The sequence below is a fragment of the Paroedura picta genome, chromosome 6, assembly GCF_049243985.1.
Source record: "Paroedura picta isolate Pp20150507F chromosome 6, Ppicta_v3.0, whole genome shotgun sequence".
NCBI classification, from domain to species: domain Eukaryota; kingdom Metazoa; phylum Chordata; class Lepidosauria; order Squamata; family Gekkonidae; genus Paroedura; species Paroedura picta.
In genome coordinates, this window is record NC_135374.1 from 78110250 (window position 1) to 78181815 (window position 71566).

The following is a 71566-nucleotide window of genomic DNA, read 5'->3' on the forward strand; positions in this document are numbered from 1 at the left end:
GATAGATAGATAGATAGATAGATAGATAGATTGAAATGAATTGAAATGAAATGAAATGAAATGAAATGAAATGAAATGAAATGAAATGAAATGGTTTTTTCACTTTCTGATACATTTCTAAATAAATAGAATATACTTTTTAAAAAGCAATCCTTGCTTCTCAGAAGTCTGTTGAAGCCAATGAAACCTCCAATAGAACATGTTGATGAATAAAAGTGATTTGAATTTCAGTCATCATGATGACCTTCACCATTGTATTTGCATTCAAGCACATAAATTGCAGGCTTTTCTATGGAATATATGTTCATGGTGCTTATTGTTACCTTAAAAACATATTCAAGACTGAGAAGTATATACCCATATACCTGTGTGGAGTTCTTGGGATGTTGAGGAAGAGCTGAACAGCCTACTTCAAATATAAGGCAAGTCAGTATTATTATTATTCCTATGCTGAAGGGGAGTGCTGAGGTTCAAAGGCAGTGACTTGGCTAAGGCCACCTAATGGGTTAACAAATGATGTGAATATTGTACCAGGGACTTCCTGGAGATTAGAACTCACATTCTTAGGACATTTACTATACCAGCTCTTCTCTTAGTGCAAATGAAGTGTATCCTTCAGCCTGTTTCTTTTCCTGGATGCCATTAGAACCATAAATGTCCAGAAACTTCTGTGCTTAAACTGCTGAGTGCAGCCAATTTCATTAGGCTGAGTCCCAGGATGTGGTCTGAAATAGCATTGCAGCACAAAATTTTCGTCATCTGATACAGTTGCTGATAATTCATAAAGACACTGAATGAAAGAAGAAAGAGAACTTCAAGAGTTTCGAAAGATGTATGACAGATTTTGAAAATGCTATTGGTGGAATCTCAAGGCCTTGTGGGGCAGACATTGCCTACCTTCATCTGTTCTCCAGCTTTCTTTCCCCTGGAAGCATCTTTCTGGAAAAACTTGGCCAAGTTTTATAGCGGTAGCTGAGTTTGTCCCAGTTACATGGTGGGGATATACAAGTACTTGCAGGGGAGGGGAGTACCTCACTTTCTCCTGTGTAGTCATCCCACACTACTACTTCTGGTAGCCTCCAGATCTTTGTCTTTCCCTGCTTCATTCTCTCTTTCCCACACATCAACCAATCTGCCTTTTATCCACCTTCCATGTTCAACTATGACTAGAAGCAAAGCCTGTTGTACCCAGGAATACAATGGGCACTAGCACATGCACCTGCACTGTGACCTTCTTGTGTTCTGGCCCTCCCCCCCATCTGCTCGATCTTGAGATCCAGTGTGGTGAAGTGGTTAAAGATTAGAAGATTCTAATCTCAAGAGCTGTGTTTGATTCCTGACTCCTGGTGGGTTGCCAGCTTCCAGGTGGGGGCCTGGACACATTCAGGAAGATGAAAGAGAGACAGAGAAAGAAAGATGGGGGAAGGAATCAGTTCTCCTGGAGAAAATTGCTGCTTTGTAGGGACACTGGCCCTCTTACCCCCATACCCATACAACAGTATCTACACAGGTTACCACTGTCCCCACCTTCCCATCCAACCCCACATCTTCCAAAGGTGAGACTAGGCAGACTATGGAGGAGTAGGCTGCCACATTCAGGCCCCACACATCGCCCAAAGGCTGGGGCAGGAAAGCTGCGGGGAAGGGGGTTGGACACCACCTTCCTGGCCCCCATTTCCCAAAGTCTGGGCCAGTTAGGGATGGTTGCAGGGGGGCTGTCTCCTTCCCGCCCCTTCCTCCACATCTCCCAAAGGCCAGGCTGGGTGTGGAAGACCATGGGGAAGGGGGAGTCTGCCTCTTTCCCACCCACTTTCATCTCCCAAAGGCCAGGCTGCTCAGGGAAGACCATAGGGGAGAGGCTGCTAGATCCTCCCCAGCCCCTCTGAGGAAAGCAAGCATGGGGGAAAGCAACGAGTGCTCTGATAACCAGCTGTAGGACCATGGGGAGGTGTTGTGAGCCCAGGTGCTGTTAGAGAGGACTCCTTGGAGGTAAAGCCTTGCCAGAAGCTCCCAGCTTTATTATTATTGGATTTATTATCTGTCACTCCCAGCAAGATGGCTCAAATCAGGGATTAGTTGTTTCAGGAGCTCCTCATTCTTCTGCCCAGCCCACAGCTGCCACTCCCTGCCTTGTCAGCCCACCTGGCTCACCTGAGCCAATTAAGCATTGTGCTGGAAGACAGATCCAGTCTAAAAGGCACCACACCATGTTAGCAAGACAGTTGCTGACTGCAGAAGATTGTGAGTCATCAGAGTAATGAAGCTGAGACTGAGAAGCTGCAGACAACTTATATTAACTTGAGGCTGGGAGGCCTGGGTTGAGAAATTGCTACTTCTGCTGATTCCCTTGGACTATCTGAACAAATCCTTGATTCACTGGACTGAGATAAGACATTCATTACATTCTGTCTGTACCTTGACATTCTGTTTTTGAAATACTGATTATCTCTGCCTTCCTGGCAGTTCATCTGTGTTTCCTTCGATCAGAGAGCTGAGACCAGCACAGGAGGCAAAGGAAGCAGCTAGTTTTTCTCACTTGCCTGGGGGAGATGGAGGGTGGGAAGAGGCCGAGGATGGGCAATTTACCAGCAGCAGGGCCTAAGAGGCCAGCACCTCTTCCACTGGCAAGCATAAGGAAGAGGAAGAAGAGGACATATAAGCCTCATGTTTGGTCCTCATTGGCAGAGTGTAATTTGAATTGATTGTCCTTCATTGGAAGAGTGCTACCTCCCTATTGGTGGCACACAATCAGGGAGGGCCAATCAGTTAGGGAGTGGGTTGTCCACACACAATTTGTACTGATTGGCCCTCATGGGCAGAGTGCTCTCTCCCTATTGATGGCACTTTCCCAGGGAGGGCTAATCAGGTAGGTAGGCAGTGGTCTCCATGCAATTTGAACTGATTGGCCCTCATTGGCAGAATCCTCTCCCCCTATTGGTGGCCCACCCCCAGGGAGGGCCAATAAGGTAGGGAGTGAGTTGTCTGCACACAACTTCAATTTTATAATGTTTAGTGATGGTTTATATCCCACCGTTCACTTCAGTGGGTACCCAAAACACCTTATATCATTCTCCTGAGTTTTATTTCTTCTATGACCTCATGGGGTAGATTTTGGTGAGAGAGTTTGAATGACCCAAGGTTACCCAGTAACCCAGTCATGACAGAGTGTGGATTCAGATCCTTTTACTGACAGAAACCAAGACTTGAAAGCTAGCAAAATGGCAATGGTTGCGTAACAACAGCCTTTATGTTAATTTTTTTTAAGATACAGGTGCTATCCCTATAATTAACACTCGTTTTTCAAATTCCATACTTTTTGCAAACCTGGGACTTTTCTCAGGTTTGTGTAAGATCTGTTCTGTCTGACCTTAGCTTGAAGCTCAGAATTTAGGTATTCATGGATGGGGCTACATAGACAGATGCATTGAGATACATGTGCTTTAACAAAATAAATATCACATCTGGCTAAATGGGTCCAGATGTTAAAGAAAGCACCCTTCCCAATGTAACTTGGATTCTTTTTATATGACTTCCTCTTCTTCTTAGTAAATATAAGCCTTATTCTAGAATGGCTTGACAAATGTGGAGCCTGGATTCTGAGTTTTCATAACCAGTTGCTCCTCATTATTCTGCTTTCCATAGATAAATCTAATCTTTTCTGAATACCACATTCTAAAGCAATAGAATCCATAGGCTGATTTATGTATTTGGGAAAGTCATAATTTTGTGGCTGTTTATTGTCTACTGATGCCTTGAAATGACCACTACTTTTGTATTTTCAAGGAATATTTTCCCTGTTATTGTCTTGTCCTAGATAACACTATAAATGTATCCCACGGTGCTCTTTAGTTGTCCAGACAAGCCAACCACAGCTGGTCTGCAGACAAGCCCAGTCAAGCTGGAGCAATGATCAGCATGACTCGTGATGCAGCCATCAGATATGAGAAGTTTCCTTCACTCACCTTCACGTCTTATAACATCTCAAGTCATCATAATTAAATCCCACTGTAACCAATGGAAATGGAATTTCATTGCAAGTAACTGAAACCCTGACTGACTCCAAAAGGATTTTCCATTAACTATTACTGAGAAGCATCCAATGTATTTTCTGAAGATGTGTAAAGAAGTTTTGACTCATCCTGTGCAAAAGGAATGTATGCAAAAAACTGGCTACAAACAGGGAGCCAATGGGCATTGGGCATGGCAGTTTCAAGATTTCCACCCAGCTATAGTCTACCAAGAGGCATACCTAGCCTATTTGGCACCTAGGGCAGGTAATTTTTAATACCTCTTCCTCTGTTTTTTGTTGTTGTCAAGTCATAAGCTGACTTATGGCAACTCTCTAGGGTTAGGTGACCGGATTGTCCCACTTTTGGAGGGATATCTGGGGGTACCTGGCAAATTATACTTATGTTGCAAATTGTACTTATGTTAAAAAATATATACTACAATACTATTTTTGCATTCTATGCATTCTATGAAACGTTTTGTTGCTCCATATAGACCAAATTTTTAATCAAGATACCCCCCCCCCTTCCCGGTCAATGGTGTCCCGCTTTACCAATGTTAAAATCTGGTCACCTTACTCTAGAGTTATCCAGGCAAGAGTCATTCAAAGGTGGTTTTGCCATTGCCTGTCCCTATGTTGGCCCTACTTAGCTTCTGAGATCTGGTGAGATCAAGCTAGGTCAGGGCCCCTCCTCTATACAACAAAATTATTTCCAGGAATAATCATGAAATAAAATGAAGAAGAATAATGGCCAGAAATTGGGTGGATAGCTGTACTGGTCAGAAGCAGCAGAACAAAGCTTGTTCTTAGAGGTGCCACAAGATGAAAACTTTGTTTCAATGGGCAAAAAATAAACGTAGACAGTGAAAAACTTACTTTAGTTAACTTCAGATATATATAATCATGCCAGTAAAAAAAAATCAAATTCCAATACATTATTTCATCATGAGAGCCAGTGTGGTGTAGCAGTTAAAGCATTAGACTAAGATTTGGGAAATATGTATTTGAATCCTCACTTGTGCCATGGAAGCATGCGGGATGATCTTGAGCCAGTCACATGACTCTCAGTCTAGCCCTGACCTGGAGCTTATCTGCACTGGACTTTTAAAGCTGGTTGGGTTCAGATAAACAAAAGCCTTCTACACTTGATACTGATTTCCAGTCGGGCTTTTTCCCCTCATCTGTACGGGTGAGCATTGACTCTGGAGTCAAACTACTTATTCCCCGGCATATCCAATAGTGGATTTTCCCCACTTCATCAGATAAATGCGAACCCAGGGCACTCCATTATGGGTACAGATTCATTTGGCTTTTCCCCTCCCCACCCACCGCAGCCACGCCTCCAGCGCTGACATTGATTGGTTGGTATGCAGCAGGAGCAGCCCCTTTGTTCTGTTCCTCCATTTCAGCTTTGGCTGGATTGTGGCTAAACCTACTGTGCTGTAGAAACGTTTTTCCAGGGAGAAGAGTCTATTTGGGTGCAGATTACAGCAGGTGGTTTAATGGTCTTTCCAGTCAGAGGGGAAATGATTGTTGTAGATCTCTGGCAAGATCCGAGTCTGATTCGAAATGAAATGAGCAGGACCAAGCCCAGAAAAAATATGTGAGTGCAGACTCAGCCCTGGATAGCCCCAGGGGAGCCTGATCTTATCATGTCTCAGAAGCTAAGTAGTGCCAACATGGAGGCAGGCAATAGCAAATGTCTCCAAACAACACTTGCCTTGAACACCCTATAGGGTCACCATCAGGCAGCTGTGACTTGACAGCAAAAAAGTGCTTACATTTCATCACACGACTCATGTTCTGAGCAGGCACTTGGGAAGGCCCCCGTTCTCCATTTTGAAGACAACAAGCTGTCCATCCCAAACATCTACAAGACATTTTTGATAGCTAGGAGTTTGCCCTTGTACTATTACTAATTACTAGCCAAAACATCACAAAATAGTGATTGAAAACTTAAGAAGACTGAAGGTTAAGCAACATACCACCCCCCAAAAGGAGCTGCCCCCATTCTCCACTGTTTCCAAAGGAATAAAGTCAAACCAGAGAATCTCTGCAGTATATACTGAAGGGGGGAGGGCATTTTTGCATGCCCAGCAAACCCAGTGCCTTCTGCTCATAATATTAACAAAAGTGTGCTACTATGTTACTCTTAAATACACTCCCTCAGCAAGCAGGATAGGGATAAGAAGGTCTTGAGATCAAGAAGTGAAACAAAGGAGGGAGGGAACATGAAAAAAAAATAAGTGAAGGGAGACAGAAGTTAATGAGAAATGTGTAGAAAAGAGGGAGAGAAATTAAAAGAGGGAAAGGTGGTTTTATTTCACTGCAATGCCTTAACTACTACTTTGCAAGTTCTGGCTGAGCCGAATGCAAGGAACAGAAGAGGCTAACTAGAGAAAATGACTTGCCAGTTGGCAATTACTGTAGCAGATATCAGCATGCTGGCTTGGTTGTATGTTCTGTTATGCAAGTTTATTTCAGTCTTAGAGAAAGGGAAATCAAGTCAATCCGAGATAGCTTTTGCTATGTTCAAACTTCCCTTCTCCCCTAGTTGCTGCAGTCAGAACTGCAGGAAGCATGTTTGCCCAGCCTGGAATGCAACTGAAAATCTCTGCACTCAGCCAGGGATCTGGGCGTGATTCTTGATGCCTACCTTACAACAGAGGCTCAGATCACCAGAGTAGCCCAAGTGGTGTTTTTCCACCTGTGCCAAGCAAGGCTACTAGTGCCACATCTGTCCCCAGAACACCTGGCCACAGTGATGCCCATGATGGTTATCTCCAGATTGGGTTTCTGTAACTTGCTCTACACGGATCTTCCCTTTGGCTTTGACCTGGAAGCTCCAGCTGGTGCAAAATACAGCTGCTAGGGTCCTCACAAGGACACTTTGGAGGGCCCACATGCAGCCAGTGCTGAGGCAGCTGCATTGGTTACTAGTTGCAGCCCAGATCCAGTTCAAGGTGGTGGTATTAACCTTTAAGGCTATACGTGGTCTGGGACCAGTGTACTTGAGGGGCTGTCTCTCTCTCCTTGCAGGGTTCTCCACTCTGCAGGTGCAAATAGTTTGATGATCCCTGGTCCACAAGAGGTTTGCCTGGCCTTGACCGGGGCCGGGGCCTTTTCGTCCCTGGCCCCTGCCTGGTGGAAAGAGCTCCTGGAAGTGCTGGGAGTCCTGCTGGAAGTAACTCAGCTCCACAGGGCCTGTAAGACAGAGCTCTTCTACCAGTTCTGTGGTTGAGGTCAGGTTTGCTCCTCCTCTGAGGCTACTCACTTGTAACATCATCCCTGGGGACTCAGGATCTCATTTGGGATTTGATTGATGGGCTGGCAGACTGGAGGGGTGAGGGTGGGCTCTGGGGGAGGTTGCAGAGTGCAATTTTTTTGTTAGCCGCCATAAGACAGTAGGACGGGAGTGTCAGCTTATAAATATAATTAATTAAAATAAATAAACAAGCAAAGAAAATAAATAATCCGTGGCCCCAGGTATAAACTACACTATCCTAATTTGGTTCCAAGTTTGCATTATTGATTGTTGCTACAAAAACAAAAGGTTTCAAAGGTTATAAAAGGCTCCAAATATAAAAGGTTTCTCCTGCCAGCCATAGGCCCACATTCATTTAAATTTACAGAGACCACCCAAACACAGTAACACTGTTGTGGGTAATGTCTGAGTTGGGGCTGGTGGATAACATGACCCTGCAATGGCAGTGCAGATATCCCTGCATGGCCAGTTATGAGTAAGGACCCGATACATTATGCAGGCAGAAATGATTTATTTAAAATATATTTCTATGCTGCCTTTCCATCCAAACAGGATCTCCAAGGCAGTGCAGATCAAACACTAAAACATAAAAACCTTTAAAATAAAGTATTTATACAATAATTGAAAAACAATATAATCCAGTAAGCCATAATTCAATAAGAACAGTTCAATAAAAACATATGAACACACATTGCCCGTGGATTTTCAGTGACTATCACATTCCAGTGGGCTATGTGAATAATTCCCAACATGGGCATGTGAATGGACTGTAAGAATCAACTCACAAAAATACATATGCATTGCTAGATTAGGAGAACTTCACCATTGTACAAGTCTTTAACCACTATTGCTGCATGACGTAAGAGTGGTTTGGAATCACAAAACTGCTTTCCATGTCCTAGGGCCCATTCACTAGTTCAGGGGTGGCCAAAGTGTGGCTCTCCAGATGTCCATGGACTACAGTCACCATGAGCTCCTAGCAATTGTAGTCCATGGACAACTGAAGAGCCACCATTTGGCCACCCCTGTCCTAGAGTGTATAAATGTTCCATTTTCATGGGAAGAACAGAGCCTCATTCACTTTCGGTATATTTTATCAACGCTTATGCTTCGGCAACTGTGGCTGCTTCCTCAAGAACCATTTATAACCTGACCTGTTCCCACGCAGAGCACCAATACCATGCTGCTTTTAGCAAGAGAAATGTTTACAATTCATTTTGGTGTTATTTAGCCAACTCCATGAGTATCTGATTTGGGACGGAAACAAAAGTAAACCTTTTTCCAAAGTCAACACAGATCCCATATGTTCAAGGATATTTGCATGCCAAACAAGAACCGGCCTTGCGAATGTGGAAGAGTGGAGAGTCATTTATTTGGGTTTAGTAGTGGACAAGATTTTATTTATAGTTGATCTTTAGACAGAGCATGACTCCATCCTGTGCACAAGGCACATTTTAAAAAATGTGTCCAATTATAAAGGTTAACAAAGGTTAGCAATATGTGACATCTCACAAGCAGTAAACTACAGTGCCAGATTAGGATGAGTTCATCCTAAACCCACTGAAATCAGTGGTTTTACAGTAACTATATAGGATTGCCTTATTGACCTGGAAGTCTATAAGATGATCTCTAGTCAGTCTTTTATGCACCAAAGGGACACGGATCACATGGAAGAGGAGTAATGTGCATACAGACCCCGGTGCTGTAAGAAAAGACATATGCTGTCCTTTGTTCTTCTGTCTTCATGCAGGATCTACACAGTCAGCAAGAATAATGGCTGGTAGCTATCTGCTTGCAGCCTTACGATAAATATGCTCAGAACACTTCCTATCTGGGGACATGTTTGTCTGCACGCATACAACGAAAGCTTGACAGTGGCCACCTAAGTCACTCTTAATAACTTAAAAACAGGATATGGAACGAAGTCAAGAGAAAAGAGGGTTACAACCATCCTTGCAATTGTTTTGTGCATCAAGTAAGACTCTTGCTCATAGCTGCAGTTGTTCAGGCCTGGAGGCCACAGGTTTCTGTGCAATGACACACCGCTGCAGTCCCAGACACTCCTCTTGGCCTTAGCTCATGCATAGCCAGTATCGGTTACCAGACTTTGGATTTTAGTCATCAAGCCCTACATCCTGTGCTCTGATTAAGATCACTAGCAGGGAGGAGTTTTGCTTTTTCAGTGTTTCAGCGCAATGATTTCCTGTGCTATTTCCACCACACGTAAGGATGCAAACCATTTTCTCATAGTACATTTTTTAAAGTGTTAATCTACTGCATTATAAATAAGTATATATTGTTACCAGATTCTTTTCAATGAATTTAAAAGTTGAATTCTGTATTGAGTGGCCTGGATCTTGGAACTCAAAAATATGAATATTTTGACCTCATCTCTTCCCATTCTATCACTACACTGCATTTCATGCTAATATCATTGTTGGTTTGGCATGCAGCAGAGGGACCAGTTTTTCAGAAAAAACACACTTAAAGACAGCCCCCCCCCCATTCAGAGCATTAGCTTCATGGCTCTTTGAAATATGGTTGGCAGGTTTAATCTCGTCTGTCTTCATAGATTTCCAAGAGAATTAGTCCTGAGATGCTGCCACACCAATCTAATGCAGTCAGATAATCAATGGCAATGGGATTAGATGCACCTAATTCTACATGACTTTGGGCAGGAAATAGCCTACCGGTTTAGGAATTCAGAATATTTACAAGCAGCCATGAACGACTCATAACTCACTTCCACCTTTCATCCCTTGGAAGATGGAGTGAAGCTTTATTCCTTGACTGTCCTTAACTGACTTAATCTTCTGTATTTCCTCAAACTCCAACACCTCTGAAGAGGAAAATGGAACATTCAGGAGGAATAACCAAAGTAAACCACAAGAATCAGCCAAAATTAAAGTGGTTCTAATATTAAAACTTTTAGATAATACAATGAGACCATTACTATCAGTTTCTGATTTAGCTAAATCCTATACATACATACTATTACACACACATCCCTCTTGAATTGCAAATAAGGAAAATCTTTGTTGTTGAGGAGTATATTGTTTCCAGGTAAACCCACTGTAGCAAGTAACCTGGAAACACTTTAAATTAGAAATCCTAAAGATACAAACTGCAGTCACAACTAATTTTATTTGCATACAATCTCCATTGTTAAAGCTTTAATATATTTTAGTTATGAAACAAAGGGTGTATATTAGGAAACAGGCAAAAGAATCTGCTCAGTCCCAAATAGCTAACAGGTCCTTATATATGGGGCTGATAGCCCCCCTCATACAGAACACCTCAGAAAAATCAGCAAATGCCAATCTGATCAATCAGTGTTAACCAATCACTTTTAAAAAGAGTTGGTTCTTATATGCCGCTTTTCCCTACCCGAAGGAGGCTCAAAGCGGCTTACAGTCGCCTTCCCATTCCTCTCCCCACAACAGACACCCTGTGGGGTGGGTGAGGCTGAGAGAGCCCTGATATCACTGCTCGGTCAGAACAATTTTATCAGTGCCGTGGCGAGCCCAAGGTCACCCAGCTGGATGCATGTGGGGGAGCGCAGAATCGAACCCGGCTCGCCAGATTAGAAGTCCGCACTCCTAACCACTACACCAAACTGGAGCCCCAAACCAGATGAAATAAGCTGGATCAATGGAGGATTTAAAAACCAAAACCTTAGCTCCAAGAAGCTCTCAAATGGTTTACCAGAGAACTGGGGTGGGGGAGGGGACCAGTTTCTGCCTGTGATACTTCATCAGTAAGTGGATGTGGTATCCTAAGAGTTTGTGTATCAATCAGTCTTCTCTACAATGCAGTCAGGGCTGCCTTCTACAGATGACAGTAAGACCCAATCCATGTGTGAAATCTTTCGTGCCTCAGAACTTGCCCAGAATCCACCTAAAATTTCAGAGGCTCCCCAGAAGTTGGGAAGGGTTTCCTGTGTATTGTAAATTTGGAAGCCACTGTCCCAAAGGATTACCAAAATGCTACATTTCATAGTAACAACTTGTCATTTAGAGAAGCAGGCAGGGCAAGGTGACCAGTCTTCTTGAGAACAATTCCAGACAAATAGTTTTTGAGATGAAAGCAGCTGCCATGCACTACCATGGTGAGCAGCCTCTCTATCCACGTAGTTATCAAGAGTTAAAAACTATACTCTGTCTTATGTAGAAAAAAATTAAATTATATATTAAAGGGGGTATACTCCTATGGAGAAATATACTTCCTTTCCATAAAATTACAGTGGATAGTCCAGTTGCTTACAAGGATCCAAAAAACAAGCAAAAAGAAAAAGCTGTTAAGTACACAATGTACTGGGAGTAATTTCCTGAACAGACCTCTTAGAATTAATACGGTCTTCCATTTCAAAGCCCAAATATGGCAAACATAGGCAGAGAAAAATGTTTGCTTTGCGCTAGCTTCTATTGATTCCTACAGTTCCATGTTTTGGATAGGCACTTACGCTCCTTCTTCCAAAATATTCTTCCAAAAAAAATACCATAGCAATATAATATCCAGGTTTTAAAACATTTTATTTGCATATTAAAAAAATTGTGCATTCCAATAATTAAAATCATTTGAACAAAAAAAAAATGGCACTCGGTTAACTGCATTTTACAGCTCGCAGGACCATGGTACAGCTTTGCGTGTATTCGTGTGTGTTACTAGATTACTGTAGTCCCACCCAGGATCTTCTTTCAGGAAACATGCAAGCTCTTTCGTGCCACCAGGACCAAAGCTGGACAGGCAGATGGAAAGGGCAGCGCCTTCGTGCAGCATCAGTAGTTCTCTCTCTATTCTTTTTGTTTTTGGATGTGAAAGGGGCAGTACAGTCATTTAAACTTTATCCAACCTCTTTGCATCTTAACAAGTTAAAACAGCTAAAAGAAGTAAAATAAGAAGGCAATGCTTGTGGAATGTACAGTGCATAATTTGGAAGGGTTGGTTTCATTACGATTCACCCGCTTGCTTCTCCTGTTCAATTGCTACAAAAATACATAAATAAAAAAAAAGGGGGAGAGGGAAAGACAGGGAAAAAAAACAAATATTAAGCATTTGAAAGAAGAGTTTTAGGATATCTATATCTATTTTAAATAAAACTGGGTCTTTTTAAAAAAGGTGCCAACTCTTTATATTAATAGTAATATATTGCACATTCATAGAGAAATACATGCATTACACTGTACTGGAAGACATATATATACATTCTTTAACTCCAGCTGAGAAGGATGAGATCTCAAGGCATATGGCCATCAGATTTGCCTTCTCTTTGTCTCCTGTGGCCCACGCCCTCTTTTCCTTTTCTCAAACAGGCTTACTTTCTTTTGAAGGCAGTGGGTTCTTCTCTTGCGTTTCTGTCTTCTTCAACTTAGACTTATCAAATTTCTCGATTTCAGCCATATCTGGTTTGTCAGACATATTTGCTGATTAATCTGCACAGAAAAAGGGAGGGGTGGGGGGAGAATGTAGCTCATCAGACAAGCCAGGCTCATTGGAATTCATTCCAGCTTCCCCAGGCAGCTACTTCTGGCAGTCAAACTGCAACCCAATAGTTTCCCCCCCTCCCCTAATATATATTTATACATATTGGAATGTGCACATTCAAAATTATATTATATATATATATATATATATTATATTATATATAAGCAAAAGGTGTTGCTGCACAACCATGTTTCTGAACGTAGAAACGGGGAGGGGGGATTAAATAATCTAGTCCTTTGGGGAAGAAAATAAAACAAAAATGGGAGGGGAGGTTGTGTGCAAAATCCGAACACTTGAAAGTGGAGGCATTTTTCCGATTAGGGTCAGTGTCCCCATGTGAGGACCAATACAAAAAAGAAAGTTGTCCTCGGGATGAATCACGATTTTAAAAATTAAGAAAATAGGAAAAAAAAGGGGGGGGTGTTATGTGATAGGAATGGTGCCAAGGCGGCTATGCTGATCCCATTCTCCATTGCAGCGTCGCACATTGGGAAGGAGTCCGGAATTCTCCCCTCCTCACAAAGAGCTGCAACCACCGCCCTTCCTCCTCCTCCTCCCTCCTTGGCTGCCTCACTTTCGCCTCCGCGAAGCCCCCAGATCCACCGCGGCCGCTGGAAACAAAGGGCTCTTCTTTTGTTGCGGCAGAACACGCAGGGCGGGCGATTTTACCATGACCCCCCCCCCCGGCACATCTCCCGAGTCGGCTTCCCGGCACACGCCTGAGATTTCCAGCCTACAAATATTAGGGGGCAGGGGCAGGGGGGGTTATCTAGATTCCAAGCGGAAGACCAAGTCCCTTACAGACATTTGGGCTGGAGGGGTGGTATTCGCCTCCCCCCCGGAAGGCAGCAAGGCAGGCTGCTCCTTCGGCGAGAAATCCGCTGCACTTTAATTGCAGCCACGTTGCATCCACGTCCTAAGGGATGCACGGCGCCACAAAACCTGAAGCTGCTCGAGGCAATTAAACTGCCCTTGGGAAACCCCCGGGAAGCTCTAGCAAGAGACCCTTCATACAAATTGGGGGAGCGGGACACACGCGCGCACACACACACACGAGTTCAATCGCCCAGTCCCCTGAAATCCAAATACATGGGGCGGGGGGGGGGGAACAACCATCCTAACAACAAGGAAATGTATCTTTCTTCTTTCAAAAAAATCCCACATCCCACAGAGGTATAGAAATTGTCTCCTCACCAGTGACGCTTTGCACGCACAGACACAAGCCCGATCTTCACAGCAGCTGCTCCGGACGGGAGTATAAAAGGACTCTCTCCCTGCATGACCAGTTATAGCCCCGCTCTTATGCAAATCGCAGTGATGTCATCCCGAATCGGCTTAACTGTTTCGCCGCCCTTCGAGTTCTCGGCTTCCTCTTTTTACCGTGGGGGTGGGAGCAAAAGCCTGCAATAAAAATTCGGATCTAATGACTTTCCTCCTCACCCCCACCCCCGGGCTCGAAATGCCTTGACTAAAAAGGCCGATTCCAGTGAGCCCAGTTTTCAACCAGCATCTCTTTCTTGCCAGGCTGGGGAAAGCTCACACTTGTGGCCCTCAAGGGCGCGGGAAGCCAGCGGGCAGGCGCCAAGCGGCGGCTGGGGTCTACACCCTGGGGTCTGGGGGCAAAAGCTTCGCGCCGATAGGCCCCCAGTTGGACTGCCTGCCTTCCACTGGCTTGGGAGCCACGTTGGCTGTGGAAACCTCTCGGGCCCCTGATGAAGAAGGACCTAGTGGACTCCCGAGCTGTTTATTTCTAAGGGCCCATATTTCTCCCACACACACACAGACACCCCGCGCGGGTTTGCAATTCGCGAACATCACTGAGCAATGCGAGGCGGCCTGAATGGAAGCCGCTACCCTGCAAAACGAGAAGTGGGGCTGGGGGCGGCGACCCACGCGGGGGGAATCAGAGTCCAACGGAGAGGAGGAGCGTGATTCCCTCACCGAGTGGGTAGGGGCGGGGAGATGGGCTGTGTTCCTAGTCTGGGTTTTCCGTGAAATGAGGGCCCGTCTGCAGGGCGATCGTTTGGCTCGGGAGCGAGCCCCGCTGGACAGACCTTTTGAGCAGCTCTGCCCAGGCTCGCTCTCTGGGAAGTCTTGGCTGCGGGCAAACCAGGGCAGGCTTGGGAAACGGCGTCCCCCGCCACGGGCAGGAAGGGCGCTGAGGGGTTGCAGGCGCAACAGGTTTCGGGGCCGCCTCGGTAGGCTGCTGCGCTGCGCTACGGGATGGCTGCGCCTCGTCCCAGGCGCGACGGTGCTGCTGTTTGCTGGCGGCAGGGCGGGGCCCATGGGCTCCTTTCCAGCCGCGCCCTCCCTCGCGCGTCCTGGCCGCTCGCGCTCTCCCCCGCCATGCTTCCTCCGAGGGCCGGCAGACAATAGGTCTAGTGGAAGGAGGCCGGGCCTTGGCCCGCCCTCCCCCGGGCGACTCCCTCCTGGCGTGGCTGCGCCCGGTGGCCGGGCCCCGGGAGAGGGGCGCGCGTCACAGGGGGCAGCTGAGCACGGCCAGGGTCTCGCTTCTGGCCCCGGAATTCAAGTAGCCCATCCCAGGCGGGTGGCGGGGGATCAGGACAGCCCGAGCGGAAGGCCGGGGGTGGGGGCGGTTTGGCAAGCAGGCAGGCAGGCTTTTTCTGAGAGAAGACTTGGAAAGGGGACTAGAATCTCTTGTTATATTTTTACAGGGTCTGGGCAAACAGGCTAACCAAAGTTAAGGAGGAAGAATAAGGAACATTGTAAAAAACCATCATGATCTTTCTTCCAGCCACACTGCTGCTTTCCCAACTATCTGTAAATCATTGACATTTGCAAACCTGTGCATACCTATAGAAATGCCCCTTGGTTTATTCATTGGAATGGAGACAGGGATTCCCTTTAAATTGTTGGCTGCTTTGGCCCAGCTTTGTGATGACTTTAAGTGGCCAGAACGAAAGACCGTGTTGTGCACAGTGTATTTAGCTGGAAAATAATGTAGGCCCACAAATTTAATCTTGCGCTTATGAAAAAAGATACATGTTTGTATTACATCTTGCGTGCACATAATGGGGACTCGGGCTGCTCATGGCCATCTACCCACGTGAATATAAATTTGGCTTGACATTTTGCCATGATGTGAGGTTGCCAACTCTGGGATGGGAAATTCCTGGAGATTGGAGGATGGAGCCTGGGCCAAATATAGTTTGGGGAAGGGACAGACTTCATTGGGATATAAAACCATGGAGTGCACCCTGTAAATCAGCCATTTTCTTCAGAGCAACTGATCTGTCTAGTCTGCAAATGACTCTTAATGCAGATAAATCTCCAGACCTGCAACCCCAAGTTCTAGGTATATCCTAGCAAATTGGCAACACTAACTTCAGCAACAACATTATTCTACTCTCTAATGTTTGTATTTTTAGTTTGTGGAAGAATTAAAGCAATGAGTTAGAGCCACCATTCCCCACAGCAGCTGGCCGTGAACTCCCAAAAATGAAGCGGAATGTTGGCTAAATCACGTGGGCTGAACGCATCAGAAAATGGAGGGCTGCAGTGAGGAGGAGGGAGTGGTCAGAACTGCTTTTCCTTCCTCTTGTGTTAGTGGAGCCTTTGTCACCAGCAGTCCAGTACTAATTCCCATTTCTGGGGCATAAAACAATAGTAATTATGCATTGTCTTGTACTGGGCCAAGGGTATATGGAGGAAGCCACCTTACAAATGGAAGTTTCTGACTTGGCTTAGAAAAAGTGAAGTAGAAGCATTCTAACCATCTTTTAGCCAAAATGATTCCATTTCCAGCCTTAAATAAACTCACAACTGCTGCTAGTGAAGTATGCAGCCCTGCTGTGGTAAACAAATAGCCAGGATTAAACCAGTGGAAGGGGCCATGACCAGTTGTTTGAGCAGTGTGACTTCAAACAGCATGTGAGAAAAGTGCCCCCCAAAAAGAGAGGAAAGAAATAATGGAGCAAGCAAGTCTAAAACTTTTATCCTTGATATCCAATTTTCTGTGTACAGGAGTGGAGGGGTAATTTAAGGAAGGTTTAATCATACGATTTTTCCATTTGCAACTTTATGCATTCCAGTAATAGTTTTAGTATGGGGTCTTTGTTTTTGTAGACTATCTGTACCAGTGAAAATGTCCCCAGAAAGATTTCTGTGGCAGGGGTGGTCTGGGCTTTGCACTTAAATCACAGTTCGGCGCAGGTTCATGCAGGACTTTTTCTTCCACGTATGAGCAGCCTCCGTCATCCTATGGACAATGAGATGGGAAAATGTCAGTGAAATAACATTTATTTACTAGGCTAGATATAAAGCCCGTTGCATCTGTAACTATAACTGGCGCTGGCTTACCCTTTCCTCCCTCCCACCAGCACTTCCCCACCCCCAAAAAGGTCTGCTGTGGCCTCTCTAAGGCCTGTGGACTGGAAACAGAGGCCGACTGGCTCTGCCCAGGAGACCTCTGGTCAAATATTAAGAGCAGCTAAGTGTTAAAGATTTTATTTATTACATTATATACCATCCTTGTGTTTGCAGTGAATGAAAAAGGTGCTGCCATAATCACACATCATTCTTGGCCATTACAATTCTATACAACCTAAATTGCACATATCTTTCTGCAAAAAAATGGTGCACAGCACAAGCCACCAGGTCTGGGTGCTTGAATGGCCCATAGAAAGCATTCTTCTTCATTCAAAAGGGAATAGGGACCCTGTGGCCCCTTAAAGTAGTGGCTTAAACCTGTGGCTTGAGACACAAAAGTGAGTTGCAAAGTCTTGGAAAGTGGCTTGCCTGCCTTTTCCATTGCTGTCTCTCATATTTTGGAAACCAAGATCTCACTGTAAAAAGAGTACCTTCCATATATTTTTTTCTTCAAGGCATGTACATGTTGATCAAGTAAAACAGACTTTCTCAACAGAGATTTCATGAGCCCATGGGTGTCTTGACAGTCCTGAGAGGGTTTTGCTGATTGGGTGGGAGTTAATTAATTTTAAATTTAAAAAAAATCAGGTGATATGGTTATGTTGACCCCCCCTCCCAAAAGGACCAATGATGGTCCTGGAGGGGGGTGGAAAAGGGAGGGGCCTCAGTCATAAAAATCCTTGCTGGCCAAGGCTTGTCGCACGTGGTAGCAACTGGAGTCCAGAAAGGAAGTACTCTCATTTTAACTTACTCTCATTTTAACTCTGGGTGGGGGTGGCGGGAGTGATGGATTGGCGGGTGCTTGCTCCAGCCCTCTTCCTGGTCCAGTGGAGTAGGCTTCTGGGCTGTTTCTGGTGTTGGGGGCAATGGAGCATGATATCTCATCTGGTGGGAGTGTCTGGTTGATGTCACTTCTGGTGATATGGCTTCTAGGACATGGCAGGGAGGTGTGTCCTGATGACATCACTTCCTGGGTTTCTTGAAGCCTGAAGAATGTTTCAGAGGTTTCTCAATGGTAAAAAGGTTGAGAAAGGTTGAAGTAAAGTGTTTTCTGATGGATACGAGAATGAAATCCTTAGAATGTTAGTGGGGATTTGGGGGAGTGATGGAGAAGAAACGGAGGGTGTCAAAGACTGGAATGTAACCTCCATATGCAAAAGCTGCTCGGTTTATGTCAGAACTAGTATCAAAGCCCATTTTTAAAATGGGCTGCGAAAGAGGTGGCAGGCAGGAAGGGGTGAAAGGGTGGCTGCGGCTCCCTTTGGCCCACAAAGCGGGCTAAAGGGAGTGGAAAGCCCCCCATGCCGGTGGCAACAGGGCTTTGCGGCCTGCAGGGAGGCTCCAAACTCCCCCCTGGCAGGAGCGTACCTGTGGGCCGCAAAGCCCTGTCGCTGCCTGGGAGGGAGGGTGGGAGCTGGAGAGGGAGGGCCAATCAGGGTGGACCTGGACAGACAGGGCCTTGGACAGTCTCCTCCCAGGAGGCTGTTTCCCAAATATATAAGAGAGTGAAATAGTGTTAAGGATGCCACTGGCTTGGTTGGGCAGCTGCACTTTTGTGTAACCTTTGTTGGTTTCTCAAAACCATCTGGCTAGCTACTGTAGAAAATGGAATGCTGAACTGGGTGAGTGCCAAAGTCATAGTTTGCTCCCCCTCAACTTCAAAAAGTCACCAAACCAAGTAAATTTGGACTTGTTGGTCACCATAATGAAAAGGTTGGGAACTGTTTAAGGCAGTGGTCCCCAATCTTTTTATCACCGGGGACCACTCAACACTTGACAATTTTACTGAGGCCTGGGGGGGGGGGTAGTTTACTCCTCTCAACCACTGCCCTAACGCTCTCTGATCGCTATGGTAATGTTTAAACATCCCTTCAAAATAAGATAGACACGCCACAACATGGAAATTTTAACTCATGACAATGACAAATCAATGGGAACCTTGAGCTTGTTTCTCTGCAACGAGATAGTCCCATCTGGGAGTGATGGGAGACAATGACACCCGAAGTGTGTTGTAAAGGGGGATGAAGTAAAGGGCCGGGGGGGGGGGAGGCGTCCTTCACGGCCCACCTCCAATTAGTTGACGGACCACATGTGATCCACGGCCCACAGGTTGGGGATCGCTAGTTTAAGGATTGTATTGTTTAAGATGGCATTAGAGTCTCACATCTTTACTGAAACTAAGTAATTGATCTATCCCTCTGAAATTTTTGCTTTTTCACTAATCTATACATGGTATTGCAATTTAAAGCAAGATAAGTTTATACAGCACAGAGCTTGACAACAATCTAATATACCATTATTATAAAGTGAACATCATGTTTCGCATCTTCATAAAAATATGCTTGTGTGTCTTTCATGTGCTCCCCCAACTCTTGATTATAAAGCAGTTCTATCAATTTTGGTTGCTTATAATACATGTTAAAAAAATTATGACATTAATTACTCAGAAATCATGAATCTTGTTTTAAACTTCATAATATTTTTAGAATAACCACCATTGAGAAGCTATAGAACAAAGTTTGAGTCCAGTGGCACCTTTAAGACCGACAAATTTTAATTCTGGGTATAAGCTTTGTGCATATGTATGAAACCTTATACCCAGAATTAAATTTTGTTGGTCATAATAGTGCCACTGAACTCAAATTTTGCACCATTGAAGGATTGTTTGCTTATTCAGTTTGAAACTGTGCAACAGTTGTTCTGAAATGTTTGCACATTCTCAAGTACTACGGTATGTAACTGTTGGAAAGATGACAGTTCTCTTGTTTTGGTTAGTGAGACTTGCAGCTTTTACAGAAACCCCTAAAACCACAAGACTGACACTTATCAGAAGAGAGGGTAGAGCTGCTGGAAAACAAATGCCTCTCTGTATTCTCTCCTGGTTTTGTGTTTATTGAATTAAAAAATATGAAATAATAGTTATTATTCTTTTTAATATACTGCTCCTCCCTGTACACCGGCTCGAGGTGGTTTATAATATGTATTACACATACATCATCTATAAAACCACAGTTTTAATAAAAAACATTAAAACTTATGAAGCTCCATTTCATCAGCTCAATTTTGTCGATCCACCTCCTTGTCTGACCCACAGGCAGCATGTTCTTCAAATCAGGTTCCTGCTTGGTGGAAAGAGGAGATGTACGGAGATTTCATTTGGTGTGAGCTTGTTCTGCGTTGAGCAGGGGGTTGGACTAGATGGCCTGTTTGGCCCCTTCCAACTCTATGATTCTGGCCTCAACTGAAGGCCTGGTGGAAGAGTGCCATTTTACAGGCCTGTGGAACTTAGGTAGTTCTGTCAGGACTCAGGTCTCAACTGGCAGCTCATTCCACCAGGCTGGTTCCATGTCCAAAAACCCTGGCCCTGATTGAGACCAGGAACATCTCCTTTGGTCTGGGGACCACCAACGTGTTGGTGTTAAAAGATCTTAAAGTTCTTCTGGGAGCATACTGGGAGAGGCAGTCACTTAGATACACAAGGCCCAGATGGTTTATGGCCTTGAAGTTTAAAACCATCACCTTAAATTTTATCAGAATTCAGCCGGGAACCAATGCAGCTCTTGGAGGGTAGGTTGCATATGAGCCCTTCATGGTGTCTTGGTAAGGACCTGCACAACTTGTACCAGCTGCAATTTCCAGGTCAATGTTGAGGGTAGACTGATGTAGAGCAAGTTACAGTAATGTAACCTGGAAGTGACCGTCATCTCATGGATGACCGTGGCTAGGTTTTCTGGGATCAGGTAGAGTGCTAGTCGCTTTTCCTTGCAAAGCCTTAGCATGCTACCTGGGAGTTTGGCGTTTGGAACACAGGAGAATGAGCCTATTGGGGGAGCCGGTATGCGATCGGACTCCCCTCAGGGGTTGGGACCTCCTTAACGAGGTGGTTCTAATGAGTGACCAGCTGACCCGGCGGGGCGGCGAGAGTGGCTCATTAATTGACCAGATGACTCTGGAGGTAGTCAAGGAGGTTTGCGCCCTTTGGCCCTCCATATGAGTTATCTCCCATGATTAGAAACCTGATTGGAAGTCCGTATTCCCGGCGGGGAACATTGATGGACTTCTTATCGGGTTGTGTGGGTGGGGCAGTCAGCGGACTGCCTAGGTAAGGCTCATTCACCTGGTGTAGCGCCAACCCTCCGTGGGAGGTTGTTTGATTAAAAGCTGTGGCCATTTTTAAGCCAATGCTGAGTCGCGTCTTCCTTCCACCAAATCTGGCCTCGTACCAGCCAATGTAACCTGGAAGTGACCGTCATCTCATGGATGACCGTGGCTAGGTTTTCTGTGATCAGGTAGAGTGCTAGTCGCTTTTCCTTGCAAAGCCTTAGCATGCTACCTTTGTGATCTGAGCCCCCATTGTAAGGGCAGCGTCAAAGATTACTCCCAAATTCTTGATAGTGCGTGAGGTATTGGCTGCACTCTGTCAAGGCAAGGAAGGTGTGCTTCCTCGTTGGACCTTTCTTCTCCAGCCACAGGACCTCCAGTTTCTTGTGGTTGAACTTCAGATGGCTCTGCTGTAGCCATTGTGTCTCAACCTTCATGCACCTGGCTGGCGAATTCAGGGGTGTATTTGGCCAATTGCTCATTAGGAGATAGAGCTACATTAGGAGTTTCCGAGAGACTTAGAGACGGTAGAGCTTGGGGAGATGAGGGGGTGTTGGCAGAGAGTTTAAACATGTAAAGAGAGCAGAGCACCAAGATGCTTAAAACAATAAAATGGTTTTATTATGAAGAGAAACAAACTTGGTATAGAAAGAGGGGAGAGAGACTTATCTAACTCTTCCGTGGTCTTCATTCATTATGTTTGTTCTGTTGGTAGGCTTGCTTGTTCCAACAAGGCACTCGGGTGAGAAGTGATGCCAGAGCTGAGGAACTGATCCTGTTGTTTGAAGATCAGCTGTAACTTGGGGAGAACCCCAGGCCCCACCTTGAGGTTGAAAACACTACAGGGGTGTGACCAGACAAGATGAGTCAAAGAAAGCAGACAGCAGCTTACCTCAACTCATCTTTGCCCCACCAGCCTCAAGGGACTTGGCTGCCAGGGATCCTGCGGAAGTGCTTCCAGGGGAACAACATATGAGGTGTGGAAACAGGCATATTGCAGAGTGACTAGTGTGGGCCTCCTGTCTCCAACCAGCTCTGCAACCTTCCATCAGTTGAGCAGATAAGGGTGTTTTCAAGGGCCCTTTTTGCTTCCCTAGTCTTCCCTTTTGTGCATTGTTGTCATATAGCAGTTTCAATAGAATTGCTCTGCACTACATAATGCAGTTTCTTGGACAGATTGTTATGGACTGTTTGATGAAACTAGGACCCTGCTATATCATGTAATGTGTCATATTAATATTTATGCTTAGATTCAGTTCTGTTTTTAGACTTCTGGTTGGTTCTACAGCCCTAACTCTATATTGAATGTTTACTGAATGTCTCATCCTGTCAATTGTATTGACTCACTCTGTGTAATATGCCTTGAATGCAAGTGAGAAAGGAGGACTATAAATAACAGAACTAAAGTAAAATAAGTCCCCACTGGACACAAGGAAATGGTGTGCCTAGGACTACAACCTAGGAATTCTGACAGATGTTGGGAGACTATTATCAGAGCCATCATTAATAAGGTTGATTGTGAAGATGGTACCTTATAGCAGTGGTCCCCAACCTTTTTATCACCGGTGACAATTTTACTGAGGCCCGGGGGGGGGGGTAGTCTTTTGCTGAGGGATGTTGCTGCCGTCGCCTGAGCCCCTGCTCCACTTGCTTTCCCGCCAGTGCCCCTGACTTCCCGCCGCCTGCTGGGGGGCGGCAGCAGCTGCGCAGTGCCATGCCAAGGGGGAGCCCCAGCCATGGCGGCTGCTGGAGAGCACCAAAGGTGAGCTGGTGGCAGAGTAGCAGGGCAGGCCCCGAGGCAGCAGCCAGGAAGGAGGACAAGGAGGAGCCACGGCCTGGTACCGACTGATTTACGGACTGGTACCGGTCGCCTGACCAGGGGTTGGGGACCGCTGCCTTATAGGACAAAATTGGGCAGATAGCTGTGTTTCAATCCCATTCGATCCCTTCCCCCCCCCAAAAAAAAGGCCCCAACTGCAATCTGATAGGAGATAACATATCATCACTTTATGTTTTCCAGTCCACCCTGCCGGGCATTTTACGCAGGATGTTTACAAATAGTTACCAGTCTCCAGACTGCAGAGATAGGTTCCCCTAGAGCAAATGGTACCTTTAGAAGATAGACTCCCTGGAATCACATATCTGCTACGGTGCCTCCCCTCTCCAACCTCCACAGCCACACAAATACACATGCACCCATCTCCAGAAATTTTCACAAGCCTATTAGCAACCCTATTTACAAGAAGATCCGTGACTGAGGCATATCCCTCCTCTCAGGATTATTTTTGGAGATTTCTAAAACTTTCATACCACTTTGTATTATTCTGTTTGTCCTAAAAAAATGTTTTAAAGGCTTTTATTTTAGAAATTTCCATACAGAAGTTACATAGTTGTACATCTTCATTATGTTAACCTATAGGCACCAGAGCCAAACCCTTATATAGATGATACCATGCTTTCATCTGCTGCTGTTTAATTTTCTAATCTACTTTACACAGATCCCTTTTTTCTTATTAGCATGTTTTATTTCAAATAGAGAATTCCCTGCTTCTACTATTAGCAATTTAACATGCCTCCAAATACTAACAGAGCATCCAATACTCCTTTCATTCTTGTGGTCTGCACAGTGTGAAGGCCCCCTTACTGTACAGCACCATGGGGAGCTTGGAGCTATGGGGCCCGTAGCACATGCTACATGTTCTACTAGGATAAACCACTTCTGCTGAACTGGGCTGAATATGCCATTAGTTGGCCTTCCCACACCACTTCCTTCGGAGGCTCGTAAAACATTCAGCTCTTTATTCTTTCAAAAGGATCATTTAACATCAGGCTCATTATATTTTGAATGGGAACATCATATTCCTAAATGAGAGCTCTTTGGCCTGAAATCCTCAAATAATTATGCATATAACCTAAGTGATTGATGTGCTTCATCAAATATCTATGAATCTGTGACTTTTGCTAAATTGCAATCCTATGTGTGCTTGCTGGAAAAGAAACCCATTGAATGCAGTGGAATTTACTTTCAAGTAAACATTAATAGAACTGGGCTGTAAAATGCCTTGGTCTATTATTGCTGTGGCAGTTCTTAGTTTAGTGCCAATTCAAGCTATGTTTTTGATCCCACAAGTTAGCCATACCTAGATTCCTGTAAAACGTTCATTTATTATGTACTTGAATGGCTGACTGAGGTGGAAGGAATATGGAGGGTTCAGCCTCTCCCTGTCACTGTGCCTCCCACTGAAGGTCTGCCCCTTGTGCAGCTATTGGAGATGCAGCAGACCTATAGTCAGAAGAAAGGCTGACCAGCCCACTCTTCTCTAGACTCCAAATCTGACTCCAGTCATCTCAGATCGATTACAAAGGCTCTTATGAAAAAATGCTCCAGTATTCTGTCTGAATGCACTTGTAGGGGAATGGCCATGCCTGGGAAAAGTTGGCCCAGTATCTTCTCTGTCATGTGAAATGAGTGAGTCAATAAACAAACAGCAAAAATAGATTGCAGAAAGGTAACTCTGTAATGCAGCGGTCCAGTAGTCAAGTAAATGATTAACGTACTCCAAATGTCAGGTTTCCAACTATCAAACTGCTTTATCGCATGTTGTCTCTTATCAAAAATCCAAACAATAGCCTAATACGTTTGTGAGGATTTTACTAGAACTGGCCAGATAGGAAGGCTACTTTTTATCTTTTCAGAGAGAGAGAGCAGCCATTGCTTCTTCTTCCCAGAATGCCCTGCTGCTACCTGAGATCCTTTGCATGGAGCACAATCTGACCAGCATGCCATATCAGTAATTATACCTCAGGGCTGCTATGAACTACAGGCTGGCTTTCACTAGAGGCACTACACTTCCTCCTTCCATCACCTCCCCCTTTTTCACAACAGTCATTTTGAAGAGCTGTTTCTGTTCATTCAAGTTCTTACTCATAACATAGTGGTTTTTGCATCCACCTGATTAAGGCATTTTGGGAGGGGCGGGGAGCTCCTGTTTCCTCTGCATGCCATGTGGTTTCCTGATTTTTCTGCTCTCTAAGTAGACTGTAAGCAGACTGCCATATCTTACTGCATTTTTCATCAATATGTCTTAGGGCAGATTTACAGCAGTCTTACAGGACTGTGATTCTGTAAGAAATGTCCCAGTTAGAAACCCATTGTTTCACTCCAAGGATACAGGATGAGACAGGACTTGAAGGACATGCTAGACCCAGAGAAGTATTTTGAAATGCATTTGAGCAGCCTAAATTTCCCTTCAAACTGCTCACAGTTAAACAACTTTGGCCAGAGACTTGAAGCAGTTCTACACTGGGGTCATTCTCCATGGAAAACGTTGTCAGTGTTCTGGATCATCTGCATGCAGCATTGCAATCCATGGAGGATATTTGTCATAAGACAGTTTCCCTTTTCATACCCCTCCAGGGAGGTTTATACGAATATATGTTTGTCATTGTTGGAATTCCTGACTCGGCACTTAGGCCTTGATGTGAAAGACTTTATTAATCTAGGAGACTAGAATACCTCACAGGACTGTTGTGAGGATAAAATGGATGAAAGAAGATAGGGGATAAGTAGAACTTTCCGGAGTAGAGAAGTCTCCTTCAAGTCAGCATGTCCATTAAGTACTTTCTCACTACAAGAAAATGTGAAATAGTCACTCTTTCTCAGCATGAAAACAGACTTGAGAAATTTCACTGGAACAGCCTGAAAATAATGTTTACTATACTTCCCATTTGATCTGAAGGCAATAGAGGGGGGGGGGGGGAATGTAACCACTAGTGGCAGGTACTTCATCAGAAAAAATACCTCTGCAAATTCCTACTTTGGTAGTTCATTAGTGATGCAGTCAGAGACGTTACATACTTTGATGGCAGTTAGGAAGTTGGCTATTGTGCAATCCTCTAACTCATTGCAAAATAGGCCCAAAGATTAAGAAGTGCATTCCAAGGCCAGACTTCACTGATTATTGCATTTACCAGACTGCTTTGTAACGTGAATTTTTCCTTCAATCCTGGCTACCGATGAACTGTTAAATCTTGCATTGCTTGGGTCAGCACAGTCTTATTTCATTTTTAAGTTAATTTGAATGTAAGCACTTTAAATCAATAATGTTCTGCAGTAATGTAATGGCTTTACCCATTTTTTTAAAAGTGTCCTACTAGGATAAATCTCGAGGAACAGATGTTTTTCAGCGTACAAGAAAGTTTTGTTTCTATTAAAGGAAAATTGAGATAGAAGAGCCTTTTATTTATTGTTGAGCCATGAGAACACCCAACAGAGCAGCAGTTTTCAGAATGTGTTCCAGGAAATTCTGGAGTTCTGAACATTAAAAAGAAAAAAAAGTGCAGTCTACTACCCCCAATATATTTAAGCAATCTGAGGAGCCTTCGGGGTTCACATAATTTTCAGGCTAGGGTTAGGGTTAGCTTATGTATGGGTCCGGATGGGGAGTTTCTAAGTTTAGTGGGAGCTTTAGGGTTGGGAAAGGTGTTGTGGCATGGTTAGGAAAGCCTATGGAATGTATACGTATTTATTGGCAGTATTGTACATGGAAACATATAGAGATTTATATTAGCATTAATTCTCAGGCTAGGGGGAGGGCTAACTGAGATATGGGTCTGGTTGAGGAGCTTGCAGGTTTAGTGGGCGAGTTAGGGGCAGGGAAGCTGTTGTGACATGGTTAGAAATCTCTGTGGAATGTATAAGGTTTTTTTTTTTTTACATTATTCTATATGGTCAATTCTCGGTCAATTTTATTACGGTCAATTCTCAGGCAAGTAGCACTTTCCAGAGTAGAGAAGTCTCCTTCAAGTCGGGTTAGCATAGATATTGGTCAGGATGGGGAGTTTTTAGGTTTAGTGGGAGCAACAGGGTTGGGAAAACATGTTCTGACAGGATTCGGAATGGCTACTGCATGAATAAGTATTTTTTGACATTATTGTACGTGTAAAAATATAAGGATTTTTATTAGCGATAATTCTCCGGCTAGAGTTATGGTTAGGTTATGTATTGGTCTAGATGGGGAGGTTGTAGGTTTAGTGGAAGCGTTATTGTTGGGAAAGATGTTGTGGTATGGATTTTTTGACATTGTATTACATCAAGAATATAGGGGGATTAATACTGGTCTAAATCAGGGGTCCTCAAAACAGGGCTAGTTCACTGTCCCTCAGACCGTTGGAGGGCCGGACTATATTTAAAAAAAAAACTATGAATAAATTCCAACTCTATGCTCCAGAGGGGCTATGTGTCTACTATCCCAGTGCTAGCTAGTGACAAGACCTGCTCAACTTGCCCTGTCTGACTAAATGTGAGGTCTTCCACCACCCAATGCACTGGCTACTACACTGTCAGGCAGTGAGCTAAATTGGGGAGATCTGCCTGCAATGATTAGTCCTGTCATGGACTTGCCGACTGCTCTGAATGCTAAAAGCTGTTGCAGAGGAGTTGGTTCTTATCTACTGCTTTTCTCTACCAAAAGGGGTCTCAAAGCAGCTTCCAATTGCCTTCCCTTTCCTCTCCCCACAACAGCCACCCTGAGAGGTAGGTGAGGCTGAAAGAACCTCGATGATTCTGCAGAGGAACAGTTTGCAGGGCTATGGAAAGCAAAGGTGATCCAGCCGGCTGCATGTGTAGAAGAGCAGGGAGGGACCCCCAGCTCACCATGTAGCTGTCAGGCCACTTGATCACCCCAAAATTCTGGCTCAAGAGAAGCCCTTGGAAAGCATGACTGCAAGAGCTCATGCAGCTGCCCTCCCAAAATGTTTATTCCTGCTCCCCATATTGAATGCCCTGGCTCTTGAGAACCTGGGGGGTGGGGGAGTCCAGCTCCCCTGCATCCAACATTTGCCCAAAAGGATTCAGCAAAAAAAAAAAAAGATAGGGTGTGCCCAGTGGCTGCTGGATCCCGCTCTTAGCAGCTGTGCCAAACTTCCAATGGCCCTTCCCTTGCAGCTACAAAGTGTGTGTGTGGGGGGGGGAATCAAGCCCACCCCCACAGTCACCCCTATGGAGCAGCCCATCAATGTCCCCAGAAGCAGGGGGGGGGGGAGATATCCATGGGCCTAATTTTCATGGATCCAAGCCAGCTGCCCTCCCAGCTCCTGCCAGTCCTGAGGTGTTCCGCGCTCCTGAGCCAGCACACATTGAGCTTGAAAGCCTGTTGTATGAATGGGGGGTGGGGGGGGTGGCAAAAACCCCATAAGCTGACTGGCTCACAAGGCAATGCTCTGCTCTTCCCCCGAGAGGACCATCTCAGCCTCAAATCCCTTCCCCCGGCTCTGCGCAGCTGAAAGAAAAGGGGAGGGCAGCAGGCCTGCTTCTGCACTTACCCCTTTATGTCAATTGAGCCTGTCAGGTGACATGGGGGGAGAAACCGCGAGTCTCAGCTCTGCAGAGCCAAGCCAGCTGCTCTCCTGGCAGCTGGCCCTGGCTGGGCTGCACCAACATTCACCTGCTACCCGCTGCCATGAGCCCACCACTCTGAAAGAGCTCTGCACTGTGGGCTAGCAACCCCGTCACACTCGCATTCTGCCGGTGCTGACATGGCTGGACGCAACGCACGGGCGCTGCCTGAAAGAGGGAAGAGTTGAGCATAAGCCTTGTGAGCACCACCATCTCCGAGGCCGTTGCTCTGAAGGAGCCTCCGGCTCCAGCTCCCCCTCCGTGGACCATCAATCCCCACCCGCAGCCAAGCCCAGGTGGTGGGTGGGGGAAATGGCCTCCTACCTGACCTCCGCCGCCACAGAGGGCAAGCTGCTCTCCATGGCGTCCTGGGCAAGGGATCTGGGATCCACACACGTGGTGCCTTATATAGGCTCCATGGGTCCTGGCTCACCCTGATGCTGTGCTTGCTGCAAAAGTCATCCGCTGCTAAGCAGGACAAGCAGCAGCAGCAAAAACACCCGGCGCGCTGAATAAATGTTCTCAGCGGGTCACATGTGGCCCCCGGGCCGTAGTTTGAGGACCCCTGGTCTAAATACTAAGTATTCTTTGACAGTATAGTACATGTATAGGTATAGGGATTTATATTAGCAATTATTCTCAGGCTAGGGTTAGGGTTAGCTTATGTATTGATCCAGATGGGGAGTTTGTAGGTTTAGTGGGGGTCTTATGGTTGGGAAAGATGTTGTGACATGGTTAGGAATCTCTGTGGAATGTATAAATATTTTTTGGCATTATTGTACATGCAAAATGTGTATGTGTATGTGTATATATATGTATATATATGTATATATATGTATATATATGTATATATATATATATATATATATATATATATATATATACACACACACACATACACACACACATACACACATACACACATACATACACACATACACACACACACACATACATACATACATACATACATACATACATACATACGCATAAATTCTCAGGCTAGGTTTAGGGTTACCTTAGGTATTGTTTGTATTTGGGAGTTTGTAGGTTTAGTGGGAGAGTTAGGGGTGGGGAAGATGTTGTGACATGGTTAGGAAAGGCTATGGAATGTATAAGTATTTTTTGACATTATTGTTTATGTAAAAAAAGTTGCATTTATATTAGGTTCAATTCTCAGGCTAGGGTTAGGGTTAGCATAGATATCGGTATGGATTGAGTGTTTTTAGTTTTAGTGGAATGACAGGGTTGGGAAAGATGTTGTGACATGTTTTGGAATGTCTATAGAATGTAGAAGTATTTTTTGACATTATTCTACATGAGAAATTTATATTAGCGGTAATTCTCAGAGAAGGGTTAGTGTTAGCTTAGATATGGTTCTGGATGGGTTTTAAAAATTTTTTAAAAATTTTAGTGGGAGCTTTAGGATTGGGAAATATGTTGTGACATGGTTAGGAAAGGCTATGGAATGTATACGTTTTCTTTGACATTGTATTAAATCAAAATATAGCGAGATTTATATTAGTTTAAATCAGCGGTTCTCAATTTAGCGCGAGCAGCTTGCGGGGCACCGTTACTGTTTCTGCAGGCACCCGTGCTGTTTCGCCATCCACTACAGCAGCGTCCAGACAACTGGTGTGCCTGTTCCTTTCGCTGTTTTGGGTCTGGCCCTGGTTGGGTGGGAAGGAGATAGCTGCTGGAGAGCAGTCCGAGGAAGCTGCTGGAGAGCGGCCCCTGCTGGACAAATGCCCCATCCCGCCCCAAAAGCAATGAGAAGGTCTGCTCTCAGGCCCCCCTCTGTTGCTTTCCCGAGATCATGGGTTTTCTTTGCTTGTTCAAGCAATCCCTTTCTTGATGTCCCTTTCACATCCCTTTCTTGATGTCCACCAATCAATTTTGTCCGAGGGAGGGAGCCTACACATGAAAGCTCACGCCTTGGATAAATCTTTGTTCATCTTAAAGGTGCCCCTGCACTCAATTTTTTTTCTTCCAGATCTGCTCTTTTTTTCATTAGTTTCACTAGTTTTCATTACTCGGTTCGTACCCTGTCCTTCTCTCCAAGGGCGTCCCTTTTCTCCACTTCCATTTCATCCACACAACAGCCTTCCGGGTTAGGGTTAGAGTGTGGGATAGAATGTGGGATAGACAATGGGTTCTTAGACTATTGCAGTAAGGCAGACATAATCAAGATTAGTCTGCCTACTAACATAGCACCCTAGGGTTGGAAGGGGCCATACAGTCCATCTAGTCCAGCTCCCTGCTCAATGCCTAAAGCACCCATGATAATTATCTGTCTAGCTGCTGCTTAAAGATCACCAGTGAGGGGGAGATCACCACCTCCTTAGGCAGCCTATTATGTGTTATGCCTAGCAGATACTTTCATCCTTCACATTTTTGCATGGTTATGTGGACTCACCTCTGACCTGGATGACCCGGGCTAGCTTGATTCATCAGATTTTGAAAGCCAAGCAGAGCTGGCTCTGATTAGTATTTGGATGGGACACTGCCCAGGAAGTCCAGGGTCGCAGGGCAGAGACAGGCAATGTCATATTATGTTAGTCTCTTGCCTTGAAAACCCTTTGCTGGGGTTGCCATAAGTTAGCTACAACTTGATGGCACTTTAAGCACACACATAGAGCAGACACACAGACTCTCAAAAGCTATTTTATCAAGGCCATCTTGGAATGCTCTATTCAGTGGTCCCCAACCTTTTTATCACCAGGGACCACTCAACGCTTGACAATTTTACTGAGGCCTGGTGGGGGGGGTAGTTTACTCCTCTACTCTCAACCACTGCCCTAACGCTCTCTGACTCTGGTCGCTATGGTAATGTTTAAACATCCCTTCAAAATAAGATACAGACACGCCACAACAATGAACATAAGGAACATTTTATTTTCATGGAAATTTTAACTCATGACAATGACAAATCAATGGGAACCCTGAGCTTGTTTCTCTGCAACGAGATAGTCCCATCTGGGAGTGATGGGAGACAATGACACCCGAAGTGTAAAGGGCCGGGAGGGATGAAGTAAAGGGCCGGGGGGGTGGGGAGAAGGCGTCCTTCGCGACCCACCTCCAATTAGTCAACGAACCACATGTGGTCCGCGGCCCACAGGTTGGGGATCGCTACTCTCCATTGCTGGTAGACTAGGGCTTATTCTGCACATATTGGATAATCGATTTTCAAAATGCATTTGCAGCTGGATTTTCTTATGCAGAATTGGAAAATCTACTTCTAAAGTATATCAAAAGTGCATTATCTAATGTGTGTGGAATCGGCCTAGGTTTACTTTGGGCCATCACATTGTTTAAAGCTGGTGTATGATGAGCAAAAGTCTGATAATGTTTGGTTATTGCACAAAAAGCATTGGACTCAGACTTTTCCATACATTATGGAACAATTGGCCTTTCCCCATAATCTTCATGACCAGATTGGGATTGCTGTATTTTTAATTACAGGGTTCCTGTGTTTTAGCAATAGGTCACTTGTGGCCTATTGCACAACTGTGGCTCAGTTATAGTGGAGTGTTTGTTTGGCATGAAAGATCCTATGTTCATTCCGTGGCATCTCTGGATAAGAACATCAGGTAGAAAGTGACTTTGGAGAACCACTTCCAGTCAGAAGAGAATACTGAACTTGACAGGACAATGCACTGACTTGGTTTAAGGCAGAGTTACTTGTTCCATTTCAAAAAAAGGCAGAAATTCTAGCACAAAGAGGAAGGATACTAGTTACTGAACTTTCGATAGTCTCCTGATCCATTGCAGTTAGCCATAGGAAGAACTGTCATCACCGGATCTGTAGCAGCAACTTGACTTTCAGAAAAGATACAGAAGCTTGTTCAAAAGTTGGCAAGTCTAGCACAGAGAGGGACTAAGCCCTCCCCACTCCCAGGTCACAATGGAAATGCCATGTTGATGAAAAGTTATACCTGTTGGGTCACTTTAGTTCATGCTGCTGTTACAAGTGCAGGCACTCTGCCAAAGAACAGTGGTCACTAAAACAGAGTGTGGGATTAATAAAGTTTAGCAGCTCTAACTTATGATCAGCCCTTTGTAAAAGCAGTAGTGGGAAGGGAACTAGTGCAAGGAAAGGAGAAGTGAAGCTCAGATAGGCCGTTTATGCTCCCCAGCCCATCTCATTTGTGTCTGGTCCAGTTTCAAATTTTGGCCAGAGCAGGAAGAGGAACAACAAAGAGTTCTTTTTTTCTAAGTGCCAGCTAATAAGGAATTCTGATATGTCAGATGTTTACTGTTTAAAGCAAAGGGTGGAAGAAGCTTAACCATAGTTTTCTGTTTGGGGGACAAACCCGGACGCAAGTTAAGAGCTTCACTGATTTTAATAGGATTATTCTAGAGTAAATAAATGGTTGATTGCAGCTGAATGCTCTCTGCTTTCATTGCCTTCAGTATGTACCAGAATGGGATCTCTTTATTTTAAAGGTAGGATTGTAGTGACGAAACTCCTGAATGACTTCATTATTATGACATTTTCCTGCTTCTTTCACAGCAGCCCAACAGCTGTCAGCCCTCCTTTTCCTTATAAACACTGCAGAAAATCAAAGAGACCAAGCACAGCTTCCCCCCTTTTCCCCCTATGTAGCTATTTAACCCTAAATTATCAGCTGCCAGGGTGACCAAAAGGCTAGGATAAAAATCTCCTGTCTCTTTAATACTTCTAAAAAGCTTTCCCTCATCAGGAATTAGACAAAAGAAAGTCTACCATCAATGGACCAGTCAATATCCTCCAAGAAGCAAAACTTGTGAAAAGCCAGTCAAAGAGAGCCATCTTGGTGTAGTGGTTAAAAGTGCGGATTTATAATCTGGCGAGCCGGGTTTGATTCCCTACTCCTCCCCCACATGCAACCGGCTGGGTGACCTTGGGCTTGCCACAGCACTGATAAAGTTGTTCTGACCGAGCAGTGACATCAGGGCTCTCTCAGCCTCACTCAGGGTGTCTGTTGTGGGGAGAGGAAAGGGAAGTTGATTGTAAGCCATTTTGAGACTCCTTCGAGTAGAGAAAAGTGGCATAAAAGAACCAACTCTTCTTCTTCTACCATGTGGGCACCATTCTCTGTGGTAACAGGGTAATTTGAATCCACATCTTTAATTATGCAATTGAAACTGGGAAATACTTGAAAGAACTCAGGACAGTTAATAGGTGTTAGACAGTGTATTAAGGAGAAAGAGAGATCCGCTTTATGAAAACAAATTCAACACAGGCAAGTCCTTACTGTTGCTGCACTTTGTTTGGTCAAAATTCTGCAGAGAATGATCCTAGATGCAGTATGGCTCACTACCCATTTCACTAGTACTACTTGCCCCCATGTTAAAAAGCACTGGAGTAGGCTTAACCATATGTCCCTAGCTAGTTGCCAGCACAGAGCCTCTTGTGGCGCAGAAATGCTGTTTGGAGCTGTCTGCCCATGAGGCTGGGAGTTCGATCCCAGCAGCCGGCTCAAGGTTGACTCAGCCTTCCATCCTTCCGAGGTCGGTAAAATGAGTACCCAGCTTGCTGGGAGGTAAACGGTAATGACTGGGGAAGGCACTGGCAAACCACCCCGTATTGAGTCTGCCATGAAAACGCTAGAGGGCGTCACCCCAAGGGTCAGACATGACTCGGTGCTTGCACAGGGGATACCTTTACCTTTACCTTAGTTGCCAGCACTCCTTGTAATAAACTTACTTACAAAGGCGTCTGATGGTAGACGTTTACATATACCCCTCCACCAAGCAAGTTCCCATTAAACTTCTCACCAGTTTTTAAAGGACTGAAGTAAAGGAAGTCTATGTTTGAGGTAAGGTAGACATAGACTTGCTGAGAAGTCTATGTCTACCTTACATCATTTACCATACACTGAATTCAGAACCAACTAAACAGGGTTGCCTTAAGTATTGCTGAGATAATATTTGGGGAGTATTTTGCAAAGTTTGAAAAGCACGGCGGAGTGTGAAGTCTTTGTCTGCAAAATGGCTTGCAAATGCCTCACAGCTGATGTCTGATTGACTATTATTTTGGTGTCCTCCTTCCATAGCATTGAGAGACCAGATTCTCCTAAACAATTGTGCTGGGCATCAAACTATGTTAGATTCAGATGCAGAGTTCTGTTTGAACTGGCTCAAATAGCTGTTATATACAGAATCACCCGTGTTGGATGGTAGAAAACAAAGGGTTTTCTAGTTCACTCCTGAGAAATACCAGTTGAGCTGGTAGATTGCAACCAAAGGTTATAGCAAGCTATAATGTGATGAGACGACCCTAGACTTGTCTTCATTTATGGCACTGGTCTTTGAACAATGCTAGTAACGCAACAATGGTTTGCAGTTAATCAGGTGACTAGCAGAAGCACATTGCAGTGAAGTAGTAGGCTACCAGGGCTAGAAAAGGTTGGGAGGCCTATGAGAGAGGAATTGTGCATGGGGGTAGGCTAGGGAAACTTGGCAGGCTACATAAGGCCCAGAAGCCTCTGGCCAAGGAAGAATAGGTTGGGACTGCTTCTCTGTCTGCCAGAACAACTCAAGGGAGGGAGCAGCTCATAGAGGAAGTGGAGTATCTGGACATTTCTCAACCATTTTTCTTGTCTATATTTATAGAAGAATATTTCCCAACTGTTTCCTCCGCATGTCCCAATATAGGCATTCAAACAGACCACATAGCTATATTACATTATGTAGTCCTTTGGCTTTGGTCTCCACTAATGCTTAGAAAACCGGGCTGGAGGGAGACAACATGGAAACTGCTTCTGATTGTCCTTCCTTCAGTGGGGCGATATTCTTTTTCTTGAGCATTCTTGTTACTAAAAAGGCCCCCTGAGAAGCGGAACTCACAAAACCCACTTCCTGTTGATGCTGCAGATAAAGATACTGCAGATTTCTTGGGAAGATGTTTTACCAGATTCTGAATTGCCACATGAGAAATGAATACAGATCTCTTCTGCACCTTTGTCTGTAAACTAAACAAATTAGCCTCTAAAGGCAAATCCAGTATAAATAGTCACAGTTTACTGAGCAAAGACAATGGAGAAGAATGGACCATTGTATTTATCTGCGTATCTTTGTGAGGATAAGGCCCTGGTTTCAGTATACAATGGGCATGCAAGACATTCTCCAAAAGGCATAGGGAAAATGCCCACTGGAAACAGAAAGCGATCAACAGAACATTTAGTGAATGAGGAACTTCACTGTGTTTCTGAGATGCAGTTTCATAGGCTTTCAACACAACAGTGCTGTGGACTCCAGGAAGTGAAGCAGCCAGAGATCTCACTTCTGTCCCCCTGCGATTAAATGCCAAATTTTGCAGGAACAACTTTGCCGTTATTGGAGGAGCTCTCATTCTGGAGTGCTGACCAAAGCCACACATTTTTGACAAATGTAGAGGCATCCCACACATTCCATTCTTTCCCACAGAATGGCTCCAGAAATAGATGACGTGTGTTTGCTTTCAGTACGCCCCTGCTGTGAGTTGTTCAAAGTAGAATGAAAAGGCCCGGAGCAAGACATGTCACTAGATATCTGAAAGTTTATGCTTACAAAGCTGAGAGTTGGTATTTCAGTCACGCCTTTGAGCTAGGAAACCAAGACAGATACAGATCTGGTGGCCCCAGAGAAGTAACTCATGATGTGCTTCATCCCCCACACATTAAATGGGGATAGAAATAATAATGACCTACCTTATAGGGTTGTAGTAAGAATTGATGGTAAGTGTTGGGAAGACTCTAAAGCACTGAATAAATGATGAGTAGTGGAAATGGATACAGTGTAAAAAGAAGGCATCCTACACCCTCTGCACAAAGTGGGGCTTCTTTTGCCTCTGCTCTTGCTAGTCCTTGCTTGTAGTAGTATTTCCTGCTACTATTTGTCATTATGGAGCACTTCTGTCATATAACATGGATGCAAGTTGTGCAAGCCTTTGCCTTGAAGGCAAACTACAGTCGATTGTACAGATGCTCCCCCTTCCTGGGCTTGTTATTTGAAAAAGAACAGAAGGTCCCTGTGGTTCTGCTTTTATCTATGGGGAACTGAGCTGAGTCACTTGGCAACTTACAAGGTCACACAATAAGAGCAACTCTGAATGTTCAAAGGAAACTCAAATATATAACTCTTCCTGTCTTGATGCAGGTCATTAATCTGTGGTTGAGAAAACCAGTGTGCTCATGAATGTTACACTGGTAGCACATGTAGTTTCCCCAGTGGAAGAGAAGCCTGAGTCTGTGTTTTTGAATGTTAATAATACCCCTGAATACAGGAAGCTCATCTGTGTATCCTACTTTTGGACACATTAATAATATACAAAGCAGCTCTGAGTCCATGGCAGATGTGTCCTGAAGTCACCTCCCAAACGGCATCTTAGGCCCCTAGCCCATGGAGACTGAGAACCCGCATGGAATCATGGACTAGCACCAAAACAGTCTGGCCTCCAGCTGCTTCCGCCCATGCCAAACTTGTAATTCTGCATGCACTGCTCTCTATAGGCTGGGTTTTGGAATTGCCATCCCTGCTAACCCATATCAAGGGCAATTTGTAACCAAATTTGCATATGCAAGGAACTCCTCAAGGGTTAAATAGCTAAAAGGCAAGATGGGTGTTTTTCTTAAAGCTGCCTTGCATGGGTGTCTTAATAGGATTTGCCTCCTGATTTATACTCCTGGTAGAAAGGAAATATTTCAAGTGGCATGGGTAACAGTTCAGGCTGCTCTGCTTCTTTCAAGTGCCAGCAGGCAGATAAGAATCTGGCTGACTTGTGCAGAGTGCCAAGGTTCGTCTTACTTCTTAGCCACAATAGGGCTTCAGGCGGGTGAAAACGCCAATGCCCCCAGAGGTCTTAGAAATGCTTCCAAGGTGCATTTCCTACAGTGTCCATGCATTGTCCCTCCGGATGTGAATAACAGCTGGCTTCTCAGTCCTTTTGTGTTCCTTCATACAACCAGGGATCTTTTGCACTGGGTGCAAACTAGCGTTAAGCGAAAAAAACTTCTTTGTTTCCTTCTTCTTTGTTATGTTACAACATTTTTAGTTCAACATTTCTTGAAAAATCTCGTGTCTGTAACCTTTTGCAGACTGTGATTCCAGCCATATCCTCTGCCAGAAACATCTCCTTTTGGGGGATTTAACGCTGCGCCTGAGAATAAGCTGGTTCACCACTTTACAAATGTGATTGTCATCCTAATTACAGCATTGCTTTTACCTTTTTCGAATGCACCAAAGGAACTGCTTGTTTTCATTCCGGTGAAATGCTTTCAGCATTTGAGTACATTTTTGTCCTGCTCCTCCTCAAGATCTCATATTTATTTTAAAGAAAATATTAGGATGAATTTTCCTAAGTTTTGTTCATGGGTCCTGTAAGTGTGTCATGCATTATAAATACTTTTCACTTTAGATTTCAGACAGGTGAGTTTCCTTCAGTTCCCATTTTTCAACATCTTTTAATATTATAGTCTGCCAGGGTTTAAAAAAATAGCCCAAACCCATATATTTATTGGATGTCATAATCAACTTTTTTAAAAGCAGATTTAAGGGCAATGAACTGCTGCCACCTACAGGGGGAGAAAAGAATTGATACACATTTTAGCTATTAAATATATGTGTGTGTGTGTGTATGTGTGTATGTATATATATATATATATATATGGTAAAGGTAAAGGTATCCGCTTGCAAGCACTGAGTCATGTCTGACCCTTGGGGTGACGCCCTCTAGCGTTTTCATGGCAGACTCAATACGGGGTATTGCCAGTGCCTTCCCCAGTCTCCTGATTTGCTCATCCGAGTGGCACTCCAGGGCCAAGTTGCCAATTGGGAGGCGCGCAAAGCGCGCCTCCCTATTGGCCACTTGGCCCGTCTCCTGAACGCCGCACCAAGAACTCTCCAGTCCTCCTGAGCCACCATCCTAGCCGGATGGCTGCCAGGGGGGAGCCTTGCCCCACGCTGCTGGGCTCGGGGAAAATTTCTTCCCCTCCGCCCAGCGACTGCCCTTCCCCAACGGCCCACTTCCCCCCTTACCGGCCTCTCACTGACCTTTGCTGCCACCGCGGAGACCAGCCACCACACTCGCTGGCCTCCGAACTTCGCCACCACTGCCGCACCCAGCCAGCAACCTGGAAGATGGCCACCTCGAGACATCGCTGCCCGGCCTCTACATCGCGGCGTGCCAAAGGAGTCTCCACGCCACCGCTCCGCCACCAGCACTGCACATAGCCCTCGCCGCCCGCGCAGCACAGCATGGCTGCCCGATCCCCTCCTCGCCTCCTTCATGCCGCCGCTGCCCTGGCCCAAGTAAGTTCCACCCCACTAGACTGCCCAAGGCCCGCTGCACCACCAGCATGGCCCATGCCCGTCTTCCACCTGCGTCCCCGCCCACACAGGACCCTTTCGGAGTCGGGGGGGGAGGTCGAGCCCTTCTAGCGCCCATTTTATTGCAATATAAAATGGGTTTTGAATCTAGTATGTAAATAAAATCCTTAATGCACATTTTAATCTCCGACACCAAAGGAAATAACCCTAGAAATGTGGTATGAGACAGTTTGTATACGAAAAGGGCCTTTTCAGCAATTCATCTGTAGAGAAAAAAATAACTAGATGAGCTACATTGTAGCCCTCTGTTTTTGTTTGTAAAAATAGAAGGAATAATTATTCAGAACACAAAGAAACATGCTGAAAAAAAGACCTTTCACTTTTTTACTATTTGTTTGTGGAGGACTCTATAAGGATATGCATCTTTATCATAAATTGTATGTTCATCTTTAGGTTTATTTTTTAAATTTTTTACAGGCCACACTTTTCACAAAAAAGTGCTTTAGGTAGCTAATGAAATAATTGCAATGAGAAAAATGGCCAAATAGGCTGGAAAAGAACTTGACAGATGCCAAGCAAAGCATAATCATCAAGATGAATTGGGTTCATCAAGAAGACAGGGTTGTCAACCTCTAGCTAGGGCCTGGAATTCTCCCTGTTTTTCAAGTGATCACCAGACAACAGGAATTAGTTCCCCTGGAGGAAATGGCAGATTTGGGGGATAGACACGTGTCACCACACCCTTGCTGAGTTCCCTGCTATTCCCAAACTCTGCTCTTCCCATACTCCACCCCCAGATCTCCAAGAATCTCCCAACCTGGAGTTGGCATCCCTGGACAATCTTGAACCTCCCAGGACATGTTCAAGAACCAGGGCTCTTATAAGACAGAGCCCTGGTTCTTGAACATGTCCTGGGAAGTTCAAGATTGTCCAGGGATTGTATTTATCTACTGGCAAGGAACCAAACTCCATTGTCTGCTTGTGGGCTGTGAAGTATGGATGCCTCCTATCATTGCCATGTCCTCCCTGAAACCTGGGAAGGATTGGGACTTCAGTGAGTTACAAAGCCACGGAGTCCACCCTTCAAAACATTCATTTTCCCTGGGTAACTGCTCTCTGTAGATGAGCTGTAATTCCAAGACATGCCCAAGTTTCGCCTGAAGGCTGGCATTCCTAATGCCTATGGTGCTTTATGTTACTGTTGTGACAGATTTTGGGCACCATGGAATAGGGTTGCCAGGTCTCTCCTGGGAACCAGCAGGAGATGGGGGGGACTTACATGGAAAAAGAGAAAGGCCTAGGCCCTGTTGCTGGTTTCATACAGGAAGTTACATCATTATTAGGGTTGTTGCTATGGGTTGGGAAAAATTGGAGGCTTTGGGAGTAGAGACTGCAGTGGGTAAGGTTTGGGGACAGGAGGGACTTTAATGGGGTTTAATGCCATATTGTCCACCTACCAAGTGGTCTTTTTCTCCAGGGGAACAAACCTTTGTCACCAGGAGATTATTTGTAATTCCAGGGACTTCCCAGGTCCCACCTAGAGGCTGGCATCCCTAATCATCATGCCAGTGATGTCTGGGTGATACTCTGATAGTTGGGCAGAATCCGTGTGGTCAAACTGGGTTCTACCATAGAGTTTTAGCCCAAATACAAGAACGTCAACTGGACATTATTGGTGTGATGACATTGCTTCCTATGAGACACTGGCCACAATGCCAAGGCCTTTCTCCTTCTCCTAATTATTACATCCCTCTGCCAGTTGGTAGAGCAGAGGGTAGGCCTGGCAGCAGGGGACTCCCTGCTTCCACCAGCGGAGAGCAATTCTACCATGGAAGCATGGGAAATTATTTAGTTTAGCATTATATTTTTATCTAACAGATTTTCATTCTCTAGAAAAAGAATCTTGGCCTGATTCTGATCAAGTGAAAATGCTCACCAACTGATGGGAATGTCTGTAGAACAGTGATATTTCTGTCTATCCTATTTTTATCCTTTCCTCCAAGAAACACATAAACATGTCTTCTACTGTTACCTTATACTGTAAATTTGTATAAGAGAAAGATTGACTGGCTTAAGTCTTGCCAGCCTCCAAGTGGGACCTGGGATCCTACAGAATTATAGCTCATCTCTGGTTTACAGAGATCATGGGGAGACAATGGATGCTTTGGAGGGTGGACTCTATGGCATTGTATCCAAATGAGCTCCTTGTCTTACCCAGGTTCCACCCTCAAATCTCCAGGAGTTTCCCAACCTGGATTTGGCATCCCTATCCCTCCATTGGTGGCCAGCAGGGATCTGAGAACCCTTGCTTGGTGATTGATCAGCAGAGGTGTGAATCTGTCTTTCCAGCTTGCTACTATAGTGGGATATATAGCTGGTTGAGTACTAATCCCAGTTTCCTTTCTCAGCTTCCAGCATCCCACTTGCCTAGTAGATTCTGCAATCATCTGCTCCATGACAGGTTGAGACTTGGGAAAGACAGCCATGAAGGAGCTAGAAAGGATTCTTAAGTATAAGCATGTGTCACTGGTGACCAAGATCACGTTAATTCTTACCATAATATTCTCTATTACCACATATGGGTGTGCAAATTGGGTAATGATGAAAGTTGACAGGAAGAAAGTTGAAATGTGGGTTTGGAGTAGAGTTGTACAAATACCACAGGACAACAAAAAGACAAATTAGTGGGTTATAGACCAAATCATCTTTGAAGTCTCCCTAGAAGCTAAACTGTGGCTGCCATATTTGGGTCAGATTATGAGAAGACAGAAGCAATAGTGCGAAGACAGCAAAAGAAGAGGAAGATCTAACATGAGGTGGATGGATTCAGTCAAGGAAGTCATGGGCCTCAGTTTGCAAGGCTGTTAAATACAGGAGATTTGGCAGGTAACTTCATTCATAGTTTAAGATAAGGTCAGTGCCACATTCAGTTTTGATCAGGCTATTCTCTTTGTAAACTACAGCCACTCAAAAATGTACTTGTGATCCAGTGACACTGTCATATGGCCACATTCTTCTGGGTTTGGTAAAGCAGGAAGTGATAACCTCATGACTGAACAGAAGAGAGAGATGTTATACATCCAAGTGTTAAGATGGAAAATGTATAATTCTGGGCTGTCTTCATCTGATGAGGCAGAATTGTGCATTGTGAAAAGTAGTATTTTGGGGTATATTGGGATCAGTTTATCCATATGTCAGAGGAAGCATCTAGTACCTAATTCTAAATTTAACCCTTGGCATGGAGAGTAAAAGCAAAGCAAAACAACCCCCCCCCCAACAACAGAGTCAGGTACAGATGTTTTTGAACCTGTCAATTTTAAGGAAACTCCCCAAATGATTTTTAAAAATTGGATGCTATTTTGAATCTCCTCAGCATGGAAAATGCCGATGAAAACCTTACAACATCTCCCAAGATTACTGCTGGCCACTAGAAAGGGAAAGAAAACAGTGCCTGGGTGGGTTTGCACAAATTCTTATGCAATGTGAGTTTCACCCTGTTAGAGGTAATGAGGATTCATCTTGATGAAAGTTTGATTGCAGTTTTCTGCTTTAGAGAGAACTGTGATTCACACATGTTGACAAACCATAGCTCAGTGTTGACAACCCATAGCTCAGCTTGAACCCACCCTCCTCCTTACCTTCCCCCCCTCACACTCAGCTTAAAAAGGAAACATTTTTTTCTTGCTGACAGCCATAGTTGGTCTGTGTGTGTGTATGTGTGTATGCATGTGTGGTCTGTTTTCTTTCCAAACCATGGTTTAATCCTGGGTTGGATACAAGAGAATTTATTAGCTTGTTAGTTTCTTCAAGTCCTAACTTAAAGGAGGTTTTATCTAACACAGTAGCCAGAATCCAACACAAAAGACTTCTGGTTGCCAGCCCCCTGCCATGATCATGTTGGTGTCAGCTGTAAATGTCATTTTGTGAGTAGCAGGCCTGGGAAAGCTAATTGACTGTAACTGTTTGCATTGCATTGCTCACTAGTTTGTATAGTCTAATTGCCTATTTTCTCTTGGGTGGGTGGACCTGTGGGAGAGGGGAGATTGGATGTTATTGGTGAGGTGGTCTTTGAGTCAGCCTTGCAAGAATTATGTAATGTACACCTGGGCACAGGGCTAGTGTGGGAAAGGGGAGGGGAGAGGCTGCTATTTCCTGGGAACAGGGGAAAGCCGCCTGTTGTCAGTTGTGGGTGGGGTTTCATGGACTATGTTGGTCAGTGTATTGCTTATCAAATTAGTTTCAGCAAGCATAATCATGAACTTCATATCACTACCTCAATAAACTGCTTTTGCTGCTAATACCAAGTGTGTTCATTGAGAAAGTCTATGAGGATCTGACAGTTAAGTGTTTTTAAACTAGCAATATTATACATGCACCTAGGGCCCTGCCTTGAGCTCTTGTGGAACTACAGTTGACCTCCAGAGCACAAAGATCAGTTCCCCTGAAGGAAATGACAGCTTTGGAGGAAGAACACTACGGCATTGCATTCCCACTGAGCTCCTTCCCCCCAAACTCAGCCTTCCCCAGGCAGCATCCCAACATCCCCAGGGATTTCCAAAGTCGGAGTAGGCAACCCTGCTAGGAGTTATCTCCACTGAAATCTACTTCAATACAAATATGCACTGCGTTCCACTGAGAACAATCAGCTGAAGTACACTTGAGCCAGGCTTGAGTTGAAACTGAAAAGGAAGCTGACTGGATGCCCTTCAGGAAGGCAATTAAAAGGAAAAGAAACAGACCGTGAGTATAACCATCCTGTCAGTCCATACCTGTCCACGCCTAGATATCACAGCACTGTTCTTCTTTCCTCAGCATGGGGGGGGGGGGACTCCATGTTCTAGAACTGAGGTACAATGTATTTAAAAAATGGAAAAGACCAGTAATTTCAACATGTATAAATTGCCCTTTTCAATCTTTAATAAGCTCATATTTCCACAACGAGAAGCAATGGGGGACAGACAGAGAAGAACTAAGTAGCCACCTGAGTAGCCACTGCTGAATTCCTCCATGAAACAGAAAAAAACAAATGCTGATTTTCCTCCTCTCCTTTCTACTAAAAATCTACTTCTACTGAGAACCAGAGTTGGTGCTTTTATGCAGATTGAGATCTTCCCCGCTGCTCCCAGCACCTAAGGTCACCAGTGTTTGACAGCCACTTGGCAAACTTTGTTGGTCTTAAAGGAGCCATTGGGTTCGAACTTTGTTCTTTGGGCAAGTATATTTATAGGTACTTCATGAAAATTCTCTAAATAATCCCCACAACAAAATGAAGCCTTATAATTACACTCAACTTACTTAAGAAGAAGTGAGCTGAGACTGAGACAGTTTCCACCTTGTGAAAGGTAAAGGTAAAGGTATCCCCTGTGCAAGCACCGAGTCATGTCTGACCCTTGGGGTGACACCCTCTAGCGTTTTCATGGCAGACTCAATACGGGGTGGTTTGCCAGTGCCTTCCCCAGTCATTACCGTTCACCCCCCAGCAAGCTGGGTACTCATTTTACCGACCTCGGAAGGATGGAAGGCTGAGTCGACCTAGAGCCGGCTGCTGGGATCGAACTCCCAACCTCATGGGCAGAGCTTCAGACTCTGCAGTCCATAGCTAAGGTAAAATATAGGTTCTTAAAAGACAGGCAATCTGAACCAGAGGTTGCCCTACACGTTTATTCCCAGCATACATGGGTGCAAAGAAGAAGCCCCATTTCACCTTCCTAGGGGAAACATGAGAAGGGCATGTATATCAGTGGCTATAAAAGTCTGATGGTATAGTCTCTCTTACCCTCTTCTTTCCCATCTCAAGAGTTTTAACAGTCCACAAACCCCCTGCATATCACTGCATATTGTTGTGGTGGTTAGGAAGGGGGGGACTTCTAATCTGGCAAGCTGGATTCGATTCTGCACTCCCCCACATGCAACCAGCTGGGTGACCTTGGGCTCACCACAGCACTGATAAAGCTGTTCTGATCGAGCAGTGATATCAGAAGTGATATCAGCCTCATCCACCTCACAGGGTGTCTGTTGTGGGCAGAGGAATGAGAAGGCAACTGTACACCACTGAGACCCCTTCAAGTAGAGAAAAGCAGCATATAAGAACCAACCCTCCTTATATGGAAAAGAAAATCATTGACAGACTGGTGGTCCTTCAGCAATATTTGCCTCAAATAAGCTTCTGTTCTACAAATGTGCTTAGTTGCTTACAACAGGCTACTTTTGAATGCTACCTGCCATGCTTGCTTAAATTGTAATAATACTTGGTATTTTTACAGCGATTTTTATTCAAAGCACTTTGCATACCTTGTGAGTCTTACAACAGCCCTGTAAGGTAGACCAGTATTATGATATCCCTTTTGCAAATAAAGAGGCTAAAAGAGTTGAGATTGGAACTTCCACAAAATGTCATGCATGCAAAAAGTAAGCCTCAGCCTCAAGCCATTCCCTCAACATGGCTTATCCTGCAAAGGATTTCCCAGAACATGACTGAGCTATACCATTTCTTTAAAAAAAAGGTTATAGCTCACATCATTGTTTACCGCTAATGCATTTTTCAGGCAATGCCAGAAATAACGCTGAGACTGAGGATTAGTTGGCCACTCAAGTACAGACCCACTACACAGTCTCTTCCGGAGACGGAGATATTTTGACTTTTGTAAAACCTTTTCAAGAAATATCAAGATGATTACATCTACTTTTTCATCCATGAGCCGTTGGTGTGCCAGGTAAAACGCTGTTCTGAAGTTGCCACAGGCAATGTACCTGTTTGTCAGCACGAATACTGTTTTTCTGCTCATTTCTATGCTCTCAGAAAGGTTATCCAAAACTGGCTGTCCTGGTAGCCAGTCTCTTTCCTCCAAACATAAATTGAATCGTTTCTCTTGCTCATTTTCCAGCTTTTCAACCAGTTCTTTCAGGACCCATTCATTTACTGCTGCATCTTTTATATCATAAGCAACAAAAGCATCATACAGAATTTCTGAGGGAAACAGGCGTTTATATCCTTTTAATCTGGCTGTGCAGAAATGGTAGATATACCACACATCCCAGAAATATAGGTGGCTGGCAACAGGGACCATCATCAGAGACATAATTATGGAGGCTGAAATGCAGTACAGGATCTGGGAGTAGTTCAGTTCACAGGTATCCAAATCTAATAAAACCACACTTTTACCTTGCCATGCATATGGGCCTGCACAAGTCACATCTGTTCCCAGCCGTGGAATATTCACCTCTGTTCTATTCATCCACCAGGATAGCCACACAATATCACAATCGCATTTGAAAGGATTGCCATTCAGAAGTAGTTTGTTTAGGTTATCAATCACGTTCTGTGGGAAGCTGGAGTTCCTGATTGTTCTAATCTTATTAAAGCTGAGGTCCAGGTGTCTCAACTGGAAAGCACCTCGGAGGAAATGCTCTGTCAGCTTTTTGATCCTGTTGTATCGCAGTGTGAAGTTCTGAAGAGTTGTGGAACAGTTGGACAGCTCATGGGGGACAGTAGTCAACAGGTTGTTGCTAAGATCCAGGACTGTCAGATTCTTCAGAACTTGAAGTTTACCCCAGTTAAACGTCTTCAGTTTGTTATTGCTCAGATTGAGCTGCTCGAGTTGCCCAGGCAGTCCATCAAATACACCCGAAGGTAAAAAAGTCAGGGAGTTATCAGAGATGTCAAGATTCTTCAGGCACTTCAGCTCCTGGAAGAACGAAAAGTATTCATCGGTTCCATCCTTCCACAAGATATCCAAGCGATTCTTTCTAAATTCCAGCGTTTGGATGGAACTGCTGACCATCCTTTTGTTAGCAGAAGTGAAAATCTCATTCCCGTTCAGGATCAACTTTTTCAAAGAAGTCATATTACTGGTGAAATTCAACATGTGAGTGACACCTTCTGCCTGAAAATAGTACTTGTTATCACTAAGGTCTAGGGTTTCTAGTTCCTTCAGCTCTTGGAATGCATTTGGATACAGCAAATCAATTCTATTGTTAGAGAAGTCTAGGTACTTCAAGCCAGATAAGGAGCGGAATTCATTTCCCTGTAAGGTTTGACTCATGGCGTTGCCTGATAAGTTAAGACACTTAATAGAACCTAAGTTCTGGAAATCAGAGGGATTAATAAAAAACATGTTATTTCTGCTTAAATCCAGTGTTTTGCCATATTGAGTACAAGAACGTTCAATGTCATGTGGCAAGGATAAAGACATCTGCTGGTCTTTAGAGTTGCAGCTACGACTATATTTATCATATATGAAATAATGGATGTCTCTATATTCACCAACTGAAGGCATATGACTGGAGGAAAATGGAACGCCACTAAATCCTTGTGAAGAGGGAGATATTTTATTGAAGGAAAGATTTATGACTGGACTGTGATTGTGAGCTGGGAAATCTTTAAACATGCTAAAGTTAACATTCCTAATAAAATTAGTTCCAAAGTCCAGCTCCGTAAGATTAATGAGATTTCTCAAATAGCGTACAGCGTTCCAGTCCAGTGTTTTGAAAACATAACCCCTTAGTCTCAAGTATTTAAGCTTAGTAAGCTTAGAAAATGTGTATGACAGATTCAAACATGGGGCATATTCTTGCAAAACATAATTGAAAGATAAGTCTAAGTCTTGGAGATTAGGAAGGTAATTCAAAAACTTGGCGTCTTCAATTTCTTTAGCCAAATAATTTTGCGAAAGGTCAAGTACTTCAAGATTTGTAGTATTTTCAAACCACTTAGGGTTCACATGACGGAGAGAGGTGCTGTGTAATCGCAGAAACTTCAGTTGCTTTAGGGAGGCGAAAGCCGTGGGGCTGATGAGAAGACTGCCGTTATTGGGACACGGCTCGCAAGGGTATGGAGCAAGGTAACAGCGCGGGCAGTTGCCACTTAAATCCAGAACCTCCAAATTATGAAGATAGTTTAGGTCATGCTGACTGATATTTTGAATCTGATTGTTATGAATGTACAGTTTCGTTAAACTGCGTGGCAGATTTTGTGGGATGCTGCTTAAGTTATTGGCTTTCAAGGACAACACTGTTAAATTTTTCAGGTCCTGGAAAGCAGTGCTGTCAATTTGATATGTTACATGGCAACGATTGCGGTAATAGCAGTTCTTCCCGAGAAGAAGAATTTCTATGTTTCCAAGTTCTTTCAGACTGTCTCTGTTGATGGAAATGATATTGTTTGCCTCAAGGCTCAGTAGACGTAAATTTGGAGGTAGGCCCCGAGGGACTTCAGAGAGCTGATTTCCATCCAAGTACAATGATTTCAACTGGGTGAGTTTTTCAAAAGTGCCGTGTTCTACGTTCAGACTCGTGTTGCAGATATGATCCTTTGGCCCGATGGTGAGTGGCATACAATTGCACCTGAAGTCAACCTCCACCAAGTGCTGAAGGTGCTCAAAGTTAGCTTGCTTGATGTCCTTAATGTGGTTGATAGAAAGTGTCAGATTGGTAGTGTTGGCAGGGATTCCCTCTGGGAATGCAGCAAGATTGCGGTCTCTGCAGTCCACTATCAGAAGATCTTCCAAGGCATCGACATTCACATCACAGGGCAAGGTTTTAGGATACTGTACGGCAGGCACCAACTTTGGAATCAGGCAGAGAAGGAAGAAAAACAATCTGCTTTTGTCCCACGGAGAAGGGGAAATTGCCTAGAGTAGAAGAAATCACACTGTCACTATAGATTAAATGTAAATATCACTCCTAGGCCATTTAGATCCTTGAGTTATTGAAGCTCTTGTCGAAGTGTTCAAGCAAGAGCTAGGCGCTTGGTGCCATGCATGTGTAACCCACGCTGTTATTACGGGTTTCTTTATAGCAGCATAAAGACATCTGTTATATCTACATTCACCTGCTGAAGAGGTGGCAATGATCCCCTTTCTCTGTAGCTCATTAAAAACAAAAAACAAGTAATATACTGTTTGAGCTGTTTCCATGTGGATATTTTGCTCTGCCCTGGCAACCGGCCTGTTTTCAATATCACCCATATTATGCCATCCTCTGTTCATCTTGTTTTCATGTTTTCCCCCTGTTTTGCTGCCATTTTTCCCAAACCTGGTTTGGCACAATCCCTTTGGAAAGATCACAGCCACGGCACCATGAGTTGCAGGTGACACAACACGGATGGAATTTGTGCCTCCCCATTTCTGTAGGATCTTAAAAATAAAATACTTGTCAGATCTCAGTAACACAATGACATTATAATGATCTACTGCCATGATCTACTAGTTCTCAGCTTTCCTTTTTATATTAAAAGCCTCTATCCATTGCATTGAGGAGTTATAAAGGGAAAGGTGTAGATTGTACATTTCCTGTTATAACTTTGAAAAGATAGCTGGGAACTATCAATTGTTGCAGTAGATTGTTATAACATTATTACACTATCCCAATCTGTCAATTCCTGAGAAAGCAGAAGAGAAAATGGTAGCCCCAAGAGGCTGAGGTGAGGAAAGTAAGAGCAAAACTGCTGGGTGGGTGCTTTGTTGCAAATAAAAATGCCTCTGCAGTTAGAGCTACATAGAGTTCTCCTAGAATTGCAACTGATTTCCAGTCCTGTCTACAGATTTCAGTTCTCCCAAAAGAAATGGAAGCTTCATATGGTGAACTCTCTGGCATCACATCCCTTTTGAATGCCCTCTCCAAATCTCATCCTCCCCAGGCATGCCCTCAAGACTCCCTAGGAAGGAGAAAGCCCAAAAAATAGGCAACAGCTGTGGGGGCGAGGTGAGAATTATGGAAGAAAAAATAAATGCAAATAAGTTAGTGTGTTATGAATAAGGCAGGTCAAGGAGAAAGAGAGGCTGGAACAAAACTTCCTTCCAAAAACAGGAAGGGTGCCCACAGGCTGTATGTGGGTCCATGTGGGCCCTAGGTAGGGAGGCCAGGTTTCCACTCACACCCCAGCTTTGGCCACTGCTACTCAGTTGGGAAGTGAGGTGAAATTCTTGGGGAAATGTAAGAGGGCTTGGGAGACTTGCTAAGGCATGCAGGGTGGCGGGGGCGGCTCACCACTGGTGTTGTGACATTAACTCTATGGTTAAGCTATAGAGTTCTGGGTGCCTAGGCCCAAAGTGCTTCGCTGGCAAAGGGCCCCCGCCACACAATATTCCCCTGATTGCCAGCCTCCAGTTATCAACTCTTGTTCTGGATGGAGTTCAACCAACTTACCTGCCTTCAGCAGAAGTGATGCCCTGGTTTGAGAAAAATAAACACCCTTCTTTAACTTCTGCTACAAATTTAATTTAATGCTATGGTAAATTGAATTATGACACCGAGATACACTAAAACCTCATTGTTTCAGTGACAACAGGGAAAATATTGAGCTATTGTTTTCACAGTTATCTGTTCTGAAGTAATTTAATAGCAGGTACTACAATGTATATTGTGACTGTAAAACAATATTGTGTATGCCAGTGCTTTGGAGAACATGTCCTTTATTCATGTCCTTTCCTCTTGTGAAGTTTTACAATATGCAAAGAATCTCCTACCCCAGAATCCAGTTATGGTTAAACTGGCCAGCATTCAGAAATTCATTCTCGGGGGTCCCTCTACATGAATGTCTGGGCTATTGAGGAACAGCTATTCAAAGCAGAGGCAGTCAGGATGAAGCTGTGCTTAGGAATCAGTGGTTAGGAAGTGCCCAAACCTTGCTTAATGCTTTTGCTTCACATGTATATGCAGTCAGAACATGAATGGAAGAAGATGACATATCAGTTGATAAGAAATCCTGAGAGAAACCATCCTAAGAAACCAGGGTTGTTTCTGTGCTCCAACTTCAATACTGAGGGAGCAAAGTGGTGGGACAAAAGGTAGGTTTCCTTCATGCCATCCCTGAAATATGCTCTCTACTTCTCAACGGCTAGTCACCTAGTAGCTGCTGTTGGTATCCTTGATTGCCATGTATGAGGTAGGATGGTTTATTAGGTATGCATTTGCTTGATTATTTACTCCTGATAGTGTAGTGTGTTATGGTACTTAAAAAAGTAGTTTGGTCCATACATCAAACCCGTTGTGTGTGTCTCGCTTTCATGAGAATCCTGTAAAGAACCTATGCCACTGTGACCTACTCAGCAGAGTTGAGCATCATGTAATTGTTTCTCTTCCCCAGTTTAAAGTCGTCTGGCATGAAAAGGGTCGTGGGAAAGATAGGAGAGGAACCCCGGTACTGTGTTCTACCTAGGAAGTCCCCTGGCAAGTGAGAGCTATTGTTCTTATCTCAGGGAAGTTGATAGAGGTAAGGGAAGAGAGGTGCAGGCCTGCTGCTCTGCCTGTAAGCTTCCTGGGAACACTGAGAACCCCCACCTCAATGGGAACACTGGAGGCATTAAGAAGGTGGTAAAAGATTGTGGAAAGCCCCAGAACTTTGTATCTGCTCTGCTCGCAACTGCTGTTACCGAAAGTGCAGAACTGAGGATGTCTCCAGGAGCCTGCCAGGTCGGAGGGCCAGTGGCTGCCAACTTGGATGGGTTCAGCTTGCACGACTTTCTGTTTCTTCTTCCAACCAGGGCAGTGCTGGTGACACATCACCATTCTACTGGGCTATAAAATCTTGCATTGAAATGTGAGGCCAGTCACAGGTAAAAGAAGAGCCACCCAGGATTCACTGTCCCAGAAAAGTGCTGACTTGGCACATATCATGAAGACGTGATTGGAGGTGGGTGGGGAATGAGGTACTAAGTGAAATCAGTGCCTTGGCCAGAGCTATTCTGGTGTTGAGTGTTTTGGGAGTGAGAAAGGATTTATTTTTTATTATATTTTAAATTAGATTTATTACCCACCCTCTCTCTGGGGACTCAGGCTGGTTTACACCAAGTCAAAAATACATAAATAAGATAAAATCCAAATTAATTAATAATTAATTAAAACATTAAAGCTATTACAAAAATGGTCCAGTTTTCACTATCCTCACAGGAGAGGCAGGGGGGGGGGGGTCATAGAATCCTTTAGCTGAAATGCATTTGGTGGATTTCCAGCAGGGAGGCCAGCATGTCATGTTAGCCTCCACCACAGTCCCAGTGTAAGAGCTCCATTTTACAAGCTCTATGGCACCAATTGAGGTCCCGCAGGGATCTGCTCTCATTTGGTAGAACATTCCACCAGACCAAAGCCAGGGCCAAAAAAGCCCTGGCCCTGACTGAGGCCTATTTAATCTGGGCTCCTGAGCAGATCTTGGTCTGCAGATCTTAAAGCTCTTTGGGGGACATATAAAGAGCGGTGGTCCCTCAGTTATGATAGCTCCAGACCATTTAGGGATGGGCTCATCCCACAGCCGACATGCCTGACTTAGCAGAAGTGGTCTGGGAATGGCATTGAGGATCTCTCTGTAGATACTCCTAGACCAAACTACACAATTCTCAAAGAGGGGGGAAACAGTGGTCATGGGTAACTTCAGTTACTTGGATATCTGTTGGAAGACCAACTCTGCTAAAAATACAAACTCCATTAATTTCTTACCTTGTCCTGCCGACAGCTTTATCTCCCAGAAAGTAGAGAGGGGAACCAGGGTCTGCTATTTTAGATTTATTCTCGTCAATAAGGAAGAACTGGTAGATGAGATGGAAGTAGTGGGCACACTTGGTAGTAGTGGCCATGTGATTTTTGGAATTTTCAATTGTGGGAAAGAGAAAACCTTTACGTAGTCGGACGTATAGACTGGACTTCAGGAAAGCAGATTTTAACAGACTTAAAGGTATGTCGGGTAGAGTCCCAAGGTCAGAACGACTTAAAGAGATGGCAGTCTAAGAGGGCGGGGAGATTATTAAAAGTGAAATACTGAAGCCTCAATCACAAACAATTCCCTTGAGAAGAAAAGATTGAAGGAGCTTAAGGAAGCCAAGATGGTTCCATAAGCAGAGTTCTTCTCTCTTGCCCTGAAGGGATGGACCAAAACCAATTGAATTAAATTAATTCAAAAGAAACTCTGTGTAAACATCCAGAAGAAGTTCCTGACAGAGTGGTTTCTCAGTGGAACAGGCTTCCTCAGGAGGTGGTGGGTTCTCCATCTTTGGACATTTTTAAACAGAGGCTGCCTAGCCATCTGACAGAGAGGCTGATTCTGTGAAGGTTCAAGGGAGTGACAGGCTACAGTAGGAGAGCAATAGGGTTGTGAGTGTCCTTCATTGTGCGGGGGGTTGGTCTAGATCAGGGGTAGTCAACCTGTGGTCCTCCAGATGTTCATGGACTACAATTCCCACGAGCCCCTGCCAGCAATCGCAAAGTCTTTTGGCTTGTTGTCTCTAAAGGGTGGTGCTCCTTTCCCCAAACAGAAGTTGCAGAATACAGTAATTAGTGTCTTTTTTTAGATAACCTTCCTTGTTACCCAGTTCTAATCCACTCTTTTTTGGGATGTGAGCAGGCATAGTCCTTTATGGGCAACAAAGTCTTGGGAATAGAGAAGGACTCTGCAGGTCTCATCTCAAGTGATGTCTCTGTCTCTTTTGCTCTGTCCATTTATCCCATTCTTCAATCATAACTGTTGCAGTAGATTGTTATCATCGCTATTTTAGAACTCCATCATTTGACAATTTTGGGCATCAAAATGGGTCTTGGTCTCTCAACCCAGAACTTAACTGCCAGTCTTGCTTTATCAAATAACCATCATTCTGCACCGAGAGTTATAGTGTGGAAGCTCTCCTTTTGCTCTCCATCCCAGCTCAGATTAACGTAACCCACCCTCTAGCAGATGGAAAGCTCTTTTCTAAGGCTGAATTTGAAATGACCTTTGCACTTGTGTGGCAAGTCCATAGTGTATGGGAATATTCATGAAACTTGATTGTGCTCTGAACCTGCTTGAGAATTCCAACCCCAAGACATTAACTTGTCCAGTATAAATTAGTCCCCCCTCAGGAATATTTTTAGGAGGTGGCTCTTAAAGTAATTTTAAATATATAAAGTTTATGATTAGACCTTTGGTTTATTGTTGTCACCTGCCTTGAGCCATATGGGAAAGGTGGGTTTTGAAAACTAAGTTGTTATTTTAACCCTGAATTGCTGGGTAACCCAGGCAGCCAGAGTGTTCACACATTCCTAAGCGGAGGTGGCAGGGCTTTGGAAAACGTTACAAAGAAATATCTCCAAGAATAAGAGAAGCAGCGAGCAGATGAAGATCGGGAAGGAGACAGAAGAAGTGAGGAGGCTTCAAAAACATTTCTTACATTCAGCAGCCGTGAACTGTGAACAGAAAGAGTTCACAAACAAATCTTTCTCCCCTTCTTTCCTTTTTGTGCTCCTTGAAAAGCTGTTACTTTGGGTCCCTTAGGAAGCAAGAACTCGGCACAAATCATTTGACTGTATTGTGAGGGGAAAACAATCAGAAATCCTCCACACGCACATACACAAATCTAACTGAATTTGCAGAGCACCGCATACCAGATAGGAAAGGGACTGATTTCTGCTGATTCCCCATTCAGCTGTAACCCAGAGAACCTCTGGAGCCATTTTTCACATGGGTAGATGGAAAAGGCTGTGGGGTGACCATGAGGGAGAAGGGGGGAGAGAGATCCATTCTGAGAGCTTCCATGGGGATCCAGCTCAAAAGCCTGCTGAGAATACAGTTGAAGTTGTACCTACCATGTGACGAGTTCTTTCAAAGCAGAAAGGTAAGCTGTCCATGGCAGAATGATTAGCTAGAAGGCAGGAACAACGGAAGATGCCTCAAAGATTCAGGTCCGGTGCAAGAACAGCAGCAACAACCAGCCCAAAATCAGGCAGCTCCTCCACATGAACCATCCTGACAACTGCATGGGCATCCTCCCCACCCCCAAGCCCACAAAAAATGTGAGAAATTAATCACAGGCGGGGCAGTTGCTGCCACTACTCACTTCCTCAAAAGCTTTACTGGAACTTCCCATTCTCTCCAAATTAAAAAATACCTCGAGACATTTTTTTTTAATCATTCAACTTTGTTCTCAAGACAAGGATCTTGCTAAATGCCACGGATCCAGTTCTCATGGAGGGGGTTAGTCTTTACTATGCCTTTGAAAACCATATAAAAAGGTCAGTGTAATACACCAAACCAACCACAACCCACCACTCCTATAGTCTACTGGCGATTTCCCAAAGTCAGTAGTTTTTCTGGTCTGCCTAGGATTTCAGTTCTTGGTACACCATAGTGCTGGTGGGCAACATGGATGCTGAGTCACAAGCTATCCAGCTGTGGTCAGAAATCATGACATTTGCAAGCACACTTGAGCTTGACCGACCAACTATTCACCTTTGAAAGCACACATAGGATTGCACCCATGGGTGCAAGGACTCCCTAGGGCAGTGGTCCCCAACCCCCGGTCCGGGGACCAGGACCGGTCCGTGGATCAGTTGATAACGGGCCGCAGCTCCTCCTCGTTCTCCTCCCCAACTGCTGCCTCAGAAGCTGCCCTGCCACTCTGCTGCCAGATCACCTTTTGTGCTCTCCGGAGGCTGCCATGGCTGGGGCTCCCCCTTGGTGTGGCACTGCGCAGCTGCTGCTGGTAGCTCCCCTCAGCGGGCGGTGGAAGTCAGGGGCACCAGCAGGAAAGCAAGTGGAGCAGGGGCTCAGGCGGCTTCGATGTCCCTTGGCAAAAGACTACCCCCCCCCCCGGGCCTCAGTAAAATTGTCAAGCATTGACCAGTCCCCGGTGATAAATGGTTGGGGACCACTGCCCTTGGGGAACAGGATTTGGGATGGCATTTTGCACTGCCTCAGGAAGTGGGAGATGGGAAATGGCACCTCATGGACAGACGTCATTGCCCACCATGAAAATGCTAGTATGGCTCCACGCACACCATTAGGAAAATCACAACGTACTAAACCTTAAAAGTTGCAGAAAACTCAGGAGAAAGACATAGACACTTGCCCAAACTGCACACTCCTGGCTTACTTCTAGGTTGGCAATTGGAAGGATGGGTCAACAAGGAAACACTCCGCAGGAAAATAGCTTTGGCTCTTGGACTGATAACTAGGAGATAGCTTCAATGGCTGCTATTATTATTGTGTTGTTCCTCTGTAATGGCAGGAGGAAGTACAAATAAAGGCACTTTTTCTCTTTCCATTGCATCTGGTTATATGATCTTTGAATCTGCCATCCCTGGTTAATATCTCATAAATCTGATTGTTTGGAAGCTCGTGCTTTCTTAGTTGGATTCTGTTGAGTCAAAGCAGCTTTTTGACACTTGTGGAAATTTTTAAAAGATACACTACAAAGATTTCCCCCTGTGGTTTTTGGCCAATCTTTGCTAACAGCCAGAAAACCACTGTGAAATGCAAGTAGAGCTAAGCCCCAAGCAGCTGGCGTTCTTTCTGTCAGAAACTGAACTTACCCTTTGATTTTTCATTCGTTCTTTTCTAAATTTGAACCTGGCTCTAAGTGATCGAAACGGCACTTTTTGTTTCAATTCACAATGAAACGAAACTTAATTGTGAATGCACCGGAAACCAGTTTCCTTTTCGAGCAACCATCCTCCAGGTGTGACATCTTGTACACAGGCCTATAAATAGTCTTTCCTAAATAAGAATTCTGGTTTCAAGGGGACTACAACAGAAGCACTAGGTGTTGACTTGAAATCAGGGGAAATACAGACATGAACATGCCAACAGAAACATAATACAGATAAGGAAATCAGTCCTTTAAATCAGGGCTAGTCAACCTGTGGTCCTCCAGATATCCATGGACTACAATTCCCATGAGCCTCTGCCAGCATTTGCTGGCAGGGGCTCATGGGAATTGTAGTCCATGGATATCTGGAGGACTACAGGTTGACTAGCCCGGCTTTAAATAAAATTTTGCATTGATATGAGTGCTCAAGTTGCATAAGAACTCTTGATTTGAGAGGTTTGAGATGACATACATAGAGGAACTGTCTTCAAGTCACAAGGTTTATGGAATCTTTCACCATTTCATGTAAATATGTAACATGAAATAGTCTCACTTATCAAATGCTTGTGGAATATAACTCTTCCAAGGGGTTACACCACATCAAAATAAAAATTAGATCTTTAGCCATATCCATTGACTCACTCTCTCCTCTCTCAGCATCTGGAGCTTTTCAAACAATAAATACAGACTTCTAGACACTGAAGCATAAAATGTTAAACGTGTGGTTAATAAAACTGGCTCCCCCGTGAATCTGGGGATTTCATTGGAAGTGAGCCAGATAACTCCATACTTGTGTCATCTTCAAATACCAAATCAATGCAAAGTGTTTTCTTTGGCCAGATGTAATGCTATACCTTCAGCAATCCTTTAGGAATGTTTCAAATATTAGCATGTTTGCATGCTGCCCATGTAAAACAAGCAACACGTGAAACTATCTTCCATGTGCTTTTTATTGTTCCTTCTACACAGAAGTCTGTACAAATTACTTCAGCCCAATTTTCTTAAATAACACAGACTTTCTGATCCTTTAAAGGTTTCTTTCCTCTTGAATAAAAAAAAGTGAGTCTGACTCTCACAAGGTATGTGGAACACATACCTGCCCCATCCCTCCCTCCCGCCCACACAAACACATATGTGCGCACGCGCGCACACACACACAGACTCCTTACCTTACACTCCTCCTGGCCTCTCTCTTTCCTCTTGGTTCCATGACCTCCTCCCTGGTCCCTCCCCCTCTCTCAGACACTCAGACCCCCTCTCTCAGACTCCTTCCCCCATTCCCCACCTGGCCTCTCCCCTCTTACCTCTTGGTTCCCAGATCTCTATGGTCCTCCCCCTCCAACTCTCTCTCTCTTAGACACAAACACAGACACAAACTCCTTCCCCCCCCCCACACACACACTCCTCTCTTACCTCTCGCTTTCCTGACATCCTCCCTGGACCCTCTCCCATCCCCTGCTTTCAGACACACACACACATATAGACACAAACTCCTTCCCACCTATTCCCCTCTGCCCTCACCCCCTTACCTCTTGCTTCCCTGACCTCCTCCCTGACCCCTCCCGCAGACACACACCCAGATTTCCTCCTCCCTCCCACCTTGTAAGGACTGGCTGGTGATGGTTTCCCACACAGTGTGGGTCAGGAAAGGTGGCAACACTTTGCCATATATGCTCCCAGCCGGATTTGTGATAACATCAGGATTGCCTGGCCTCTTCACACCCAAGAGCTATTGGGGCCAGTTGGTTAGAGTGGCTTCCATAGATCTTTCCTATTGCCTAATTATAAATGGCGATGGTTTCTTGGGTGAGCAGCCTCACCCAGCAGCCTCAACCAGTTTGGTGTAGTGGTTAGGAGTGTGGACTTCTAATCTGGCATGCCAGGTTCAATTCTGCGCTCCCCTACATGCAGCCAGCTGGGTGACCTTGGGCTCGCCACGGCACTGATAAAACTGTTCTGACCAAGCAGTGTTATCAGGGCTCTCTCAGCCTCACTCACCCCACAGGGTGTCTGTTGTGGGGAGAGGAAAGGGAAGGAGACTGTAAGCTGCTTTGAGCCTCCCTCGGGTAGAGAAAAGCGGCATATAAGAACCAACTTCTTCATTTTGGGAGTCCTGACTTCCATCATCAAGGACTTGCCATTATGCTTTGGGTAAGGCATCTGCTAAGAGAAATGAGACCAGCCTGAATCTCTCTCATCTCCCAGTTGTAGGGGGAGATGGGACTAGTTAGAGTTTGTTTTCCTTTAATCCATCACACAAGGTATCTGCCTTGCTACTCTAGTTTGCTGTAGCTTTAGAACATCTTTTAGTACACCTTTTTTATAATCATCTGTCTCTGGTGTTTTATTGGCTCTCTGCATTTGGTGGGAGAGCCTGAGTCCAGCTCTCCCCCAGGAGAGGGGACATAGACCCCCAAATCTCCCTCGCACACCTCCCTGTCTCCTTATCTTTTGTGGTGGCTCTGGCTCAGCCTCCTCCCGTACTGCCCCGTGGCTACCCTGGCCTTCTTGGGCAGCAGCAGCACTGGCCTGGCCTTCTCCCAGCCTTCCCTGCGGCTGCCCTGATCTCTTCCAGCATGCTCACTGGGGTGAGACTAAGGACGTCACATCCATACCCATTTCTATCCCCGGGGGATGTGCCAGAAGATATGTTCCACATCAATAACAACTCTGAAATAACAGAAAGTAGAAAATTTCTCAAAAACGAATGCTGCATCAAATTAATGTAGTTTTTATATGTGTTTTGAAAAATACCAAATGAAGTTCAGCTTAAGATGCCAGAGAAAAGGTGTCCTCAAACAGGTGCATTGGTTTACTACTGTTCAGCATGCTTTTGTTCCCACAACTACTGCTTTTCCTTTCTCCTTTGTCCACATCTTGCCAATCCAGTTAACTGGTGCTACTTTTCTGATTTTGTTTGCGTCCCCATAAAGCCATTGATGTCACATGAGCCACCACAACTACATGGATTAGCCAACAGTGAGGGAAATTCAAGCCAAAGGAGGAGGAAACTGGCATCTAGACAGGCACGGACAAGGCGGCGGTATTTAGCACTCGCTTGTAACAAGTGCTGAATACAGCCAAAAGGGATAGCTCTGGAAATGAGGCTAACTGTTTGGGTTCTAGTCAACAGACTGGCATTAGCATACACCCATGTTGCAGCTGTTGTAGCTTCATGACTTCTCATCCTCCAACCACCATAGCTGGCTAAAGGTCATCATGCAATGCTTGAAATCACTGCTGTGGCAGATCCACTTCCCACTGATTCCTTCTTTCCTAAAACATGGCATTTTCCTTGCATAAGAACCTCATTTTATTGGGATGGCCCAAGGAACACAAGTCTGGAATAGGAAGAGACTAACAGGTACAGCCCCAAACTGTTTTAGAACTTTTCATGTCAGCCTGGCAGCCCCCAAATGTCTGCCCTTCTGACCAAACTGTGGGGACAGGGCAGTAAGAAGCACGAATAATGAGCACTGGGGGATAGCCCTGCAACTCAGGGGTAGTCATCCTGTGGTCCTCCAGATGTTCATGGACGACAATTCCCACGAGCCCCTGCCAGCGTTTGCTGGCAGGGGCTTGTGGGAATTGTAGTCCATGAACATCTGGACAACAGGTTGACTACCCCTGCTCTAATTGAAATGGTCATGGTTGATGCTTTTTATTTGCACATGTGGTTGATGCTTCTTATTTGCACCTCTAGATAGTCAGGACGACTTAAAGGTGCATGGTATCTCTTAGCACTTTTAAACTCTTGTGTACCCTGATCTAATGTATATATTTTACAAATAGCAGAAGTTAGATGATGTAAAATAAAGCAAAACTCTATCCGTTTCATTCCTGAGCAACATCTTGAGCTCTCTATCGAAACAGAACTAGCTCTGCTACTTAGGAAGAGAATGTCTTGAAATGCATCTAGAATTGTCTATACCTCTTTCAACTTGGGCGGCAGCGGGGGTGGGGGGGGGGGTGACATCTAATTCATAGTGAAAGTTACAATTAATCCAAACTGAACAACTAATGACGATAATATTTGGACACCTTTGTATCTAGCCATTATTATTCTGAAGCCTAGCCTAAATTCCAAGAGAGATGCAGCAGATACATAATTAACAATCAAAATTTCTGCACATATCTTGCCACAGAGGACTGTGCCAAATGGCTTAACACAGTGGCTCTCTGACCTTTCACATTGCCTGTTCCATGGGCCAAACTTTGACTCTGGGCAAGTAATGACTAGGGATGGCCAATTTGTTTCGAATAGGCTGATAAGTATCCAGACCATGCTGAATGCTGATTCAGATTTTTTTTTTTTATGAAAGTCGAATTGCCCATCCCCACCCTCCAAATCAGCCTTGTATGAATTGTCACTCAGATGCAATTCAGTGATTTAAAATTTAAAGGGTCAGAAAGGAAGCAAACTTACCTTCCTACTCTGGCTCTAGTCAGTCTTTCTCGCCTTTTGCTCTGCTTCCCAGGGCAAGGGGGCAAGGCGTAAGAAGCATCTTGAGAGACCAATGGCAGAAGCTCCCTAGGGAGAGCTTAGTCAATCGTTACAATGCAGTTTGCAAATAGAATTGCAGTGCAATCCCACATTCAAAGCTGTCTGGGTCCTTTTATCTATGGGACTGCCCCTCAAGCTATGTGCTCCAAAGAGTGTTGTGGTTAAGTGACCAAAACAGAATCCCCAGAATCCCCAAAGAGGTAAAACTGGCTTTAACCAGGGCTAGGTCTTTCTTGGCTCCAGCCCCAGCCTGGTGGAATGAGATCCTGGTCCTACAGGATGTCAATCAGTTCCGCAGAGCTTGCTAGACAGAGCTGTTCCTGGTCTAGGCCTAGGGTTGACTCCAGGAAACAACAACAGGAAGATGCTGGCCTCCCTGCCCGAGAATCCATCCAACCAACCAACCCACCTAAGTGCTGATTGGTCCCCTCAATATGTTTTTGAATTGTAAAGAGGCTAATAAATTATCTTAAAACCTAAATCTAATTATAATTTGATTAATTTATATATATTATATAAAATGTAGTTAATTTATTGTATTATTGTTTTAATATTTAATGTTATCTGCCCTGAGCTGACCAGGAAAGGGCAGAATACAAAAATAAAATATAATTATCTCAAAGGTAAAACAGGTGTATACAAATATTCAAATAATTTCCTGAAGTTTGGGACACATTCACCTACATGATGTGTGACAAATGCACTCTCACAGTTTGCTCTACCAGGTATGAAATATGACATGACAGAATCAATATCTTATCTGTGACAGAATGAATACCTTACCTTTCTTAAAAGATGAATGTTAAACTGAATAAAATACCCAAATTAGACTAGAAGAAAACATGCCAAACACATACTGATTTCAAGGGGGCAGAAAGGCCGGGCTGGCACTCCTAAGGCAGCAGCAGGCCTCTGTGGCCCTGAGAACTCAAATGTCTCTGTGTTCCCTCTTCTGCTCCAGGCACCAACAAGGAGGCTCAAAGCAGTTTTACAGTCACCTTCCCTATCCTCTCCCCACAACACCCTTCCCTTCCCTCTCCCCACAACAGACACCCTGTGAGGTGGGTGAGGCTGAGAGAGCCCCGATATCACTGCTCGGTCAGAACAGCTTTATCAGTGCTGTGGCGAGCCCAAGGTCACCCAGCTGGCTACATGGGGGAGAGGAGTGGGAATCGAACCTGGCTGCACTACACCAAACTGCACAGAGATGATAGAAACTGGTATGGCTTAGAGTCCCCTGGGAAGAGGACTGTAAGATGGACAAGATAATATCTAGGAGTGGAATGTCAGAAGTACCTGCTGCCTGATCTCCTAAATCTTTCAATTCTACTCTAGCAAGAAAAGCCGATTTTCTTGCACTCTGCTTTTTACTACTTAAAGGAGCCTCAATGTGTCTTGAAATCACCTGCCGTTCTTCTCCTCACAGTACACATCCTGGGGAGTAGGTGGGGCTGAGAGAGCTAGGAGAGAGCTGTGAGGAGCTGGTTGCACATGGAGGAGTGGAGACTCAAACCTGCTTCTCCAGATATGTTCATTTAGTTTATTGTCATATGCAAACTGGATGTCAAATTACGTTCTGCTCTCGCATCAGAATGTTGAACAATGTTGAACACCACCACCATCCTATAAGGATAACAGTTTGAAATTTATTGAGAGGAAACAAAATGTCAGCAACGTTTTGCAAATTTGAAACAGAGACCTGATCACAAACAAAATGTTCACAAACAAAACGTTTTCAGTTGGTACAGATTTGGTTAAGACTGTGGCATAAAAGTAAAGATGGTAAAACAACAACTGAAGGATATAATCAGTCTATGGAAGTTAAGTGAGATGCTTCCTCTTGCAGTAGTGGCTCCGGCAGCTAGTGAGCTTGGAGGAAGGCTCCTTAGGCAGGAAGGAATTTTCAGAGCTCGTGGAGCAGAGTGGTAGAATAAGAGCCATTTTCATCAGGGTAAGCTGAAGCCTATAATTACTATTTCTCTCTGTCCTTGTATTTGTCAAAGCACAATAATTAATAAATGCATCTGAATTTACATCAAGGCTAGCAAGTGAAAGCCATTTTAAAATTCTATTCAGATTTTCATCAATATGTTCTGCTTTTGCTGTGAAGCCTAAGTTTACAGTTATCTCCAAAGGGCAACATCTGTGCAGTGCTATCATTACACAACTCACATCCCTTAAGAAGAATTTTTGGCTGTTGCCATCACTTAATCTGTTAAGAATGCCAAGACTGGCAGCTTCCTTAATGCAAGGTTAGCAACTAATTTCAAACTCTGGACTGCTCCATTCGACAGCAGAATGTTTATTGAATTGTTTCAGTTCCCACGAAGATGGAATGTATCATGTTTGTGGGAAACATTTTTTGTTCAAGGGTAATACAGTAAAGATTATTATTTTTGTAGTTTCTTTTTTACTTTAAGGATAATAACAATCTCCATCTAGAAGAGGCCAATTTTAGAAATACTATTGCTCAGACTTCTGTAATGTATAAGCCCTGATTTTAAAAAAACTGAAGGGCAAGTGATTACGGAGGTGGAAGATTGGTCCTTTTTACAATATTCCTCACATACTGTCTAAGTAGCAAAAGATGAAACATTCAAGGCCTCCTATATTACCTTCCCAGCATGAAAGCTATTGTAACATGGCTCCTTATACAACCTAGATAATGCCAGAAGCCCTGAGCCATAAAACTGGTTCAAACTGCAGCTCCTTTCCATGCCAATGGCTCTCCAGTATCCAGGCGTACATGTGGACTCTTTCAAATATAACCTGGGGTCCCATGATGTGGGAAAGAGAAGTGTTGCATTGTGTGTGCGTGTGTGTGTGTTAGTGTGTGTGTGTGAGAGAGAGAGGGTATCGCATTTTAAAATGGCTTCATATGCTCTAAATCTAAATTTTAAAAAATCCATTCACAAAGCAAATATAGAATGCTCAGAAAACCATCTATAATTCTGAGACTAAGATTTAATATTGTGCAATCCTAAATAGGTCTACTCAGAATCTTCATAAGTCTGTTCAACGAAATTTACTCCCAGGAAAATGTTAAGATTGTACTGTAAAAATGCCAGTAAGTCAAATGGACTGTGGCTGGAAGCCAGCTAGGAGAACAGACATCCCAGAACACGTTGTTCTCACTTGTCATTATTGTACAGACATTTTAAAGAGATGTATAAATTGCCCTAAGGCAATGGATCTGCTAGCTTAAGACCAGACACTGATGTCTTCAGAAGAACAAAAATACAGGACCTTTAAAATGTCTGTTATGAATCTAAGATAAAAGTTCTGTGTGAAGTTTTACCACTATCAGCAACAACATCTCCTACTACATACAAACTCCTGAGATAACTTTGGCCTTTGTCACATAATACTAGTCCATCTTAGTTAAATTTCCCCATTTAAAGCCCCAAGAGAATTGGTAAAAGTTCTACCCCCAAAAAACAGAGTCCATTTTATATACCGCTATGATGACATACAGTTCTTATGTGAACAGGGAATATATGAAACTTTCAGACATTTAGTATCTTAACAATGTGCTGCATTTTTTTAATATGATGCTTCTAAACGCAGCTTGCAGATGTTGGTTGCCAGTTATAGTGGGACATGGCTGAAGAGGTAGGACACAGATTCGCCGTTGTGTGTTCTCCGGATTGCCTCTGCCAAAATCATAGATATATCAATGACCTAGAAGACAAGAAGACGGTAAAAAAAGTTGAAGGCAGGAAAAAAAGAGGAAGAGCTAAATGGATTGAAATGAAATGGATAATAATGAAATGGATAATAATGAAATGGATAATAATGAAATGGATTGATTCAATAAGCAGGGCTGCCAGACCTGGGTTGGGAAATGCCCGGAGATTGGGGTGGGGGTGGAGCTTGAAGTGGGAATGGTTTAGGGAGGGACTTCAATGTGGTTTAATGCCACAGTGGCCATTTTTCTCCAGGTAAACTGATCTCTGTTGGCTGGAGATCACTTGTAGGTTTGCCAGCTCTGGGTTGGGACTTTGGGGGTGGAGCCAGGAGTGGGCGGGATTTGGGGCGGGGAGGGACCTCAGTGGAATAGAATGCTATGGAGTCCACCCGCCAAAGCAGCCGTTTTCTCAAAGGGAGCTGATCTCTGGCACCTGGAAATGAGCTGTAAAGCCAGGAGATCCCCAAATGGGTGTAATAGCAGCATCCCCAACTGGTTGAAATAACAGGAAATCTCCAGCCACCACCCAGAGGTTGGCAACCCTATCAAAGAAGCAAGTCATGGCCTTCAGTTTGCAAGGCCTGAGTTAGGCTACTAATGATAGGACGGATTAGAGGTCAAGTTACAGGGGTGTCATAAGTTGGAGGCAACTTTACGGCACATAAGGCACACGGAGAAGATAAGAAAAAGTAACCATGGCTCACGCAAACTACTTTCAGTTTGACTTACCTTGTCCGAGAGGAAAGCAGACATTAAGAGTGTAAGCACAAATGTGTTGGCCTACCTCTGACCACTAGAGGGCAATGAGAAGCCATCTGAAACCACATTGAAAGCTGTTTACATAAGCCGTGTTATTTTGAATGAGCCGGCCATGAGCCAATGGTTTGGTAACTTTCCACAGATTTCAGTCCAGTAGTGCCTTAGATACCAGTAAGACTTTCAAAATATACGTTTTCGAGAGTTGAAACTCCCTTTGTCAGACAGAAGAGTAGATTTGACTCTCGAAAACTCATACCCTGGAACTCTTGTCACTCTCAAAGCCATAACTACTGGACTCAAATCTAACCTCTTGCAGACCAACACAGCTACCCTCTGAAATTACCTTTCCAGTGTTTAGGCATCCAGTCAGTCTAAATATCACCAATGTCTGGATAGGACCCTGACCCATTATTTATATTTCAAGCATATTTGCTATGGTCTTTCAAAATAAGAAGTGCAACTAGGAGCCATACTTGGCCAAAGAATTGAGTGTGCACTCCAAGCAGTGTTTGAGTTCTCATAGCACCAGCCATGCTGTTTTGGTGGTTTAAAGTGTCTCTGTCAACTGTGCTTGTTTGCTTCACCAACTTTTGGCTTTCTTAAACTCAGCCAGCTGCCCGTATTAATCAATTCTTCTGTAACCTAATGGCTGAATTACTGTAGTGCATTCTGCACTGGGCCGCCCTTGAAGGTAATCTGGAAACTGCAGCTGGTTTGGACAATTATGTCAAGGGCAGCTGACAAGAAGACATCCTGCCTATTTTAAATAACAGTTTGTTTTGGAGTGCAATTTAAGTGCTGGTTGTCATACTGTCATATCTAAAGATCCATTTCTCCCTACGCATCAACAATAGGCCTCAGCTTGTCCCCTACTGGCTGATCCTCTCCTGGCTGGCATCAACAGTAGTCCTTGATATTTCTATTGCAGGTCCCCCTTTGTGCCCCAGGCTCCCTGAGGAAGCAGGAGGGGCACCATGTGTGGAAGCTGCTAGAAGTTATGGCAAGGACCATTTATTTGCCAGGGCTTGTAATGGTGTGTAGACTGCAGGCATGGAAGTATGTGTATTATCTAAGGTTTGACTGTGGTTTGTATGTTTTCCTTTTGGATTTGTAAGCCTTGAGCCAGCCATAAAGGGTGTGAATATTTGAGTAAATAAATATGGTACTGCAATGGCTTTGACCTTTCACTCCTTCCTCCAAGTAAACACTTTCTGAAAGAAATCTCTAGGCTGAGTCAGCCTTAGAAGTCTTGGCATGCTGGGAAAGGCCCCAGAATTCTTTGTAAAAGAGCAGCCCCCTTTTTGACCCAGCTTTCTTTTGTGATGACTCATGCTTTTATGTATGCAAAGTATTTTATGCATAGTGGCTTTAGCCTACAAAAATTATAAACATTGCAAAACACCAAAACCTAGCACCAATAAGACATAACCACAAAAACAAGCCCTACAGCTGCTGGATGATGGATGAGATGGACTGGGTAGCTGAAGCTGCTCAATACTTCTTGAAGCGGCTTGGCCTGACCCATAACACACAGCGCTTGTCTCCAATCCTATGGATTCCATTGTAAGGCTTGGAGGTGACACAGCAGAAATAGGTGTTGTCCCTCCTGTGCAGTATTTGTGGTAGGGGGCACTTTGGGCCGCAGCAGGAGAGGCAAGGAGAGAAAATCCTGATCCATGGGCAGAATTCCTTCTGTCCATGGAAACATGTCATTAGATCAAATCCTAAATCTGGCACTTATCAACTCTCTCAGATTCACAAGACGTATTTTGATAGCACAAGAAAGGGTATTTCACATTCTCTCCTATATCCTACTTTTAGATATCTAAATTGTCCAAGAAGCAGAGATAGTAGAGTGTCTCAAGATATTATTTCTTCAATTTCTTCTCTATGAAAGCCAAATTAATCTGATATTTCAAGGTACAGCTCCTCAAGATGAGCAGCACAAAATACACTAGTACAGTACCTGAATCTTAGGACAATGTTTCATTTTTTCTTCCTGTGGAATTGTGTTCGTTACCACCACCGCTTCAAAAGCAGCATTATTGATCCGAGAAATAGCGGGACCAGAGAAAATTCCATGAGTAAGAATGGCATACACTTTTGTTGCTCCTGCAGACACTAGCCTATAAAACACAGGGAAGGAAAAACACTAACTAAACATAAAGTCATAATTCCACGCAGTGAGTTTCAGGAACCCGCAAACCTATTTACCTCTGTGTTTCTACCACCAGTATAAACAAAACCCTTTTCAAGGTAAAAAAAAATGCTGTTTCAAGAGTCTGCTGGCTGGGGTGGATGACTTGCTAGGCTGATGGAACATTCTGTGATCTGTATCCTTTGGGGACTTTGAAGTACTTGAACTACATAATAAAGCTTTATAATTGTCTGTTTTATGCCACATGCAGTCAAGTAAGCAACCACTGCAGTGGCAAATGAAAATTGCTCTTCTTCTAGCCAAGCCCTGAAAAGTAATTGCAGCCTCCTCCTTTCTATCCAGGTTCATTTTCCCATGTCAGTGAACAGCACATCTTGATCAAACTCAGAGAATTAAATTCACACAAGGCCTTGTATAGAGGTATTGTCAAAGTCACCAGATGATATCCAATTATTGGATGAAAGCCGTTTCCATACAGGATATTGTAAATTTCGTGGGCACTGCTGATAACGTGCACTGATAAATATACGGTGCTGATCTGGTAGCAGACCAAGTGTATAAGATGGATAAGTTCTGTTTTATCAGAGGTTCTATAGTAGAGTATAAAATAATGCAGTTCTACAAAGACTGAGCTTATTCTGAAATCTCCAACAAACTGAAACTCAATAAGTGCAAAAACAGTCACAAGTCTGAAGTTTTCTGAGAAAGCTTTTCTATTAACCAAGTCTATCTAAATCCCTTAGAGCCTCTTGTGGCGCAGAGTGGTAAGGCAGCCATCTGAAAGCTTTGCCCATGAGGCTGGGAGTTCAATCCCAGCAGCCGGCTCAAGGTTGACTCAGCCTTCCATCCTTCCGAGGTCGGTAAAATGAGTACCCAGCTTCTGGGGGGTAAACGGTAATGACTGGGGAAGGCACTGGCAAACCACCCCGTATTGAGTCTGCCATGGAAACGCTGGAGGGCGTCACCCCAAGGGTCAGACATGACTCGGTGCTTGCACAGGGGATACCTTTACCTTTACCTTTTTATCTAAATCCCTTAGGGTTTATACTCACTTGTCTGCTGCATAACATACTGTGCCGCATGTGTCTGCCATGTCATCCACAAGAATTGCTACACGGCCAGTCACATCGCCAACCAAGACCATTCGGTCCACCTCATTGGCTTTCTTTCTTTCTTTGTGAATCAGGGCGAATTCAACGTTAAGTCTGTCGGCAATTGAAGTGACCCTATAATGTTTGGATACAGACAGTGAACATTTATCTCAAAATAAAAAATGTACAAGTAAAGTCATATTTTGATAGGCTAACATTATCAATTTCATGTCTAGTTACCCACAGATAAGCAATAGGAAGGATCGAACTATAACATTTTCAGTTGGGTCATTTTCCACTGGGGATACTCCCCCGCCCCCGTTGTTCCTCGGGCATTTCACAGAGAGCAGTGGTTTTCAGTACGAAAGGAATAACCGGGCAAGTTCTGTTCTGCTGTTGGAAAATTTATTCTGGATCCAACCTTTTATACAGCAATCATAACCATACTATCTGGAAGTCAATTCCTCCCCCCTTAAAAATTAATATAAAAACATGGCTGCACTCTGTACTTAACAGAGTTAATATAATCAAACTTGCCAAGAATGTAGGGAAGAGCTTTTATTCTGCATAGTATAGTCTCACAGACTTTCAGAGCCTGGGACTATGATCCGCCTTATCTCACAAACTCTCTGTCTCATAGCCCTTCCAGCAGCATTTCAGTTCCAGACAGAAATAACAGTTGACGATTTTGGTTTTATCTTTCCTCCCCTTTCTTCACCAAGCCTCTCAATATCAATTTGATTGTACTTAAAACACAGTGGAATTACATTTTACAAATACGCGTATAAATGTTATGGCTGCCAAGCCGATGCTGCTGAAAACATTTCACTGTGTGTGGTGTTTATAGTATTGCCACATGGAATACCCTGATCCCGTCAATCCACTGCAAGCCCAGGCCAGCAGCCAGTAGGAATCAGTGTTGCTGCCATGGAATTTTACCCCAAGTCACCGGCCCTCTCATGTCACTATCATATAAACCTACAATTAGGTAGAAGCATCCACACTGGCTTCTGTATGGTGGAGCAGTGCACCCTGGCAACAGGGGATCCTTGGGAGTTCTGGCAATCTGACCCTTGTTTTCTGTTCCTCTGCATCCTAGATTTAGGCTGAAGGAAGCATCATAGAAGTAAAGTCCCATCTACTGATGAAAATCTTTTTCCAGAAGAAACAGCCAGTTTGGTGTAGTGGTTAGGAGTGCGGACTTCTAATCTGGCATGCCGGGTTCGATTGTGCACTCCCCCACATGCAGCCAGCTGGGTGACCTTGGGCTCGCCATGGCTCTGATAAAACTGTTCTGACCAAGCAGTGATATCAGGGCTCTCTCAGCCTCACCCACCCCACAGGGTGTCTGTTGTGGGGAGAGGAATGGGAAGGCAATTGTAAGCCCCTTTGATCCTCATTTGGGTAGGGAAAAGCGGCATATAAGAACCAACTCTTCTTCTTCTTCAACTATGGGATCTAACTCACAGACTCAGCTGGATCCAGGCCAAATTTTCCATTAACAAAAGGTGCACGGTAATTTTGGCCAACTCTCCCTTCCTTCTACAAATTCCTCCTGCCTTCTGCAAACATGACAATTATTTACTGTGCACATGGGGTAAACCTCTCACACCAAAATACAGTACAAAAGGAAAGGTCACACTTCTAAGTAGAGGATGACTTCAAGTGTGAGATCAGCATGTACTGTACCAATCCAGGAGGTAAATGTAACCAGAGGGCTGGATCAGATGCTAGTTGCTTCCTTACAGAAAATACACCTTTGTGCTAATGAGTATATATTTTATCAAAAAAAAAAAAGAAAATATAAGGAGTGTAAAATGGATAAATCCCAGGAGAGGTTTATTATTAAATGCTTCAATAGATGGCTTACACGACCCACAGAGCTAACTCTCAGTGTACTACTTTCTGTACAAAATAATCCAATTAAAATACAATAAATGCTTACCTACACTTCAGCAGGGGCAGTGAGGTGGGTCTCATACTAGAAAAAGGAAGCTTAGACAGCTCCAGAGAAGGGGGAAGAGGGAGAAACAGGAAAAACTGCAGCAACTGGGCTACAAGAAGCAAGCAGCAGGGAAAAGCTCCTTCCTTCTGTGGAGGGACTCAGCTAAGGAGGCCAAAAGCAGGGGAAAGAGAAAAAAGAATGGTCTTTAGAACACTGCGACAATCTTAAGCAATACACTGCTTTCCCCTGTACCAGTTCACTTAGGCGGACAATGAATGAATACTAGACAAGGCAACAGAAGGTGCTTTCTATGTGTTCTACCTCTTTGCTCCACCTGCATCTGGTGAGACGATGACACAATTTCTCCAGTCCACAATATTTTCTTTGATCCACTGCAACACTGCTGGTTCTGCATACAGGTTGTCTACTGGGATATCAAAGAATCCCTAAAGATCAGAAGAGAGGAATTAGCCTTTGTGTCTTAAACTAGGGTAGGCTTTCTGAAGAAGGATTTTATGAAACTCTGGGTTTTCTCGATGGACCTGGAAGGGTTTCCTGAATGAGTGGGAGTTAATGATTTTTTATATATATTTTATCTCTCTCTCTCTCTCTCTCTCTCTCTCTCTCTCTCTCTCTCTCTCTCTCCCCCCCCCCCCCCCCCATGACCAATGATGGGCCCAGAGGGGGGTGGGAAGAAGAAGGGTCCTGGGTGAGACTGTATGATTTGCATGATTGTGCCACTTCAGGGGTTTCTAGATGGTAAAAAAGTTGAGAAAGGCTGAACTAGGACTTGACAAATCCCAGTTGCCAGGACATCATGGCACCTAGAATCATTTATTTTAAGTGTCTTCTGGTGGTCTTTAGTAGAAATATGGTGAGGGATAGAGGTTAGCTTTTGTGTTGTGATGACAACAATGTTTACCTCATTTATTTATTTACTATGATACTTTTGTTATAGTTTTTTTTAAAACAACAAGAAACTTAAGAGCTTAGGGGTTTTTTTTTTCTGATAGTAATGTTTGGTTTCTAAATTTTTGGGTGACTCTTAGGTCTGCTGAAAATTTGTTAAGGTCTGTGTTAAACACTGTTGCATGTGGCCTGCACCTGCCAAATTTTTAAATCACTATCTCTGTCAAAAATTCTGACAGAAACAACCAATG

General features: G+C 44.3%; 3 protein-coding genes across 5 annotated transcripts in view; all 3 read right to left on the reverse strand.

Moving 5' to 3' along the window:
- Positions 1-11787: 11787 nt before the first annotated feature.
- On the reverse strand, positions 11788-14159 carry TMSB4X (thymosin beta 4 X-linked). Its single transcript, XM_077343235.1, has 3 exons — positions 13953-14159; positions 12593-12706; positions 11788-12259 (listed from the first exon to the last, which is right to left on the reverse strand). Exons 2-3 carry the CDS (start codon positions 12690-12692, stop codon positions 12225-12227), a joined length of 135 nt encoding a protein of 44 aa, XP_077199350.1. The 5' UTR covers positions 12693-12706; positions 13953-14159; the 3' UTR covers positions 11788-12224.
- A 2383-nt stretch (positions 14160-16542) lies between these two features.
- On the reverse strand, positions 16543-54662 carry TLR7 (toll like receptor 7). 2 transcript variants are annotated; one of them, XM_077343234.1, is made up of 3 exons: positions 54481-54662; positions 46097-48563; positions 16543-16977 (listed from the first exon to the last, which is right to left on the reverse strand). In XM_077343234.1, the coding sequence occupies exons 1-3, from the start codon at positions 54520-54522 to the stop codon at positions 16973-16975; spliced, it is 2514 nt and encodes an 837-aa protein (XP_077199349.1). In that variant the 5' UTR covers positions 54523-54662; the 3' UTR covers positions 16543-16972. The 2 variants fall into 2 exon arrangements, with proteins under 2 accessions (XP_077199349.1, XP_077199348.1); XM_077343233.1 differs by lacking the exon at positions 16543-16977 and having other exon boundaries at positions 43843-48563.
- A 7729-nt stretch (positions 54663-62391) lies between these two features.
- PRPS2 (phosphoribosyl pyrophosphate synthetase 2) overlaps positions 62392-71566 on the reverse strand; it is a 26977-nt gene continuing 17802 nt past the window's right edge. For both annotated transcript variants that reach the window (XM_077343236.1, XM_077343238.1), the window contains exons 4-7: positions 70728-70852; positions 68423-68596; positions 67179-67338; positions 62392-64446 (exon numbers count right to left, since the gene is read on the reverse strand). In XM_077343236.1, the coding sequence (XP_077199351.1) occupies positions 64354-64446; positions 67179-67338; positions 68423-68596; positions 70728-70852 (552 nt within the window). In that variant the 3' untranslated portion in view covers positions 62392-64353. The remainder of the gene's footprint in view (positions 64447-67178; positions 67339-68422; positions 68597-70727; positions 70853-71566) is intronic.

Excerpts from the sequence above, each read along its gene's own strand:
- TMSB4X (XM_077343235.1), bottom strand. The coding sequence starts at position 12,692 with ATGTCTGACAAACCAGATATGGCTGAAATCGAGAAATTTGATAAGTCT. Across the intron at positions 12,260-12,592 it reads CCCACTGCCTTCAAAAGAAA|CAATTGAACAGGAGAAGCAA; the intron begins GTAAGCCTGTTT and ends GTATTTTTGTAG.
- TLR7 (XM_077343233.1), bottom strand. The coding sequence starts at position 54,522 with ATGGACAGCTTACCTTTCTGCTTTGAAAGAACTCGTCACATG. Across the intron at positions 48,564-54,480 it reads TTGAAAGAACTCGTCACATG|GCAATTTCCCCTTCTCCGTG; the intron begins GTAGGTACAACT and ends CTTCTACTCTAG.